The following is a 61,820-nucleotide window of genomic DNA, read 5'->3' as shown; positions in this document are numbered from 1 at the left end:
GGTGGGGGGGGAGGAGGTTGGTTTGGGGGGGAGGGGTAGTTGAGGGGTCGGGGGAGAGGTTGGTTTGGGGGGAGTGCTTGGGGGGGGGGGGTGTCAGGTGGGGGGAGGGGTAGTTGGGGGGTGTCAGATGGGGGGAGGATGTTGGTGTGGGGGGGAGGGGTAGTTGGGGGGTCAGGTGGGGGGGGGGAGGTTGGTTTGGGGGGGGGTAGTTGAGGGGTTGGGGGGGTTGGTTTGGGGGGGGGAGTAGTTGGGGGTCAGGTGGGGGGGGAGGTTGGTTGGGGGGGGGGGTGTCAGGTGGGGGGGAGGTAGTTGAGGGGGAGGAGTTGGGGGTCAGGTGGGGGGGGAGGTTGGTTTGGGGGGGTCAGGTGGGGGGGAGGTAGTTGAGGGGGAGGTTGGTTTAGGGGGGGGGAGTAGTGGGGGGGTCAGGTGGGGGGGGGAGGTAGATGAGGAGGGGGAGGAGGAGTTGGGGGTCAGGTGGGGGGAGGTTGGTTTGGGCGGGTCGGGGGGGGAAGGAGTAGTTGGGGGGGGTCAGGTGGGGAGAGAGGTAGTCGAGGGGGGAGGTTGGTTTGGGGGGGGGGGTCAGGTGGGGGGGGAGGTTGGTTTGGGGGGGGTCAGGTGGGGGGGAGTAGTTGGGGATCAGGTGGGGGGGATCAGGTGGGGGGGGGGGAGGTAGTTGAGGGGGAGGAGTAGTTGGGGGTCAGGTGGGGGGGAGGTTGGTTTGGGGGGGGGGGGATCAGGTGGGGGGGGGGAATAGTTGGGGGGGTCAGGTGGGGGGGAGGTAGATGAGTGGGGAGGAGGAGATGGGGGTCAGGAGGGGGGAGGAGTAGTAGTTAGGGGGGGTCAGGTGGGGGGAGAGGTAGTTGAGGGGGGAGGTTGGTTTGGGGGGGGGGGTCAGGTGGGGGGGGAATAGTTGGGGGATCAGGTGGGGGGGGAGGTAGATGAGTGGGGAGGAGGAGATGGGGGTCAGGAGGGGGGAGGAGTAGTAGTTAGGGGGGGGTCAGGTGGGGGGGTTAGTTTGGGGGAGGTAGTTGGGGGTTAGGTGGGGGGAGGAGTAGTTACGGGGGTCAGGTGGGGAGGAGATGGGTTGGGGGGGAGGTCAGTGGGGGGGGGGGGTTGGGGGTCAGGTTGGTTGGGGGGGCGGGTAGATGAGGGGGAGGAGTTGGGGGTTTGCCATGTCAGTGTGACGTCAAAGGTTACCCGGGCGGAGCTGAGGTCGGCCATGACCTCCACGAAGGCCGCCGTCTCCTCGGCCTGTCGCTGCTTCTGCAGGGCGATCTTCTCGCTGAATTTCCGCGGAGCGGAGGAGCCCGGAGCCGCCATCTTCCCTCCTTCCGCCAGACCAGGCCGGCCCCGCCCAATACCGCCCGCACCACGCCTTCTAGCCCGCCCCTTCTCCCGGTCAGCACCAGTTCCCTCTTACTCCGCCCCCCTGAAACCACGCCTCTAGGACCTTCCCGCTCGCTTCCTTTCAGATCTTTATTGAGACCACACCCCCTCCCCTCCCCTTCTCGTTCCGGGAACACGCCTCGAATCGTTAGGGAGGGGAGGAGCTACCGCCTTCCCAAACTTTACCCGCCCCTTTTCCTGTGGCCCCGCCCGGAGCCAGAACCGGATGTAGGAAAGGAGAGCGCACCCTGCTAAGCCTCCCCTCCGCACACAACACCCGGCCTTATGGTTCCGGGCAATCCTTTCCTTGCGCGCCTTTAAAGTTCTTCCCCCACCCAACCTGTTTCTTAAAGGGAACCTGTCAGGAGAGAAGCATGGAAGCTGCCGTGGCTCACAGTAGTGAATGCCCTGTGCCTGGCTGTCATGCTCATCCTCTGGCATCGATAACTCGAGACTTTGCCCAGAAAGAAACCCAGGAGAGATGGGGGAGGAGTTGTGGGAAGAGCGATGATGGTGGCGGGCCCTTTGGGGGCCCCTGGGCCCAGGATGGGGTAATAACAAAAAGTCCCCCAACCCCCCCCTCCAGGTAAATGTCAGCTTCCATCGGCGGCATCTCACACAGGCATTTTATTACTTTAAAGCGGAACTCCGGGCGGGTTATTCGATATTGTGGGCGGAGCTCTGTTATAATGTTGTCATGCCCCCCCTCTTCCCCCCCCCGGAATATTCTGTCCCCTCCCCCACAGAATTCTGAGGTCATCGCCATCCTTCATCACTGTCCTGCGATCTGATTGGACGATTTTTCCAGCATGAAGATGAAGACGTTTCTCATTGCCATCCTTCTGTTCTCCATCCTCTGCAAAGACATCACCGCCCAGCCCATGGGGGCCCCGAGACCCGCAGCGGCCCCAAGATCTGCATGGGCCCCAGTGGCCGCAAGAGCTGCAGGTAGGCTCCTCCCCAACCTCCCCTTCCCAGCCAATCAGATCTCATCACTGCGGGATTCCGGTGTATATCAAGGGGGTTCTCTGGTTGGATAGAGCGTTGGGGGAGAGCCGGTGATGGAGGAAGTCACATGATCCCAGGCCATCGGACCAATCGTACGCACAGAACAAAAGGGCGGGAATGCCGGTGACACCATTGACCTAATAGGGCCACATGGCTTTATTTGGTTGATGACATCAGCCAGTGTCCCCGCCCCATTATTACTTGTGGCTGTAGGGCGGGGAGTTCCCTGATTGGCCCAACGGCTTGCGATCACGTGGCAGCCTCCGGTGGGTTCGGCCTGAACCCCCGCTTATCACTAGTGCAGGTCTTTTTTTTTTTTTTGCTGTCCAGTTGGAGAGATTTTCCATCACTTCCTGTCCCAGAGACACAACAGAAGTGTGCGATATTATTTCTTCCCCTTTTAATTGTCACCAAAACAGGAAGATTTCCACTCACTTCCTGTCCTAGAGACTTAACAGGAAGTGAGAGGAAATATCTTCTCACTTCTTAGACAGTTGTCACTGGGATAGATGTCCTCATTGGAGTGGGTTCACTTCCTGTCCCAGGGACACAACAAGAAGTGAGCGAAAATATTTCTTCCATTCTTGGACAGTTGTCACCAGAGAAGGGGTCCATATTGTGAAGATTTCCCATCACTTCCTGTCCCAGGGACACAACAGGAAGTGAGCGAAAATATTTCTTCCATTCTTGGACAGTTGTCACCAGAGAAGGGGTCCATAATGTGGAGATTTCCCATCACTTCCTGTCCCAGGGTCACAACAGGAAGTGAGAAGGAATATCCCCCTCCCTTTTGGACAGTTGTCACCAGAACAGGGGTCCCTGTTAGAAGATTTCTTATCACTTCCTGTCTAAGAAACACAACAGGAAGTGAGAGGAAATATCTTCTCCCTTCTTAGACAGTTGTCACTGGGATAGGTGTCCCCATTGGAGTGGTTTCACTTCCTGTCCCAGGGACACAACAGGAAATTAGCAAAAATATTTCTTCCATTCTTAAACAGTTGTCGCCACAGAAGGGGTCCATATTGTGAAGATTTCCCATCACATCCTGTCCCAGGGTTACAGCAGGAAGGGAGAAGGAATATCCCCAACCCCTTTTGGACAGTTGTCACCAGAGTAGGGGGCCCTGTTAGAAGATTTCTTATCACTTCCTGTCTAAGAAACATAACAGGAAGTGAGAGGAAATATCTTCTCCCTTCTTAAACAGTTGTCACAGGGATAGGTGTCCCCATTCTTATGGTTTCACTTCCTGTCCCAGGGACACAACAGAAAGTGAGCGAAAATATTTCTTCCATTCTTGGACAGTTGTCACCAGAGAAGGGGTCCATATTGGGGAGATTTCCAGAGGTTTGCGGTTAGAGGTTGTTCAGGGTGGGTTCAGTCAGGTAAAAGCCCGGTTGGGTTCTGGGTGATCTTGGAGGGGAGGGGTGATCGGCTCAGGGTGGGGGAATGGGCATTCTTACCCAATATGGCCGCACACGGTGCCATGTTGTTGTAGCCCTTCAAGTCGGCCATATTGTGGTAGACGCACGAGGTTGTTCAGGGTGGGTTCAGTCACGTAAAATCCCGGTGGTGGGTTCTGGGTGATCTTGGAGGGGTGATCGGTTCAGGGTGGGGGGATGGGCAGTCTCACCCAATATGGCCGCACACGACGCCATGTTGTTGTAGCCATTCAAGTCGGCCATATTGTGGTAGACGCACGAGGTTGCGGTTAGAGGTTGTTCAGGGTGGGTTCAGTCAGGTAAAAGCCCGGTGGTGGGTTCTGGGTGATCTTGGAGGGGAGGGGTGATCGGCTCAGGGTGGGGGGATGGGCATTCTTACCCAATATGGCCGCACATGGTGCCATGTTGTTGTAGCCCTTCAAGTCGGCCATATTGTGGTAGACGCACGAGGTTGTTCAGGGTGGGTTCAGTCAGGTAAAAGCCCGGTGGTGGGTTCTGGGTGATCTTGGAGGGGAGGGTTGATCGGTTCAGGGTGGGGGGATGGGCGGTCTCACCCAATATGGCCGCACACGACGCCATGTTGTTGTAGCCATTCAAGTCGGCCATATTGTGGTAGACGCACGAGGTTGCGGTTAGAGGTTGTTCAGGGTGGGTTCAGTCAGGTAAAAGCCCGGTGGTGGGTTCTGGGTGATCTTGGACGGGAGGGGTGATCGGCTCAGGGTGGGGGGATGGGCATTCTTACCCAATATGGCCGCACACGGTGCCATGTTGTTGTAGCCCTTCAAGTCGGCCATATTGTGGTAGACGCACGAGGTTGTTCAGGGTGGGTTCAGTCAGGTAAAAGCCCGGTGGTGGGTTCTGGGTGATCTTGGAGGGGAGGGTTGATCGGTTCAGGGTGGGGGGATGGGCGGTCTCACCCAATATGGCCGCACACGACGCCATGTTGTTGTAGCCATTCAAGTTGGCCATATTGTGGTAGACGCACGAGGTTGCGGTTAGAGGTTGTTCAGGGTGCGTTCAGTCAGGTAAAAGCCCGGTGGTGGGTTCTGGGTGATCTTGGAGGGGTGATCGGTTCAGGGTGGGGGGATGGGCGGTTGATCTGGGGTCACCTGTATCGGTAATACAATGTGTCACCGGTGCGCCTCCAACCTTTTACCTGCAGCTCCGGCACCCACCTGCGGCCTGCGCCCCATGATGGACAACCCCTTCAGCGCGGCCGGCTCCCGCATCGTCGGCGGCCATGACGCTTTGCCCGGATCTTGGCCTTGGCTGGTGAGCTTACAACAACCCCTGGACTACGAAGGACAAGATTTCGGCCACACGTGCGGCGGCTTCCTCGTCAACCAATGGTGGGTCCTGACCGCCGCCCACTGCTTCAAAGGAGTCGGCAGGTGAGCGAATATTTCTCTTTTTTTTTTTGAGGAAAGATACAATGTGACCCTTCAGATGCGATTGTTAATCCCCGCCTCCCGGCATCTCCCCAGCGACTACCTCCAATGGCGGCTGGTGCTGGGGGCCCGCCAACTCTCCGACCTAGGACCGGAAACCGAGGTCAGACGGATCGCCAGGAAGATCGAACACAAAGGATACAACCCGCAGACCGAACAAAACGACATCGCCCTCCTGCTCCTGGACCGCGCCGTCAAGCACAGCGACTACATTCAGCCGGCCTGCCTCCCCCGCAGAGACACCATCACCGAACATCTGACCGAATGTTACATCGCCGGATGGGGCGCCACCAGCGAGGATTGTAAGTGTGACATCACACGGTACAATCTCATTGTACAATCTGGGTTCACGTTGCATAGAGATCGTACAATCAGGTTGGAACGTGTGGAGGCGGCTTCATTGATTGAGGTTTGTGGTTGAAGATCTGAGATAACGACCAATCAGTGGCTTGGCATTTTCTTCCTCGCAGCGGGCGTTCCGGTGGACATCCTCCAGGAGGCTCAGGTGCACCTCATTGACGTGAAGAAGTGCAACAGTAGCAGCTGGTACAACGGCGCTGTCGGGAAGTACAATCTGTGTGCCGGATACGAGAGAGGAGGGATCGATAGCTGCCAGGTATGGGGCGTCATCGTTATTTTCTGATCAAGGAATCGGACACGCCCACATTTTAGCCACGCCTAGAGAGCTATAGCTGAAAGGGTTGTAAGTATTTAGCCACGCCCTAGAAGAACCACACATTCACTTTTTAGCCACGCCTACAGTGCTTTACCTGAAAGGGTTGTAAGTATTTAGCCACGCCCTAGAAGAACCACACATTCACTTTTTAGCCACGCCTACAGTGCTTTACCTGAAAGGGTTGTAAGTATTTAGCCACGCCCTAGAAGAACCACACATTCACTTTTTAGCCACGCCTACAGAGCCATACCAGAAAGGGTTGTAAGTATTTAGCCACGCCCTAGAAGAACCACACATTCACTTTTTAGCCACGCCTACAGTGCTTTACCTGAAAGGGTTGTAAGTATTTAGCCACGCCCTAGAAGAACCACACATTCACTTTTTAGCCACGCCTACAGAGCCATACCAGAAAGGGTTGTAAGTATTTAGCCACGCCCTAGAAGAACCACACGTTTACTTTTTAGCCACGCCTACAGAGATATACCAGAAAGGGTTGCAAGTATTTAGCCACACCCTAGAAGAACCACACGTTCACTTTTTAGCCACGCCTACAGTGCTTTACCTGAAAGAATTGTAAGTATTTAGCCACGCCCTAGAAGAAGCACACATTCACTTTTTAGCCACGCCTACAGAGATATACCAGAAAGGGTTGCAAGTATTTAGCCACACCCTAGAAGAACCACACATTCACTTTTTAGCCACGCCTACAGAGCTATAGCTGAAAGGGTTGTAAGTATTTAGCCACGCCCCCAAAGAACCACGCATTCACTTTTTAGCCACGCCTACAGAGCTATACCAGAAAGGGTGTAAGTATTTATCCACGCCCTAGAAGAACCACACATTCACTTTTTAGCCACGCCTACAGAGCTATACCAGAAAGGGTTGTCAGTATTTAGCCACACCCTAGAAGAACCACACATTCACTTTTTAGCCACGCCTAAAGAGATATACCAGAAAGGGTTGTCAGTATTTAGCCACGCCCTAGAAGAACCACACGTTCACTTTTTAGCCACGCCTACAGAGCTATACCAGAAAGGGTTGTAAGTATTTAGCCACACCCTAGAAGAACCACACATTCACTTTTTAGCCACGCCTACAGAGCTATACCAGAAAGGGTGTAAGTATTTAGCCACGCCCTAGAAGAACCACACATTCACTTTTTAGCCACGCCTACAGAGCTATACCAGAAAGGGTTGTAAGTATTTAGCCACACCCTAGAAGAACCACACATTCACTTTTTAGCCACGCCTACAGAGCTATACCAGAAAGGGTGTAAGTATTTAGCCACGCCCCAGAAAAAGCACACAACCACAATGCTATAGCTAAAAGGTCCTTCAGTAATTGGCCACAACCCAGAAGAACCGTACACACATTTTTGGCCACACCTACAGTTATTTAAATGAAAGATCTGGTTTTACTGGGCCACAGAAGAACCTCACATGAACATTTTCGACACACCTATAAGACCACACACCAACATTTAGACCACACCCACAAGGTTTTAACTGAAAGGTCAGTCAGTATTTAGCCACACCCCAGAAGAACTAAAAACCTGCACTATAACTAGACCCACAAGGTTTTAGCTAAAAGGTCATTCTGTCTCTAGCCACACCCCAGAAGGACCACACACCAACCGTTAGACCACACCCAGAAGGTTTTAACTGAAAGGTCAATCGGTATTTGGCCACACCCCAGAAGAACCAGACACCTTCCTTTTGGTCACAGCTGTGGTACTTTAGCTGGAGATCTTTAAGTAATTAGCCACTCCCCAGAAGAACCGAACCACTCAGTTTGGCCACACCCAGGGGCGGACTGACAACTCATGGGGCCCCCGGGCAATAGGGGATCATGGGGCCCCTGTGTCCTTGCCCAAACTCAAAAAAGCCTATGAAAAAGGTACCAGGGGCATCTGACGGGGCCCCCTACTGACCCGAGTTTCTAAATGGCCAGTCCGCCCCTGGCCACACCTACAGCTCTGTAGCTGAAAAGTCCATCCGTATTTAGCCACGCCCCAGAAGGACCACACACCCACCGTTTTCTAGGTCGTATGTCAGTTGCAGACCCCCCCCCCCCCCCCCCCTCAGTTTTACCAAATTAATCTCTTTTTCTGGTTGCTTTTAGGGTGACAGCGGCGGACCCCTTATGTGTCGGAGACCCCAAACAAAGACCTTCTCCGTTGTGGGAATCACAAGCTGGGGATACGGCTGTGCTCAGGCGCGGAGCCCCGGGATCTACAGCTCAGTGCAGTTCTTCCTGGACTGGATTGTTACAACCATAGGAGGGTAGTCCTGGTGACACCGAAGATTGGAGGTTCCGGAACCCTCACAGGGTCCAACCGACATCCTCATCCCCAATAAAACTGTACATACGTGTGTTAAGCCACGCCTCCCCGCGGTCAGTTTTATTCTCTCGTATTTTTTATGTGATTTTTAATATTTTATTATAGACCTTCAAATATCATATGTTAGTGTTTCCAGGATCCCCGCCCACATGATCCCCGCCCACCTCGCCCACATGATCCCCGCCCACATGATCCCCGCCCACATGATCCTCGCCCACATGATCCCCGCCCACATGATCCCCACCCACATGATCCCAACACTCTTCCTCCATTTGTTTCCTTCAAGATGAGATCAGTAGATTGGTTCAAGCCCAAATCCCAACTTTTCCCTGCAGTACCTCTTCCCAGCCACAAGATGCCCTCAGTCCTCAACATGGAAAACTGGGAACATGAGTGAGTCATGGGCCCGCCCCCTGAGTGGGTGTCAGCAGACCACCCAGCAATGTAAAGGGGTCCAGAACAATGACACCCTGACACTTGGGGACCCCAGAACAATGACACCCTGACACTTGGGGGTCCTTGAACAATGGCACTCTGACACTTGGGGGTCCAAGAACAATGACACTCTGACACTTGGGGTCCAGAACAATAACACCCTGGCACTTGGGGGTCCAGATCAATGACACCCTGACACTTGGGGGTCCCAGAACAATGACACACTGACACTTGGGGGTCCAGATCATTGACACCCTGACACTTGAGGTTCCAGAACAATGACACCCTGACACTTGGGGACCCAGAACAATGACACCCTGACACTTGGGGACCCCAGAACAATGACACCCTGACACTTGGGGCTCCCAGAAGAATGACACCCTGACACTTGGGGGTCACAGAACAATGACACCCTGACACTTGGGGGTCACAGATCAATGACACCCTGACACTTGGGGACCCCAGACCAATGACACCCTGACACTTGGGGGTCCCAGAAGAATGACACCCTGACACTTGGGGGTCACAGAACAATGACACCCTGAACTTGGGGACCCCAGAACAATGACACCCTTACACTTGGGGTCCAGAATAATGATACCCTTACACTTGGGGGTCCCAGAACAATGACACCCTGACACTTGGGGTCCAGAATAATGATACCCTGACACTTGAGGGTCCCAGAACAATGACACCCTGACACCTGGGGGTCCCAGAACAATGACACCCTGACGCTTGGGAGTCCCAGAACAATGACACCCTGACACTTGGGGATCCCGGAACAATGACACCCTGACACTTGGGGGGTCCAGAACAATGACACCCTGACACTTGAGGGTCCAGAACAATGACACCCTGACACTTGGGTCCCAGAACAATGACACCCTAACACTTGGGGGACCAGAACAATGACACCCTGACACTTGGGGATCCAGAACAATGACACCCTGACACTTAGGGATCCAGAAACAATGACACCCTGACACTTGGGGATCCAGAACAATGACACCCTGACACTTAGGGATCCAGAACAATGACACCCTGACACTTGGGGGTCCCAGAACAATGACGCCCTGACACTTAGGGATCCAGAACAATGACACCCTGACACTTGGGGATCCAGAACAATGACACCCTGACACTTGGGGGTCCCAGAACAATGACACCCTGACACTTGGGACCCCAGAACAATGACACCCTGACACTTGGGGACCCCAGAACAATGACACCCTGACACTTGGGGATCCAGAACAATGACACCCTGACACTTGGGGGTCCCAGAGTAAAATCTGCACCTTTATTTTCTGTGTTCTCTGGAAGTGTTACAATGACCTCTGTATTTCCTTTGCTCCTCTTCTCCATCTAGTGGCCATAATGTAGTATTTCCCTCCCATATAAAAGCCTTCGTTCAGCAGGGAATATAATGTGCAGAACATTTGTTTTTCCCCAATTCACGAAGAACGAACACAGAGGAAGATTTGCTGGAGGAATAGTCGTGATGTCCTTAATGTTCGGGGCGAGCGCACAAACGGTGAGGGCATCCAGCTGGGGGTCCGCCCGCCGCACCCCACAATGCACTGCGCTCTGACAGTGTATTGTGATTGGCCAAGGCAATGCACCTGACCTCTGGGGGCCCAGAACAATGACACCCTGACACTTGGGGGCCCACAACAATGACACCCTGACACTTGGGGGCCCAGAACAATGACACCCTGACACTTGAGGGGTCCAGAACAATGACACCCTGACACTTGAGGGTCCCAGAACAATGACACCCTGACACTTGGGGGTCCACAACAATGACACCCTGACACTTGGGGGGTCCAGAACAATGACACCCTGACACTTGGGGGACCAGAACAATGACACCCTGACACTTGGGGACCCCAGAACAATGACACCCTGACACTTTGGGTCCCAGAACAATGACACCCTGACACTTGGGGGTCCCAGAACAATGACACCCTGACACTTTGGGTCCCAGAACAATGACACCCTGACACTTGGGGGACCAGAACAATGACACCCTGACACTTGGGGGGGTCCAGAACAATGACACCCTGACACTTGGGGGGGTCCAGAACAATGACACCCTGACACTTGGGGGGTCCAGAACAATGACACCCTGACATTTGGGGACCCCAGAACAATGACACCCTGACACTTGGGGGGTCCAGAACAATGACACCCTGACACTTGGGGGTCCAGAAAAATGACACCCTGACACTTGGGGGTCTCAGAACAATGACACCCTGAGACTTATGGTCCAGAACAATGACACCCTGACACTTGGGGGGTCCAGAACAATGACACCCTGACACTTGGGGGGTCCAGAACAATGACACCCTGACACTTGGGGGGTCCAGAACAATGACACCCTGACACTTGAGGGTCCCAGAACAATGACATCCTGACACTTGGGGGGTCCAGAACAATGACACCCTAACACTTGGGGGTCCCAGAACAATGATACCCTGACACTTGAGGGTCCCAGAACAATGACACCCTGACACTTGAGGGTCCCAGAACAATGACCCCCTGACACTTGGGGATCCCAGAACAATGACACCCTGACACTTGGGGGTCCCAGAACAATGACACCTTGACACTTGGGGGTCCAGAACAATGACACCCTGACGCTTGGGGGTCCCAGAACAATGACACCCGGACACTTGGGGTCCCAGAACAATGACACCCTGACACTTGGGGGTCCCAGAACAATGACACCCTGACACTTGGGGCTTCCAGAACAATGATACCCTGACACTTGGGGGCCCCAGAACAATGACACCCTGACACTTGGGGGCCCCAGAACAATGACACCCTGACACTTGAGGGTCCAGAACAATGACACCCTGACACTTGGGGGTCCAGAACAATGACACCCTGACACTTGGGGGTCCAGAACAATGACACCCTGACACTTGGGGGTTCAGAACAATGACACCCTGACACTTGGGGACCCCAGAACAATGACACCCTGACACTTGGGGGTCCCAGAACAATGACACCCTGACACTTGGGGTCCAGAACAATGACACCCTGACACTTGGGGGTCCCAGAACAATGACACCCTGACACTTGGGGGTCCCAGAACAATGGCACCCTGACACTTGGGGGTCCAGAACAATGACATCCTGACACTTGGGGGTCCCAGAACAATGGCACCCTGACACTTGGGGGTCCCAGAACAATGACATCCTGACACTTGGGGGTCCAGAACAATGACACCCTGACACTTGGGGGTCCCAGAACAATGGCACCCTGACACTTGAGGGTCCCAGAACAATGACATCCTGACACTTGGGGGTCCAGAACAATGACACTTGGGGGTCCCAGAACAATGACACCCTGACACTTGGGGGTCCAGAACAATGACACCCTGACACTTGGGGGTCCTAGAACAATGACACCCTGACACTTGGGGACTCCAGAACAATGACACCCTGACACTTGGGGGTCCCAGAACAATGACACCCTGAAACTTGGGAGTCCCAGAACAATGACACCCTGACACTTGGGGGACCAGAACAATGACACCATGATACTTGGTGGTCCCAGAACAATGACACCCTGAAACTTGGTGGTCCCAGAACAATGACACCCTGAAACTTGGGGGTCACAGAACAATGACACCCTGACACTTGGGGACCCAAGAACAATGACACCCTGACACTTGGGGGGGTCCAGAACAATGACACCCTGACACTTGGGGGGTCCAGAACAATGACACCCTGACATTTGGGGACCCCAGAACAACGACACACTGACACTTGGGGGGTCCAGAACAATGACACCCTGACACTTGGGGGTCCAGAACAATGACACCCTGACACTTGGGGGGTCCAGAACAATGACACCCTGACACTTGGGGGGTCCAGAACAATGACACCCTGACACTTGAGGGTCCCAGAACAATGACACCCTGACACTTGGGGGGTCCAGAACAATGACACCCTAAGACTTGGGGGTCCCAGAACAATGACACCCTGACACTTGAGGGTCCCAGAACAATGACACCCTGACACTTGGGGGTCCCAGAACAATGACACCCTGACACTTGGGGGGTCCAGAACAATGACACCCTGATACTTGGGGGGTCCAGAACAATGACACCCTGACACTTGGGGGTCCCAGAACAATGACACCTTGACACTTGGGGGTCCAGAACAATGACACCCTGACACTTGGGGGGTCCAGAACAATGACACCCTGACACTTGGGGGTCCCAGAATAATGACACCGTGACACTTGGGGGCCCCAGAACAATGACACCCTTTTTTTTTTGAAAACGTGCAAGCGCACGAAACGCGTTAGGGAGTTGCCCCACGATTCCCTCATACTCTGTGACGTCACACCGCACAGCCCCTGTGGACGGCCGGCGGCCATTGCCTTCTTTTGATGATTCCCGGTATTCCCCATACACAGCTGCTTACTATATCATGTGAGTAGCATATCTATTGTTTTGTTCTCTTACTCTTGTGGCTAATAAAAGTACTACACTATTGGATCCTCTTGTTGCTCTGGCTCGTTTTTTGCGATCCCCCCCCCCCCCCCACCTTTTTCAAGGCTTGTTTGGGGACCATCTGGTGGCCACACTGGGAACGATTAATCTCCCCCTGCTGGTGAGACGAGTGTACACCCCCTGACATCTGGAGATCCTGCGGTTAGGATATTCTGCCCAGCGGACGCTAGCCTGATGACCCCCCCGATGACCCCCCCAGTGATCCCCCCCGATGACCCCCCCAGTGACCCCCCCCGATGACCCCCCCAGTGACCCCCCCGATGACCCCCCCAGTGATCCCCCCTGATGACCCCCCCCAGTGACCCCCCCAGTGACCCCCCCCGATGACCCCCCCAGTGATCCCCCCGATGACCCCCCCAGTGACCCCCCCAGTGACCCCCCCCGATGACCCCCCCAGTGACCCCCCCCCGATGACCCCCCCAGTGACCCCCCCAGTGACCCCCCCCCGATGACCCCCCCAGTGACCCCCCCCGATGACTCCCCCAGTGATCCCCCTGATGACCCCCCCCAGTGACCCCCCCCGATGACCCCCCCAGTGATCCCCCCCCGATGACCCCCCCAGTGATCCCCCCGATGACCCCCCCAGTGACCCCCCCCCGATGACCCCCCCAGTGATCCCCCCGATGACCCCCCCCGATGACCCCCCCAGTGATCCCCCCCGATGACCCCCCCAGTGATCCCCCCCGATGACCCCCCCCCGATGACCCCCCCAGTGACCCCCCCCGATGACCCCCCCAGTGATCCAGCTTTAGTAGACGGGTGACCAGGAGTTGGTGAAACACTCATATGCACATTTCTATTGCCCTTTCTGGTTGCTGCAATCTGCACTCATTCCGGTGGCAGGAATATGGTCACGGAAGTCACCGGTTTGTTCAGCACTTCATTGTGATATTGTGCGCCACCAGAACACTCTCATTGGACACATTTATGTCATTGTAATTTATGAACATTGTGATTGGCCGTCACTCAGCAGCGGTCGCCGTATCACTCTTCTTATCATGTATTATGTTCTACATGTATGATTGAGTTCCAACAGCGCTGCGTGTTCTGTTCATATTTACTATTAGAGGCTTTTGGTGTTTGCCTTTCATGCATGTCGCTTTCTGTATTTTGTCCAGCGCTCGTTTCATTTCTGTCTTGAATGACACCCTGACACTTGGGGGGCCAGAACAATGACACCCCGACACTTGGGGGGCCAGAACAATGACACCCCGACACTTGGGGGTCCAGAACAATGACACCCTGACACTTGGGGGTCCCAGAACAATGACACCCTGATACTTGGGGGTCCCAGAACAATGACACCCTGGCACTTGGGGGTCCAAAATAATGACACCCTGACACTTGGGGGTCCACAACAATGACACCCTGACACTTGGGGGTCCACAACAATGACACCCTGACACTTGGGGGTCCACAACAATGACACCCTGACACTTGGGGGGCCAGAACAATGACACCCCGACACTTGGGGGGCCAGAACAATGACACCCTGACACTTGGTGATCCCAGAACAATGACACCTTGATACTTGGGAGTCCCAGAACAATGACACCCTGAGACTTGTGGTCCAGAACAATGACACCCTGACACTTGGGGGTCCAGAACAATGACACCCTGACACTTGGGGGTCCCAGAACAATGGCACCCTGACACTTGGGGTCCAGAACAATGACATCCTGACACTTGGGGGTCCCAGAACAATGACATCCTGACACTTGGGGGTCCCAGAACAATGACATCCTGACACTTGGGGGTCCCAGAACAATGACACCCTGACACTTGGGGGTCCCAGAACAATGACATGCTGACACTTTGGGGTCCAGAACAATGACACCCTGACACTTGGGGGTCCCAGAACAATGACACCCTGACACTTGGGGGTCCCAGAACAATGACACCTTGATACTTGGGGGTCCCAGAACAATGACACCCTGAGACTTGTGGTCCAGAACAATGACACCCTGACACTTGGGGGTCCAGAACAATGACACCCTGACACTTGGGGGTCCCAGAACAATGGCACCCTGACACTTGGGGTCCAGAACAATGACATCCTGACACTTGGGGGTCCCAGAACAATGACATCCTGACACTTGGGGGTCCCAGAACAATGACATCCTGACACTTGGGGGTCCCAGAACAATGACACCCTGACACTTGGGGGTCCCAGAACAATGACATCCTGACACTTTGGGGTCCAGAACAATGACACCCTGACACTTGGGGGTCCCAGAACAATGACACCCTGACACTTGGGGGTCCCAGAACAATGACATCCTGACACTTGGGGGTCCCAGAACAATGACACCCTGACACTTGGGGGTCCCAGAACAATGACATCCTGACACTTTGGGGTCCAGAACAATGACACCCTGACACTTGGGGGTCCCAGAACAATGACACCCTGACACTTGGGGGTCCCAGAACAATGACACCCTGACACTTGGGGACTCCAGAACAATGACACCCGGACACTTGGGGGGGTCCAGAACAATGACACCCTGACACCTGGGGGTCCAGAACAATGACACCCTGACACTTGGGGGTCCCAGAACAATGACACCCTGACACTTGTGGTCCAGAACAATGACACCCTGACACTTGGGGGTCCCAGAAAAATGACACCCTGACACTTGGGGGGTCCAGAACAATGACACCCTGACACTTGAGGGTCCTAGAACAATGACACCCCGACACTTGGGGGGTCCAGAACAATGACACCCTGACACTTGGGGGGTCCAGAACAATGACACCCTGACACTTGGGGGGTCCAGAACAATGACACCCTGACACTTGAGGGTCCCAGAACAATGACACCCTGACACTTGAGGGTCCTAGAACAATGACACCCTGACACTTGAGGGTCCAGAACAATGACACCCTGACACTTGGGGGTCCCAGAATAATGACACCCTGACAGTTGAGGGGTCCAGAACAATGACACCCTGACACTTGGGGGTCCCAGAACAATGACACCCTGACACTTGGGGACTCCAGAACAATGACACCCGGACACTTGGGGGGGTCCAGAACAATGACACCCTGACACTTGAGGGTCCCAGAACAATGACACCCTGACACTTGAGGGTCCTAGAACAATGACACCCTGACACTTGAGGGTCCAGAACAATGACACCCTGACACTTGGGGGTCCCAGAATAATGACACCCTGACACTTGGGGGTCTAGAACAATGACACCCTGACAGTTGGGGGTCCCAGAACAATGACACCCTGACACTTGGGGACCCCTGAACAATGACACCCTGACACTTGGGGACCCCAGAACAATGACACCCTTACACTTGGGGGTCCCAGAACAATGACACCCTGACACTTGGGGGTCCCAGAACAATGACACCCTGACACTAAAGCGATTTATAGTTTGTATTCCCCTTGGTGGTCAGAGATGTGTAGAGATCAAAGCTGCCATGAAGGGGTTAAGCTGCACCCAACGGAAGGTTCCAGAGTTCCTCAAACTACAGGCAATTCGATCCGTAATATCGGCAGCAGATCCCCATATGACGTCGGTGGAATTTTAACGTCATGAAGTTACCGGGAGATTAAAATGAAGGTTTAGGATTTCAGAAGCTGAGAGTCGGTTGTTTTCTATCCCCCCCCCCCCCCCGATCCCGCCCCCTGGAAATGTATATTATCATCTGACTATTGAACTTTCCCTCAATGGCCGGGGACGTCTTCCTGACATTTCCCAAAGTTCACTCCCTGTAATCCCATAATTACTCCTGAAAAGGTGAGAAGGGGCCCCGCCGACTCCAACCTCACAGATCCGCAGGCTGCTAGACCTACGGAACGGTTGTACAATCAGATTGTATGAGATATGGTCTCCTTCATGGCCCGGCTGAAAGAAGACAAAAGTCCAACCAAAAAGGAAAAAAGTTATAATATTACATCCACAAATGATCCAGAAAAAGGTAAAAAACCCAAAAAAGCATATCCCCCCCCCTTATGTATTATACATGGAGATCATATCCCCCCTTATGTATTATACATGGAGATCATATCCCCCCCTTATGTATTATACATGGAGATCATATCCCCCCTTATGTATTATACATGGAGATCATACCCCCCCTTATGTATTATACATGGAGATCATATCCCCCCTTATGTATTATACATGGAGATCATACCCCCCCTTATGTATTATACATGGAGATCATATCCCCCCTTATGTATTATACATGGAGATCATACCCCCCCCTTATGTATTATACATGGAGATCATATCCCCCCTTATGTATTATACATGGTGATCATATCCCCCCTTATGTATTATACATGGAGATCATATCCCCCCTTATGTATTATACATGGAGATCATATCCCCCCCTTATGTATTATACATGGAGATCATATCCCCCCTTATGTATTATACATGGTGATCATATCCCCCCTTATGTATTATACATGGAGATCATATCCCCCCTTATGTATTATACATGGAGATAATATCCCCCCTTATGTATTATACATGGAGATCATATCCCCCCCTTATGTATTATACATGGAGATCATATCCCCCCTTATGTATTATACATGGAGATCATATCCCCCCTTATGTATTATACATGGAGATCATATCCCCCCTTATGTATTATACATGGAGATCATATCCCCCTTATGTATTATACATGGTGATCATATCCCCCCCTTATGTATTATACATGGAGATCATATCCCCCCTTATGTATTATACATGGTGATCATATCCCCCTTATGTATAATACATGGAGATCATATCCCCCTTATGTATTATACATGGAGATCATATCCCCCCTTATGTATTATACATGGAGATCATATCCCCCTTATGTATTATACATGGTGATCATATCCCCCTTATGTATTATACATGGAGATCATATCCCCCTTATGTATTATACATGGAGATCATATCCCCCCCTTATGTATTATACATGGAGATCATATCCCCCCTTATGTATTATACATGGAGATCATATCCCCCCCTTATGTATTATACATGGAGATCATATCCCCCTTATGTATTCTACATGGAGATCATATCCCCCTTATGTATTATACATGGAGATCATATCCCCCCTTATGTATTATACACGGAGATCATATCCCCCTTATGTACTATACATGGAGATCATATCCCCCCCTTATGTATTATACATGGAGATCATATCCCCCCTTATGTATTATACATGGAGATCATATCCCCCCCTTATGTATTATACATGGAGATCATATCCCCCCTTATGTATTATACATGGAGATCATATCCCCCCTTATGTATTCTACATGGAGATCATATCCCCCTTATGTATTATACATGGAGATCATATCCCCCCTTATGTATTATACATGGAGATCATATCCCCCCCTTATGTATTATACATGGAGATCATATCCCCCCTTATGTATTATACATGGAGATCATATCCCCCCTTATGTATTCTACATGGAGATCATATCCCCCTTATGTATTATACATGGAGATCATATCCCCCCTTATGTATTATACATGGAGATCATATCCCCCTTATGTATTATACATGGAGATCATATCCCCCCCTTATGTATTATACATGGAGATCATATCCCCCTTATGTACTATACATGGAGATCATATCCCCCCTTATGTATTATACATGGAGATCATATCCCCCCTTATGTATTATACACGGAGATCATATCCCCCCCTTATGTATTCTACACGGAGATCATATCCCCCCCTTATGTATTATACATGGAGATCATATCCCCCTTATGTATTCTACATGGAGATCATATCCCCCCTTATGTATTATACATGGAGATCATATCCCCCCCTTATGTATTATACACGGATATCATATCCCCCCTTATGTATTATACATGGAGATCATATCCCCCCTTATGTATTATACATGGAGATCATATCCCCCCTTATGTATTATACATGGAGATCATATCCCCCACCTTATGTATTATACATGGAGATCATATCCCCCTTATGTATTATACATGGAGATCATATCCCCCTTATGTATTATACATGGAGATCATATCCCCCTCTTATGTATTACACATGGAGATCATATCCCCCTTATGTATTATACATGGAGATCATATCCCCCCTTATGTATTATACATGGAAATCATATCCCCCCTTATGTATTATACATGGAGATCATATCTCCCCCTTATGTATTATACATGGAGATCATATCCCCCCTTATGTATTATACATGGAGATCATATCCCCCCTTATGTATTCTACATGGAGATCATATCCCCCTTATGTATTCTACATGGAGATCATATCCCCCTTATGTATTATACATGGAGATCATATCCCCCCTTATGTATTATACATGGAGATCATATCCCCCCCTTATGTATTATACATGGAAATCATATCCCCCCTTATGTATTATACATGGAGATCATATCCCCCCCTTATGTATTATACATGGAGATCATATCCCCCTTATGTATTATACATGGAGATCATATCCCCCCTTATGTATTATACATGGAGATCATATCCCCCCCTTATGTATTATACATGGAGATCATATCCCCCTTATGTATTATACATGGAGATCATATCCCCCCTTATGTATTATACATGGAGATCATATCCCCCCTTATGTATTATACATGGAGATCATATCCCCCCCCTTATGTATTATACATGGAGATCATATCCCCCCCCTTATGTATTATACATGGATATCATATCCCCCTTATGTATTATACATGGTGATCATATCCCCCCTTATGTATTATACATGGAGATCATATCCCCCTTATGTATTATACATGGAGATCATATCCCCCTTATGTATTATACATGGAGATCATATCCCCCCTTATGTATTATACATGGAGATCATATCCCCCCCTTATGTATTATTCATGGAGATCATATCCCCCCCCCCTTATGTATTATACATGGAGATCATATCCCCCTTATGTATTATACATGGAGATCATATCCCCCCCTTATGTATTATACATGGAGATCATATCCCCCTTATGTATTATACATGGAGATCATATCCCCCCCTTATGTATTATACATGGAGATCATATCCCCCCTTATGTATTATACATGGTGATCATATCCCCCCCTTATGTATTATACATGGAGATCATATCCCCCTTATGTATTCTACATGGAGATCATATCCCCCTTATGTATTATACATGGTGATCATATCCCCCCCTTATGTATTATACATGGAGATCATATCCCCCCCTTATGTATTCTACATGGAGATCATATCCCCCTTATGTATTATACACGGAGATCATATCCCCCCCTTATGTATTCTACATGGAGATCATATCCCCCTTATGTATTATACATGGAGATCATATCCCCCCCTTATGTATTATACATGGAGATCATACCCCCCTTATGTATTATACATGGTGATCATATCCCCCCTTATGTATTATACATGGAAATCATATCCCCCCTTATGTATTATACATGGAGATCATATCCCCCCTTATGTATTATACATGGAGATCATATCCCCCTTATGTATTATACATGGAGATCATATCCCCCCTTATGTATTATACATGGAGATCATATCCCCCTTATGTATTATACATGGAGATCATATCCCCCCTTATGTATTATACATGGAGATCATATCCCCCCCCTTATGTATTATACATGGAGATCATATCCCCCTTATGTATTATACATGGTGATCATATCCCCCTTTATGTATTATACATGGAGATCATATCCCCCTTATGTATTATACATGGAGATCATATCCCCCCTTATGTATTATACATGGAGATCATATCCCCCCTTATGTATTATACATGGAGATCATATCCCCCCCTTATGTATTATTCATGGAGATCATATCCCCCCCCTTATGTATTATACATGGAGATCATATCCCCCCCTTTTGTATTATACATGGAGATCGTATCCCCCTTATGTATTATACATGGTGATCATATCCCCCCTTATGTATTATACATGGAGATCATATCCCCCCTTATGTATTATACATGGAGATCATATCCCCCCTTATGTATTATACATGGAGATCATATCCCCCCTTATGTATTATACATGGAGATCATATCCCCCCTTATGTATTATACATGTAGATCATATCCCCCCCTTATGTATTATACATGGAGATCATATCCCCCTTATGTATTATACATGGAGATCATATCCCCCCTTATGTATTATACATGTAGATCATATCCCCCCCTTATGTATTATACATGGAGATCATATCCCCCTTATGTATTATACATGGAGATCATATCCCCCCTTATGTATTATACATGGAGATCATATCCCCCTTATGTATTATACATGGAGATCATATCCACCCCTTATGTATTATACATGGAGATCATATCCCCCCTTATGTATTATACATGGAGATCATATCCCCCCTTATGTATTATACATGGTGATCATATCCCCCCCTTATGTATTATACATGGTGATCATACCCCCCCCTTATATATTATACATGGAGATCATATCCCCCCCTTATGTATTATACATGGTGATCATATCCCCCCTTATGTATTATACATGGAGTTCATATCCCCCTTATGTATTATACATGGAGATCATATCCCCCCTTATGTATTATACATGGAGATCATATCCCCCTTATGTATTATACATGGAGATCATACCCCCCTTATGTATTATACATGGAGATCATATCCCCCTTATGTATTATACATGGTGATCATACCCCCCCTTATGTATTATACATGGAGATCATATCCCCCCTTATGAATTATACATGGAGATCATATCCCCCCTTATGTATTATACATGGTGATCATACCCCCCCTTATGTATTATACATGGAGATCATATCCCCCCCTTATGTATTATACATGGAGATCATATCCCCCCTTATGTATTATACATGGAGATCATATCCCCCCTTATGTATTATACATGGAGATCATATCCCCCTTTATGTATTATACATGGAGATCATATCCCCCCTTATGTATTATACATGGAGATCATATCCCCCCTTATGTATTATACATGGTGATCATATCCCCCCCTTATGTATTATACATGGAGATCATACCCCCCCCCTTATGTATTATACATGGTGATCATATCCCCCCTTATGTATTATACATGGAGTTCATATCCCCCTTATGTTTTATACATGGTGATCATATCCCCCCCTTATGTATTATACATGGAGATCATACCCCCCCTTATGTATTATACATGGTGATCATATCCCCCCTTATGTATTATACATGGAGATCATATCCCCCCTTATGTATTATACATGAGGATCATATCCCCCCCTTATGTATTATACATGGAGATCATATCCCCCTTATGTACTATACATGGAGATCATATCCCCCCTTATGTATTATACATGGAGATCATATCCCCCCTTATGTATTATACACGGAGATCATATCCCCCCCTTATGTATTCTACACGGAGATCATATCCCCCCCTTATGTATTATACATGGAGATCATATCCCCCTTATGTATTCTACATGGAGATCATATCCCCCCTTATGTATTATACATGGAGATCATATCCCCCCCTTATGTATTATACACGGATATCATATCCCCCCTTATGTATTATACATGGAGATCATATCCCCCCTTATGTATTATACATGGAGATCATATCCCCCCTTATGTATTATACATGGAGATCATATCCCCCACCTTATGTATTATACATGGAGATCATATCCCCCTTATGTATTATACATGGAGATCATATCCCCCTTATGTATTATACATGGAGATCATATCCCCCTCTTATGTATTACACATGGAGATCATATCCCCCTTATGTATTATACATGGAGATCATATCCCCCCTTATGTATTATACATGGAAATCATATCCCCCCTTATGTATTATACATGGAGATCATATCTCCCCCTTATGTATTATACATGGAGATCATATCCCCCCTTATGTATTATACATGGAGATCATATCCCCCCTTATGTATTCTACATGGAGATCATATCCCCCTTATGTATTCTACATGGAGATCATATCCCCCTTATGTATTATACATGGAGATCATATCCCCCCTTATGTATTATACATGGAGATCATATCCCACACTTATGTATTATACATGGAAATCATATCCCCCTTTATGTATTATACATGGAGATCATATCCCCCCTTATGTATTATACATGGAGATCATATCCCCCCTTATGTATTATACATGGAGATCATATCCCCCTTATGTATTATACATGGAGATCATATCCCCCCTTATGTATTATACATGGAGATCATATCCCCCCTTATGTATTATACATGGAGATCATATCCCCCCCCTTATGTATTATACATGGAGATCATATCCCCCCCCTTATGTATTATACATGGATATCATATCCCCCTTATGTATTATACATGGTGATCATATCCCCCCTTATGTATTATACATGGAGATCATATCCCCCTTATGTATTATACATGGAGATCATATCCCCCTTATGTATTATACATGGAGATCATATCCCCCCTTATGTATTATACATGGAGATCATATCCCCCCCTTATGTATTATTCATGGAGATCATATCCCCCCCCCTTATGTATTATACATGGAGATCATATCCCCCTTATGTATTATACATGGAGATCATATCCCCCCCTTATGTATTATACATGGAGATCATATCCCCCTTATGTATTATACATGGAGATCATATCCCCCCCTTATGTATTATACATGGAGATCATATCCCCCCTTATGTATTATACATGGTGATCATATCCCCACCTTATGTATTATACATGGAGATCATATCCCCCTTATGTATTCTACATGGAGATCATATCCCCCTTATGTATTATACATGGTGATCATATCCCCCCCTTATGTATTATACATGGAGATCATATCCCCCCCTTATGTATTCTACATGGAGATCATATCCCCCTTATGTATTATACACGGAGATCATATCCCCCCCTTATGTATTCTACATGGAGATCATATCCCCCTTATGTATTATACATGGAGATCATATCCCCCCCTTATGTATTATACATGGAGATCATACCCCCCTTATGTATTATACATGGTGATCATATCCCCCCTTATGTATTATACATGGAAATCATATCCCCCCTTATGTATTATACATGGAGATCATATCCCCCCTTATGTATTATACATGGAGATCATATCCCCCTTATGTATTATACATGGAGATCATATCCCCCCTTATGTATTATACATGGAGATCATATCCCCCTTATGTATTATACATGGAGATCATATCCCCCCTTATGTATTATACATGGAGATCATATCCCCCCCCTTATGTATTATACATGGAGATCATATCCCCCTTATGTATTATACATGGTGATCATATCCCCCTTTATGTATTATACATGGAGATCATATCCCCCTTATGTATTATACATGGAGATCATATCCCCCCTTATGTATTATACATGGAGATCATATCCCCCCTTATGTATTATACATGGAGATCATATCCCCCCCTTATGTATTATTCATGGAGATCATATCCCCCCCCTTATGTATTATACATGGAGATCATATCCCCCCCTTTTGTATTATACATGGAGATCGTATCCCCCTTATGTATTATACATGGTGATCATATCCCCCCCTTATGTATTATACATGGAGATCATATCCCCCCTTATGTATTATACATGGAGATCATATCCCCCCTTATGTATTATACATGGAGATCATATCCCCCCTTATGTATTATACATGTAGATCATATCCCCCCCTTATGTATTATACATGGAGATCATATCCCCCTTATGTATTATACATGGAGATCATATCCCCCCTTATGTATTATACATGTAGATCATATCCCCCCCTTATGTATTATACATGGAGATCATATCCCCCTTATGTATTATACATGGAGATCATATCCCCCCTTATGTATTATACATGGAGATCATATCCCCCTTATGTATTATACATGGAGATCATATCCACCCCTTATGTATTATACATGGAGATCATATCCCCCCTTATGTATTATACATGGAGATCATATCCCCCCTTATGTATTATACATGGTGATCATATCCCCCCCTTATGTATTATACATGGTGATCATACCCCCCCCTTATATATTATACATGGAGATCATATCCCCCCCTTATGTATTATACATGGTGATCATATCCCCCCTTATGTATTATACATGGAGTTCATATCCCCCTTATGTATTATACATGGAGATCATATCCCCCCTTATGTATTATACATGGAGATCATATCCCCCTTATGTATTATACATGGAGATCATATCCCCCCTTATGTATTATACATGGTGATCATACCCCCCCTTATGTATTATACATGGAGATCATATCCCCCCTTATGTATTATACATGGAGATCATATCCCCCCTTATGTATTATACATGGTGATCATACCCCCCCTTATGTATTATACATGGAGATCATATCCCCCCTTATGTATTATACATGGAGATCATATCCCCCCTTATGTATATACATGGAGATCATATCCCCCCTTATGTATAATACATGGAGATCATATCCCCCTTTATGTATTATACATGGAGATCATATCCCCCCTTATGTATTATACATGGAGATCATATCCCCCCTTATGTATTATACATGGTGATCATATCCCCCCCTTATGTATTATACATGGAGATCATACCCCCCCCCCTTATGTATTATACATGGTGATCATATCCCCCCTTATGTATTATACATGGAGTTCATATCCCCCTTATGTTTTATACATGGTGATCATATCCCCCCCTTATGTATTATACATGGAGATCATACCCCCCCTTATGTATTATACATGGTGATCATATCCCCCCTTATGTATTATACATGGAGATCATATCCCCCCTTATGTATTATACATGGAGATCATATCCCCCCCTTATGTATTATACATGGAGATCATATCCCCCCTCATGTATTATACATGGTGATCATATCCCCCCCTTATGTATTATACATGGAGATTCATATCCCCCTTATGTATTATACATGGTGATCATATCCCCCCTTATGTATTATACATGGTGATCATATCCCCCCCTTATGTATTATACATGGAGATCATATCCCCCCTTATGTATTATACATGGAGATCATATCCCCCTTATGTATTATACATGGAGATCATACCCCCCCCTTATGTATTATACATGGAGAACATATCCCCCTTATGTATTATACATGGAGATCATATCCCCCCCTTATGTATTATACATGGAGATCATATCCCCCCTTATGTATTATACATGGTGATCATATCCCCCCCTTATGTATTATACATGGAGATCATATCCCCCCCTTATGTATTATACATGGAGATCATATCCCCCCTTATGTATTATACATGGAGATCACATCCCCCTTATGTATTATACATGGAGATCATATCCCCCCCTTATGTATTATACGTGGAGATCATATCCCCCCTTATGTATTATACATGGAGATCATATCCCCCCCTTATGTATTATACATGGAGATCATATCCCCCCTTATGTATTATACATGGTGATCATATCCCCCCTTATGTATTATACATGGTGATCATATCCCCCCTTATGTATTATACATGGAGATCATATCCCCCCTTATGTATTATACATGGTGATCATATCCCCCCCTTATGTATTATACATGGAGATCATATCCCCCCTTATGTATTATACATGGAGATCATATCCCCCCTTATGTATTCTACATGGAGATCATATCCCCCTTATGTATTATACATGGAGATCATATCCCCCCTTATGTACTATACATGGAGATCATATCCCCCCTTATGTATTATACATGGAGATCATATCCCCCCTTATGTATTATACACGGAGATCATATCCCCCCCTTATGTATTATACATGGAGATCATATCCCCCTTATGTATTCTACATGGAGATCATATCCCCCCTTATGTATTATACATGGAGATCATATCCCCCCTTATGTATTATACATGGAGATCATATCCCCCCTTATGTATTATACATGGAGATCATATCCCCCTTATGTATTATACATGGAGATCATATCCCCCCCTTATGTATTATACATGGAAATCATATCCCCCCTTATGTATTATACATGGAGATCATATCCCCCCTTATGTATTATACATGGAGATCATATCCCCCCTTATGTATTATACATGGAGATCATATCCCCCCCTTATGTATTATACATGGAGATCATATCCCCCCTTATGTATTATACATGGTGATCATATCCCCCCTTATGTATTATACATGGAGATCATATCCCCCTTATGTATTCTACATGGAGATCATATCCCCCTTATGTATTCTACATGGAGATCATATCCCCCCTTATATATTATACATGGAGATCATATCCCCCCTTATGTATTATACATGGAGATCATATCCCCCCCTTATGTATTATACATGGAAATCATATCCCCCCTTATGTATTATACATGGAGATCATATCCCCCCTTATGTATTATACATGGAGATCATATCCCCCCTTATGTATTATACATGGAGATCATATCCCCCTTATGTATTATACATGGAGATCATATCCCCCCTTATGTATTATACATGGAGATCATATCCCCCCTTATGTATTATACATGGAGATCATATCCCCCCCTTATGTATTATACATGGAGATCATATCCCCCTTATGTATTATACATGGAGATCATATCCCCCCTTATGTATTATACATGGAGATCATATCCCCCCCTTATGTATTATTCATGGAGATCATATCCCCCCCCCCCCTTATGTATTATACATGGAGATCATATCCCCCTTATGTATTATACATGGAGATCATATCCCCCCTTATGTATTATACATGGAGATCATATCCCCCTTATGTATTCTACATGGAGATCATATCCCCCTTATGTATTATACACGGAGATCATATCCCCCCCTTATGTATTCTACATGGAGATCATATCCCCCTTATGTATTATACATGGAGATCATATCCCCCCTTATGTATTATACATGGAGATCATACCCCCCTTATGTATTATACATGGTGATCATATCCCCCCTTATGTATTATACATGGAAATCATATCCCCCCTTATGTATTATACATGGAGATCATATCCCCCCTTATGTATTATACATGGAGATCATATCCCCCTTATGTATTATACATGGAGATCATATCCCCCCTTATGTATTATACATGGAGATCATATCCCCCTTATGTATTATACATGGTGATCATATCCCCCTTTATGTATTATACATGGAGATCATATCCCCCTTATGTATTATACATGGAGATCATATCCCCCCTTATGTATTATACATGGAGATCATATCCCCCCTTATGTATTATACATGGAGATCATATCCCCCCCTTATGTATTATTCATGGAGATCATATCCCCCCCCTTATGTATTATACATGGAGATCATATCCCCCTTATGTATTATACATGGTGATCATATCCCCCCCTTATGTATTATACATGGAGATCATATCCCCCCCTTATGTATTATACATGGAGATCATATCCCCCCTTATGTATTATACATGGAGATCATATCCCCCTTATGTATTATACATGTAGATCATATCCCCCCTTATGTATTATACATGGAGATCATATCCCCCTTATGTATTATACATGGAGATCATATCCCCCCTTATGTATTATACATGGAGATCATATCCACCCCTTATGTATTATACATGGAGATCATATCCCCCCTTATGTATTATACATGGAGATCATATCCCCCCTTATGTATTATACATGGTGATCATATCCCCCCCTTATGTATTATACATGGTGATCATACCCCCCCCTTATGTATTATACATGGTGATCATATCCCCCCTTATGTATTATACATGGAGTTCATATCCCCCTTATGTATTATACATGGAGATCATATCCCCCTTATGTATTATACATGGAGATCATATCCCCCTTATGTATTATACATGGAGATCATATCCCCCCTTATGTATTATACATGGTGATCATACCCCCCCTTATGTATTATACATGGAGATCATATCCCCCCTTATGTATTATACATGGAGATCATATCCCCCCTTATGTATTATACATGGTGATCATACCCCCCCTTATGTATTATACATGGAGATCATATCCCCCCCTTATGTATTATACATGGAGATCATATCCCCCCTTATGTATTATACATGGTGATCATATCCCCCCCTTATGTATTATACATGGAGATCATACCCCCCCTTATGTATTATACATGGTGATCATATCCCCCCTTATGTATTATACATGGAGTTCATATCCCCCTTATGTATTATACATGGAGATCAAATCCCCCCTTATGTATTATACATGGAGATCATACCCCCCCTTATGTATTATACATGGTGATCATATCCCCCTTATGTATTATACATGGAGATCATATCCCCCCCTTATGTATTATACATGGAGATCATACCCCCCCTTATGTATTATACATGGTGATCATATCCCCCCTTATGTATTATACATGGAGATCATATCCCCCCTTATGTATTATACATGGAGATCATATCCCCCCCCTTATGTATTATACATGGTGATCATATCCCCCCTTATGTATTATACATGGAGTTCATATCCCCCTTATGTATTATACATGGTGATCATATCCCCCCCTTATGTATTATACATGGAGATCATACCCCCCCTTATGTATTATACATGGTGATCATATCCCCCCTTATGTATTATACATGGAGATCATATCCCCCCTTATGTATTATACATGGAGATCATATCCCCCCTTATGTATTATACATGGAGATCATATCCCCCTCTTATGTATTATACATGGAGATCATATCCCCCCTTATGTATTATACATGGAGATCATATCCCCCCCTTATGTATTATACATGGAGATCATATTTCCCCTTATGTATTATACATGGAGATCATATCCCCCCTTATGTATTATACATGGAGATCATACCCCCCCTTATGTATTATACATGGTGATCATATCCCCCCCTTATGTATTATACATGGAGATCATATCCCCCCTTATGTATTATACATGGAGATCATATCCCCCTTATGTATTATACATGGAGATCATACCCCCCCTTATGTATTATACATGGAGATCATATCCCCCCTTATGTATTATACATGGAGATCATATCCCCCCCTTATGTATTATACATGGAGATCATATCCCCCCTCATGTATTATACATGGTGATCATATCCCCCCCTTATGTATTATACATGGAGATCATATCCCCCCTTATGTATTATACATGGTGATCATATCCCCCCCTTATGTATTATACATGGTGATCATATCCCCCCCTTATGTATTATACATGGAGATCATATCCCCCTTATGTATTATACATGGAGATCATATCCCCCTTATGTATTATACATGGAGATCATATCCCCCCCTTATGTATTATACATGGAGATCATATCCCCCCTTATGTATTATACATGGAGATCATATCCCCCTTATGTATTATACATGGAGATCATATCCCCCCTTATGTATTATACATGGAGATCATATCCCCCTTATGTATTATACATGGAGATCATATCCCCCCTTATGTATTATACATGGAGATCATATCCCCCCTTATGTATTATACATGGTGATCATACCCCCCCTTATGTATTATACATGGAGATCATATCCCCCCTTATGTATTATACATGGAGATCATATCCCCCCTTATGTATTATACATGTAGATCATATCCCCCCCTTATGTATTATACATGGAGATCATATCCCCCCTTATGTATTATACATGGAGATCATATCCCCCCTTATGTATTATACATGGAGATCATATCCCCCCTTATGTATTATACATGTAGATCATATCCCCCCCTTATGTATTATACATGGAGATCATATCCCCCTTATGTATTATACATGGAGATCATATCCCCCCTTATGTATTATACATGGAGATCATATCCACCCCTTATGTATTATACATGGAGATCATATCCCCCCCTTATGTATTATACATGGAGATCATATCCCCCCTTATGTATTATACATGGTGATCATATCCCCCCCTTATGTATTATACATGGAGATCATACCCCCCCTTATGTATTATACATGGTGATCATATCCCCCCTTATGTATTATACATGGAGATCATATCCCCCCTTATGTATTATACATGGTGATCATATCCCCCCCTTATGTATTATACATGGTGATCATACCCCCCCCTTATGTATTATACATGGAGATCATATCCCCCCTTATGTATTATACATGGAGATCATATCCCCCTTATGTATTATACATGGAGATCATATCCCCCCTTATGTATTATACATGGTGATCATACCCCCCCTTATGTATTATACATGGAGATCATATCCCCCCCTTATGTATTATACATGGAGATCATATCCCCCCTTATGTATTATACATGGTGATCATATCCCCCCCTTATGTATTATACATGGAGATCATACCCCCCCCCCCTTATGTATTATACATGGTGATCATATCCCCCCTTATGTATTATACATGGAGTTCATATCCCCCTTATGTATTATACATGGTGATCATATCCCCCCCCTTATGTATTATACATGGAGATCATACCCCCCCTTATGTATTATACATGGTGATCATATCCCCCCTTATGTATTATACATGGAGATCATATCCCCCCTTATGTATTATACATGGAGATCATATCCCCCCCCTTATGTATTATACATGGTGATCATATCCCCCCTTATGTATTATACATGGTGATCATATCCCCCCTTATGTATTATACATGGAGATCATATCCCCCCCTTATGTATTATACATGGAGATCATACCCCCCCTTATGTATTATACATGGTGATCATATCCCCCCCTTATGTATTATACATGGTGATCATATCCCCCCCTTATGTATTATACATGGAGATCATATCCCCCCTTATGTATTATACATGGAGATCATATCCCCCTTATGTATTATACATGGAGATCATACCCCCCCTTATGTATTATACATGGAGATCATATCCCCCCTTATGTATTATACATGGAGATCATATCCCCCCCTTATGTATTATACATGGAGATCATATCCCCCCTCATGTATTATACATGGTGATCATATCCCCCCCTTATGTATTATACATGGTGATCATATCCCCCCTTATGTATTATACATGGAGATCATATCCCCCCTTATGTATTATACATGGAGATCATATCCCCCCTTATGTATTATACATGGAGATCATATCCCCCTCTTATGTATTATACATGGAGATCATATCCCCCCTTATGTATTATACATGGAGATCATATCCCCCCCTTATGTATTATACATGGAGATCATATTTCCCCTTATGTATTATACATGGAGATCATATCCCCCCTTATGTATTATACATGGAGATCATACCCCCCCTTATGTATTATACATGGTGATCATATCCCCCCCTTATGTATTATACATGGAGATCATATCCCCCCTTATGTATTATACATGGAGATCATATCCCCCTTATGTATTATACATGGAGATCATACCCCCCCTTATGTATTATACATGGAGATCATATCCCCCCTTATGTATTATACATGGAGATCATATCCCCCCCTTATGTATTATACATGGAGATCATATCCCCCCTCATGTATTATACATGGTGATCATATCCCCCCCTTATGTATTATACATGGAGATCATATCCCCCCTTATGTATTATACATGGTGATCATATCCCCCCCTTATGTATTATACATGGTGATCATATCCCCCCCTTATGTATTATACATGGAGATCATATCCCCCTTATGTATTATACATGGAGATCATATCCCCCTTATGTATTATACATGGAGATCATATCCCCCCCTTATGTATTATACATGGAGATCATATCCCCCCTTATGTATTATACATGGAGATCATATCCCCCTTATGTATTATACATGGAGATCATATCCCCCCTTATGTATTATACATGGAGATCATATCCCCCTTATGTATTATACATGGAGATCATATCCCCCCTTATGTATTATACATGGAGATCATATCCCCCCTTATGTATTATACATGGTGATCATACCCCCCCTTATGTATTATACATGGAGATCATATCCCCCCTTATGTATTATACATGGAGATCATATCCCCCCTTATGTATTATACATGTAGATCATATCCCCCCCTTATGTATTATACATGGAGATCATATCCCCCCTTATGTATTATACATGGAGATCATATCCCCCCTTATGTATTATACATGGAGATCATATCCCCCCTTATGTATTATACATGTAGATCATATCCCCCCCTTATGTATTATACATGGAGATCATATCCCCCTTATGTATTATACATGGAGATCATATCCCCCCTTATGTATTATACATGGAGATCATATCCACCCCTTATGTATTATACATGGAGATCATATCCCCCCCTTATGTATTATACATGGAGATCATATCCCCCCTTATGTATTATACATGGTGATCATATCCCCCCCTTATGTATTATACATGGAGATCATACCCCCCCTTATGTATTATACATGGTGATCATATCCCCCCTTATGTATTATACATGGAGATCATATCCCCCCTTATGTATTATACATGGTGATCATATCCCCCCCTTATGTATTATACATGGTGATCATACCCCCCCCTTATGTATTATACATGGAGATCATATCCCCCCTTATGTATTATACATGGAGATCATATCCCCCTTATGTATTATACATGGAGATCATATCCCCCCTTATGTATTATACATGGTGATCATACCCCCCCTTATGTATTATACATGGAGATCATATCCCCCCCTTATGTATTATACATGGAGATCATATCCCCCCTTATGTATTATACATGGTGATCATATCCCCCCCTTATGTATTATACATGGAGATCATACCCCCCCCCCCTTATGTATTATACATGGTGATCATATCCCCCCTTATGTATTATACATGGAGTTCATATCCCCCTTATGTATTATACATGGTGATCATATCCCCCCCCTTATGTATTATACATGGAGATCATACCCCCCCTTATGTATTATACATGGTGATCATATCCCCCCTTATGTATTATACATGGAGATCATATCCCCCCTTATGTATTATACATGGAGATCATATCCCCCCCCTTATGTATTATACATGGTGATCATATCCCCCCTTATGTATTATACATGGTGATCATATCCCCCCTTATGTATTATACATGGAGATCATATCCCCCCCTTATGTATTATACATGGAGATCATACCCCCCCTTATGTATTATACATGGTGATCATATCCCCCCCTTATGTATTATACATGGTGATCATATCCCCCCCTTATGTATTATACATGGAGATCATATCCCCCCTTATGTATTATACATGGAGATCATATCCCCCTTATGTATTATACATGGAGATCATACCCCCCCTTATGTATTATACATGGAGATCATATCCCCCCTTATGTATTATACATGGAGATCATATCCCCCCCTTATGTATTATACATGGAGATCATATCCCCCCTCATGTATTATACATGGTGATCATATCCCCCCCTTATGTATTATACATGGTGATCATATCCCCCCCTTATGTATTATACATGGAGATCATATCCCCCCTTATGTATTATACATGGAGATCATATCCCCCCCTTATGTATTATACATGGTGATCATATCCCCCCTTATGTATTATACATGGAGATCATATCCCCCCCTTATGTATTATACATGGAGATCATATCCCCCCTTATGTATTATACATGGAGATCATATCCCCCCCTTATGTATTATACATGGAGATCATATCCCCCTTATGTATTATACATGGAGATCATATCCCCCCCTTATGTATTATACATGGAGATCATATCCCCCCTTATGTATTATACATGGAGATCATATCCCCCCCTTATGTATTATACATGGAGATCACATCCCCCTTATGTATTATACATGGAGATCATATCCCCCCCTTATGTATTATACATGGTGATCATATCCCCCTTATGTATTATACATGGAGATCATATCCCCCCCTTATGTATTATACATGGAGATCATATCCCCCCCTTATGTATTATACATGGAGATCATATCCCCCTTATGTATTATACATGGAGATCATATCCCCCCCTTATGTATTATACATGGAGATCATATCCCCCCCTTATGTATTATACATGGAGATCATATCCCCCCTTATGTATTATACATGGAGATCATATCCCCCCCTGTATCTATTATGTAGATTTGTAGGTTGTCACCAGAACAGGAAGAGAGGGGAAATCTTGCAACGGGGGACACTAGGGGTTTCCTCTCACATTCTGCTTTGGTTGTGGGACAGGAAGTGAAGTGAAATCCCGCCCTCCCCCGACAGGTTGCAGCCCTCCCTTACTTGATGAAAAAAATTCAAAAAATAAAAGTTTTAGTGAATTTTCTGCTTTATTGAATTTTGTCATTTCATTCATTTCTATTTCTACGTCGGACTCAGCGGTTGCCCGGAGAGGCGGTGGCGTCACTTTTGGGAGCCGTACTTCTTGTTGTACTGCGAGATGATGTATTGCATCTGAAGTTTCACAAATTCGTTGTATTCTAGTTCTCCGTCTCGGTCTTCATCCAGAGATGCCAAAGTCCTGGGAAGGAAATCTGGACCCTGACCCTGAGAGGACAGAGAAAGTGAGAGAATCACACAACCAGTGACACCGAGAGTGCCCATCCTCCACTATACCGAACCAGTGACACCAAGAGTGCCCATCCTCCACTATACCGAACCAGTGACACCAAGAGTGCCCATCCTCCGCTATACCGAACCAGTGACACCGAGAGTGCCCATCCTCCGCTATACCGAACCAGTGACACCGAGAATGCCCATCCTCCAATATACACAACCAGTGACACCGAGAGTGCCCATCCTCCACTATACACAACCAGTGACACCGAGAGTGCCCATCCTCCAATATACCGAACCAGTGACACCGAGAGTGCCCATCCTCCAATATACACAACCAGTGACACCGAGAGTGCCCATCCTCCAATATACACAACCAGTGACACCGAGAGTGCCCATCCTCCACTATACACAACCAGTGACACCGAGAGTGCCCATCCTCCAATATACCGAACCAGTGACACCAAGAGTGCCCATCCTCCACTATACCGAACCAGTGACACCGAGAGTGCCCATCCTCCGCTATACCGAACCAGTGACACCGAGAGTGCCCATCCTCCAATATACACAACCAGTGACACCGAGAGTGCCCATCCTCCACTATACACAACCAGTGACACCGAGAGTGCCCATCCTCCAATATACCGAACCAGTGACACCAAGAGTGCCCATCCTCCACTATACCGAACCAGTGACACCAAGAGTGCCCATCCTCCACTATACCGAACCAGTGACACCGAGAATGCCCATCCTCCGCTATACCGAACCAGTGACACCGAGAGTGCCCATCCTCCACTATACCGAACCAGTGACACCGAGAGTGCCCATCCTCTACTATACCGAACCAGTGACACCGAGAGTGCCCATCCTCCACTATACACAACCAGTGACACCGAGAGTGCCCATCCTCCACTATACCGAACCAGTGACACCGAGAGTGCCCATCCTCCACTATACCGAACCAGTGACACCGAGAGTGCCCATCCTCCACTATACCGAACCAGTGACACCGAGAGTGCCCATCCTCTACTATACCGAACCAGTGACACCGAGAGTGCCCATCTTCTACTATACCGAACCAGTGACACCGAGAGTGCCCATCCTCCACTATACCGAACCAGTGACACCGAGAGTGCCCATCCTCTACTATACCGAACCAGTGACACCGAGAGTGCCCATCCTCCACTATACCGAACCAGTGACACCGAGAGTGCCCATCCTCTACTATACCGAACCAGTGACACCGAGAGTGCCCATCCTCCAATATACCGAACCAGTGACACCAAGAGTGCCCATCCTCCACTATACCGAACCAGTGACACCGAGAGTGCCCATCCTCCAATATACCGAACCAGTGACACCGAGAGTGCCCATCCTCCGCTATACCGAACCAGTGACACCGAGAGTGCCCATCCTCCACTATGCCAAATACACAACCTCACATCGATCTTCTTCAGTCACTGAGCCTGGAGAACCACACATGGAAAAAGGGACTTCTCTGCTGAAGAGTTCACCTTAGGGCCCGAACAATGACACCCTGACACCTGAGGGCCCGAAAAATGACACCCTGACACCTGAGGGCCCGAACAATGACACCCTGACACTTGGGAGGCCCAGAACAATGACACCCTGACACTTGGGGGTCCCAGAACAATGACACCCTGACACCTGAGGGCCCGAAAAATGACACCCTGACACCTGAGGGCCCGAACAATGACACCCTTACACTTGGGGGTCCCAGAACAATGACACCCTGACACTTGGGGACCCCAGAACAATGACACCCTGACACTTGGGGACCCCAGAACAATGACACCCTGACACTTGGGGGCCCAGAACAATGACACCCTGACACTTGGGGGTCCAGAACAATGACACCCTGACACTTGGGGGTCCAGAACAATGACACCCTGACACTTGGGGGTCCAGAACAATGACACCCTGACACTTGGGGGTCCAGAACAATGACACCCTGACACTTGGGGGTCCAGAACAATGACACCCTGACACTTGGGGGTCCCAGAACAATGACATCCTGACACTTGGGGACCCCAGAACAATGACACCCTGACACTTGGGGGTCCCAGAACAATGACACTCTGACACTTGGGGGCCCAGAACAATGACACCTTGACACTTGGGGGTCCAGAACAATGACACCCTGACACTTGGGGGTCCCAGAACAATGACACTCTGACACTTGGGGGCCCAGAACAATGACACCCTGACACTTGGGGACCCCAGAACAATGACACCCTGACACTTGGGGACCCCAGAACAATGACACCCTGACACTTGGGGTCCGTAATATTATGTAAATGATGGTCCTACCTCGAGGGTCTCCGGCATGTTCAGCTTTATATATTCTTCCAGCTCATTGAGGTTCATTGTCTCCGGATTTCCTTCTTTCTTTGCGATGTCTTTAAATCCGTCCAGCAAACTGTGTAATATCCTCTCCAGCCAGGGGGTCCGATTGTTCTGCACAAATATATCCGAACCAATTATCACCGACCCCCAATATCACCAACATACATGTATATGTACCGGAGGAGCTGACACTCTAATGCCCCCTCCCCCACAGTCACATCAGTCTGTACCAGAGGAGCTTACACTCTAATGTCCCCTCCCCCACAGTCACATCAGTCTGTACAGAGGAGCTTACACTCTAATGTCCCCTCCCCCACAGTCCCATCAGTCTCTGTACCAGAGGAGCTGACACTCTAATGTCCCCTCCCCCACAGTCCCATCAGTCTCTGTACCAGAGGAGCTTACACTCTAATGTCCCCTCCCCCCGCAGTCCCATCAGTCTCTGTACCAGAGGAGCTTACGCTCTAATGTCCCCTCCCCCACAGTCACATCAGTCTCTGTACCAGAGGAGCTTACGCTCTAATGTCCCCTCCCCCACAGTCACATCAGTCTCTGTACCAGAGGAGCTTACGCTCTAATGTCCCCTCCCCCACAGTCCCATCAGTCTCTGTACCAGAGGAGCTTACGCTCTAATGTCCCCTCCCCCACAGTCACATCAGTCTCTGTACCAGAGGAGCTTACGCTCTAATTCCCCCTCCCCCACAGTCACATCAGTCTCTGCACCAGAGGAGCTTACGCTCTAATGTCCCCTCCCCCACAGTCACATCAGTCTCTGTACCAGAGGAGCTTACACTCTAATGTCCCCTCCCCCACAGTCCCATCAGTCTCTGTACCAGAGGAGCTTACACTCTAATGTCCCCTCCCCCACAGTCACATCAGTCTCTGTACAGAGGAGCTTACGCTCTAATGTCCCCTCCCCCACAGTCACATCAGTCTCTGCACCAGAGGAGCTTACGCTCTAATGTCCCCTCCCCCACAGTCACATCAGTCTCTGTACCAGAGGAGCTGACACTCTAATGTCCCCTCCCCCACAGTCACATCAGTCTCTGTACAGAGGAGCTTACGCTCTAATGTCCCCTCCCCCACAGTCACATTAGTCTCTGTACAGAGGAGCTTACGCTCTAATGTCCCCTCCCCCACAGTCACATCAGTCTCTGTACCAGAGGAGCTGACACTCTAATGTCCCCTCCCCCACAGTCCCATCAGTCTCTGTACAGAGGAGCTTACACTCTAATGTCCCCTCCCCCCCGCAGTCACATCAGTCTCTGTACCAGAGGAGCTTACACTCTAATGTCCCCTCCCCCACAGTCCCATCAGTCTCTGTACAGAGGAGCTTACGCTCCAATGTCCCCTCCCCCACAGTCCCATCAGTCTCTGTACAGAGGAGCTTACACTCCAATGTCCCCTCCCCCGCAGTCCCATTAGTCTCTGCACCAGAGGAGCTTACGCTCTAATGTCCCCTCCCCCACAGTCCCATCAGTCTCTGTACCAGAGGAGCTTACACTCTAATGTCCCCTCCCCCACAGTCCCATCAGTCTCTGTACAGAGGAGCTTACACTCTAATGTCCCCTCCCCCGCAGTCCCATCACTCTCTGTACCAGAGGAGCTTACACTCTAATGTCCCCTCCCCCACAGTCACATCAGTCTCTGTACAGAGGAGCTTACACTCTAATGTCCCCTCCCCCACAGTCACATACGTCTCTGTACAGAGGAGCTTACACTCTAATGTCCCCTCCCCCCACAGTCACATCAGTCTCTGTACAGAGGAGCTTACACTCTAATGTCCCCTCCCCCACAGTCCCATCGGTCTCTGTACCAGAAGAGCTTACGCTCTAATGTCCCCTCCCCCACAGTCACATCAGTCTCTGTACAGAGGAGCTTACACTCTAATGTCCCCTCCCCCACAGTCACATCAGTCTCTGTACCAGAGGAGCTTACGCTCTAATGTCCCCTCCCCCGCAGTCCCATCAGTCTCTGTACCAGAGGAGCTTACGCTCTAATGTCCCCTCCCCCACAGTCACACAATGGATTCTATCCCTCCTATTAATAAAATATTAATACAATAATATTATAGTCCTTGGTAATGAGGGGAGGTAGGTACTCACCCTGATAATGAGGGGAGGTAGATACTCAGCCTGGTAATGAGGGGAGGTAGGTACTAACCCTGGTAATGAAGGGAGGTAGGTACTCAGCCTGGTAATGAAGGGAGGTAGATACTCAGCCTGGTAATGAGGGGAGGTAGGTACTCAGCCTGGTAATGAAGGGAGGTAGGTACTCAGCCTGGTAATGAGGGGAGGTAGGTACTCAGCCTGGTAATGAGGGGAGGTAGGTACTCACCCTGGTGCTGTAGGCAGAGAACAGACTCAGGAAGATAAGAAGGACGCACAGCTTGCTGGTGGGAGTCTGAGGATGGGGAGAAGAGGACACAATGAGGAGGATGATGTCGGGTGAGGACGGGTCATATACAATCTCTGTAGATGTCACTTACCATGGTGGGGGGGACACGGGTATCACTTATAATGGTGGAGGGGACACGGGTATCACTTACCATGGTGGAGGGGACACGGGTATCACTTACCATGGTGGAGGGGACACGGGTATCACTTACCATGGTTGAGGGGACACGGGTATCACTTACCATGGTGGAGGGGACACGGGTATCACTTACCATGGTGGGGGGGACACGGGTATCACTTACCATGGTGGGGGGGACACGGGTATCACTTACCATGGTGGGGGGGACACGGGTATCACTTACCATGGTGGGGGGGACACGGGTATCACTTACCATGGTGGAGGGGACACGGGTGCCTCACAATGCTGGATCCAGGGGTGAGGAGACCTTTATAAGGACTGAGATCTGGTCAGACCCTCCTCTCCCCACCCCCTCTCCAGGTTATGTATATTATATTCATTGTGTGGACACGCCCACCTCTGTACTGATACCTCTCTACAGGTGACCTCCTCCATACAGGTGACCTCCTCCGTACAGGTGACCTCTTCCCTACAGGTGACCTCTTCCGTACAGGTGACCTCCTCCGTACAGGTGACCTCTTCCCTACAGGTGACCTCCTCCGTACAGGTGACCTCCTCCGTACAAGTGACCTCCTCCGTACAGGTGACCTCCTCCGTACAGGTGACCTCTTCCGTACAGGTGACCTCCTCCGTACAGGTGACCTCTTCCGTACAGGTGACCTCCTCCGTACAAGTGACCTCCTCCGTACAGGTGACCTCTTCCGTACAGGTGACCTCCTCCGTACAGGTGACCTCCTCCGTACAGGTGACCTCTTCCGTACAGGTGATCTGTTCCCTACAGGTGACCTCTTCCATACAGGTGACCTCTTCCGTACAGGTGATCTGTTCCCTACAGGTGACCTCTTCCGTACAGGTGACCTCTTCCGTACAGGTGACCTCCTCCGTACAGGTGACCTCTTCCATACAGGTGACCTCTTCCGTACAGGTGACCTCTTCCGTACAGGTGATCTGTTCCCTACAGGTGACCTCTTCCGTACAGGTGATCTGTTCCCTACAGGTGACCTCCTCCGTACAGGTGACCTCTTCCGTACAGGTGATCTGTTCCCTACAGGTGACCTCTTCCCAACAGGTGATCTGATCCTTACAGGTGACCTCTTCCGTACAGGTGACCTCCTCCGTACAGGTGACCTCCTCCGTACAGGTGACCTCTTCCCTACAGGTGACCTCTTCCCTACAGGTGACCTCTTCCCTACAGGTGACCTCCTCCCTACAGGTGACCTCCTCCCTACAGGTGACCTCCTCCGTACAGGTGACCTCCTCCGTACAGGTGACCTCCTCCGTACAGGTGACCTCTTCCATACAGGTGACCTCCTCCGTACAGGTGACCTCCTCCGTACAGGTGATCTGTTCCCTACTGGTGACCTCTTCCATACAGGTGACCTCTTCCCAACAGGTGATCTGATCCCTACTGGTGACCTCCTCCCTACAGGTGACCTCCTCCCTACAGGTGATCTGATCCCTACAGGTGATCTGATCCCTACAGGTGACCTCTTCTGTACAGTTGACTTTTTCCCTACAGGCGATCTTTTCCCTACAGGTGACCTCTTCTACACAGGTGACCTCTTCCATACAGGTGATCTGTTCCCTACATGCAATCTGATCCCTACAGGTGATCTCTTCCATACATGTGATCTGTTCCCTACATGCGATCTGATCCCTACAGGTGATCTCTTCTGTACAGTTGACCTGTTCCCTGCAGGTGATCTGATCCCTACAGGTGATCTCTTCTGTGGACAGTTGTGAATGTGTAGGCCGTGTGACATTAGTGGCGGAAGGGATTCCAAGCTTGATGCCTCCATGTTTATTCTATGTAGGGGAGAGCAGCGACTGGATGTTCATTGGTCCCCATCCTCTCTACCTGGTGGCACTCGCCATGGGGGGGGGGGGTCCTGGGGCAACAGGTGGGGGAACATGATAGGAGAAGGGGCTGGCAATCAGGCTGCTGTGTATGTGTGCGCGCATGTTAAACCCAACATGACAGCCCTTGGTGGCAGTGAAGGGGTTAATATATTCTGCGCCCCCCCGTGGGGGGGGGGGGGGGGAGTTCATGTAGCACCCCACCTTCCTAGGTGTGGTCAAAGACTAGCTGTGAGGTCAGAGGGGGGGGGGGGTCACCCTACCTCCCTCACTGCTGTCCGACAACGCAGTCAGCAAGGAGACGGCTGGTTCCGTAGACGCCTCCCCTCTCCAGGTTCTCACTTGGAGGCATCCAACTGGTGGCCCTCCACCTGTTGTGGAACTACAAGTCCCATGAGGCATTGCAAGATTGACAGTAACAAGCATGACACCCACCGGCAGAGGCATGATGGGACTTGTAGTTCAACAGCTGGAGGGCCACCAGTTGGACACCCTCTAAGCAGCAGTCTCCTTGCTAGCGGTGTTGTCGTACGGCCATGCAGGGAGGAGGGGAGCCCCCCCCAACCCCACAGCTAGACGTAGTACAGGTGAAGACGGGACAAAAGGACGACATGTTCCCCCCACCACCACCGGGGAACAGGACACATTACATCGGAGAGACGTCAACCCAACCAGTGTTCCATGGACGGTGACCATGTAGGAGGTGCGTCCCGGAAACGTTGACATTGTTTGAGGATTCATCTCCCCCTCCCCCCGCTATTCCCGGCAATCACTGCCTGCCAAACCCCAGTGACCCCTCTGTGACATGACACCCGCAGATCATCTACAGGTGTCACCGAGTCAATGTAACCATGTATGTATCTCCATTTACCAGTTTGTGGTTTTTATCTCGCTCATCTGTAGGGGGGGGGGGGGGCTGTGCTCCCTTCCCCCCCAGTCTCAGAGTACATCCACTCTGATGGGGGCCAATTGATGTAAAGGGGCACTCTGATGGGGGCAGCCTAAAGCGATACGAAGTACATTTAAATGTCCCCATCAGGTTCCCCCTTACATCAAGTGCCCTCTTGCATCAATTGGCCCCATCAGAGGGCCCCACTCTGGATGAAGGAGCACAGGAGGCACCTTTGGACAGCAGCATTGTCAGCCTGGTGGGGGGAGTTCAGCCTAAAGCTATACGAAGTCTCTTGGTGACCAAACCTGCCCGCAGTGGGTATGAAATACCCGTTCTGGTCCATAGGGGGAGCTCTAGTGGTGAAGGCTGTGGATAGGTCAGGGTACAGCCCTGTAGTGGGGCATTCTTGCCTTGCTGGAGACACTAGGAGACTTCGAAGGCCAGAAAATGCCTCAGCCAACCAGACTCCACCCACCACGCAAATAACCACTCACGGGCAGACTGGCGCTTTAAATTCGGTCACCAAAGGCCCCCCCGTGTATTCAGACAACCAGACCGATATCGCATCTTCTCGGGTCACCAGAACAAGAATTTTTTTTATCAATTAAACTTTTATTAGAAGAAAATACAAGTAAATCATCGACAGTAGAACGTGGAATGGTTGGAATACGTGGCCCTCGCCTCCGGCGTCCTCAGACCCTCTTTAGGTGGCTCACAAACGCAGAGTGACAGGCGACCAGTATCCCACCGATCAGGTTCATGAACTCCTGGAAATTCAATTGTTTGTCCTGTTTCCCATCCGTGCTGCCGTCCACCGACTCCATCAACCGACGCACGATGTTCGGGTCCTTCTGACTCTACAGGAGGCAACAGAAAACATGAATGGAGACGTGATTTGCGCTCTTTATGCTCCACCCCCCTCTGTGGAGATTTGATTCCCAGGAGATCTATAGTCTATCTGCTTGAGGGACTGAAGGATCAATACTTTGTTCTGCCACTAGATGTCCTCAGTCTCACAGCCAGGATCAGTGAACCCATATCATCCCGGACGAGCCCCCAACCTGTGACTGGACAGTGAAATGAGAAGCAGCACAGGGATGAGCTCTCCTCTGTCACTCTGCTCTCTCCTATCGGCATGCTTCTTGTGAGAACTTGAACTAAATGGCTCCTTGTACTGCTTCTCCCTCCCTCAGTCTAAGCTCTGCTGTAGAGGGACTGCAAGAGGATGATACCAGGTCACATTCAAGTACTTACACTTCTGGCATCTCCCCTTTTCTGGTTCCACCCCCTCATCAACATGCTAATGAGATTCTTAAATAAGGCATGTAATGGCAACTGGAAAATGTATTTAGGTACCAGTGATTTTATCATGCAATGGGGGCAGATCATGGCTGGTGGGAGGGGCCATGTGGGTCAGCCCTGATGCAAGCAGTGGGAGGAGTTATGCAAAATGTCAAAGTCCCTTGGGGGAGTAGGGGTCAGTATGGAGGAGTGGGTAGGGTTCCTTTAAAAGATACCTTGGCAAATGTCTCCATCTACTGCTGGGGTGGTGCATTACACCCATCAGATTGTCAGATTTCCTTTTCTCAGAGTCGACCCAAAGCAAGAAAAATCATGGAGCAAACCAAGGAGCCTATCCAGAAGATACTACAGTAGGAGGTACATACGTCAGTGAAAGACTTGAGTTCCGTCTTCATAAATCCCTCGAACTCGGAGTAATCCATCTGGTCGCTCGCGCCTTTCTTGCCGGCATAGTGTTGGAAGACCAGAATGATGCTTTCCATGGCAGTTTCAATGTCTGTTGGTTTGGTGGCGGTGACAGGGTTCTGGGGAAAGATACGGCAGATGTGCAGTCAAATGTTGGATTTCGATGCTCTGAGCCTCCACTGAAGGCCATAAAAAAGGCAGATATGGAGTCTATATACACTATATAGTCAAAAAGTATGTGACCCCCCCCCCCCTTCCAAATGAGTTAAGGTGTTCCCCGTGAAGGGTACTGAATACTACAGCATAGAAAGATATTGTAGTCCAGCCGTTCTCAACCAGGGTTCCTCTAGAGGTTTCTACGGGTTCCTCAAGCTGTGGCTGATTGACCTCCCATGTGGTGGTGCCTACATAGTTCCAGGAACAAACTTAGAGACAACTTCATGACCCCAATTATCTTTTTTTAAGCTGCCTTTTAGGGTTGCATTCTTACTACGAACAACCAGCAAAAGACAGTTTCGTAACGGACCTCCATTAAATTGGTTTTAGTAAGGGTACCCCAAGACCTGAAAATGCTAGGGGGTCCTCTGGAGCGGTGGTTGATCTATTTGACGGTACCGACATATTTCCAAGCCCAACACCACCTGGCTAAGCCAGCATAATGGCACCAAGTTTTTTTTAGCAGTCTGTAAGGGTTGCATTCTTCCTACTGACCACCAATATAAAAGGCAATTTTGCCATTGACCTCCAATAAGTTGGTTTTGGTAAGAGTTCCCCAACACCTGAAAATTTTAGGGGTTCCCCCTGGAGGAAAAAAAAAAAAAAAAAAAAAAAAAAAAAAAAAAAGGGTTGAGAAAAGCTGTTCTATACGTTTATAAAATCTTTTCTGTTCCAGCATGACTGGTGTCCAAAGCCAACTCCATAAAGACATGGATGACCAGTCTGGTGAGGAGGAACCCGAGTGTCCGGCACGGAGCCCCGACCTACTGAACACCCGACATGCCGATTGGAAGCCAGTTTGGTGGCAATGCTGGGACAAGGTCAACCATGCCCAGGGCAAAGATGGGAAACCGCGCCCTCCGTTGTGTAGATGCATAGCTCCCACCTTCTCCCAACCCCCAGTACACAAAGCCCCCCCCCCTCCGAAAGAACAGAAGTCCCCCCTCCCCAGTACAGAGCTCCCCCACCCGGTAGCACCCCTAATACACAGAGCTTCCCCCTCCTCCTGCACTCATCCAGTGCACAGAGCTCCCACCACCTCCTAGCCACCAAGTACACAGAGCACCCCCCCCCCACAAACACACACACACCTCCTAGCCCCCCAATAAAGAGAGCTCTACCCCACCTCCTAGCCCCAAAATACGGTGCCCCCACCTCCCAGCCCCCCCCCCCCAATACACAGCACTCCCCACCATTATTCAGAGCTCCCCCACCTCCTAACCCCCCCAATACACAGTTCCCCCACCACTTAGCTACTCCAATACACAGAGTTCCCCCCTCCTCCCCACAGCCACCCAGTGCTTAGAGCTTCCCCCCAGCCCCCCCCCCCTCAATACACAGAGCTCCCCCACCAACACACACACCTCTTAGACCTCCCAATACACAGCTGTTCCCCACCTCAGTCCCCCCCCCCTTACACAGACCTCCAATTTCCTATCCCCAATACACAGAGCTGCCCCCCCCCCCCCCCCAATTCACAGAGCTCCCCTACCTCCTAGCCCTCCCCAATACACAGAGCTATTCCCACCAATACACAGAGCTCCCCCACTCTTAGCCCCCCCAATACACAGCTATTCCCCACCTCCTAGTCCGCCCCACATACAGAGCTCCCATCTCCCCCATCAATTCACAGAACTCCCCTACCTCCTAGCCCCCTGTAAATACACCGAGCTCCCTCCCACCTCCTAGCACCCCCCCTTCCCACAATTCACAGCTCTGCCCACCTCCTAGCCCCCCCAATACACATAGCTCCCCCACCCTCTTAACCCCCCCAAAATACATAGCCCCCCCACCTCTATACTGAAGAGTCCGCGTCACGTGAACAGAACTGGCACAGGAAGCTGCTTCTGCGTTTACAAATGACAGCGGCCAGTGGGGGGGGCAGAGGGTTGGTGACTGAGGTGGCCACTGAGCTCTGGATGGGGGAAAAACAAAACAAACAAAACAAACTCTGCTGCCAGGAGTGACACTGCAATCACTCCCGTCAGCAAGAGGCAAGCTCCTGAGACCTCCAAATACACACCCAGCCAGCACCTGGACACCCCCCCCCCCCCCCTTTCATCCTGGCCCTGTGTGGAGGAACTGGAGTTCTTATCTTCAGCCCAAACACCTTTGGGTGGACCTGCATGCCCCCTTTTTTTGGCTAGGAAGGCCCTCTTTCCTTGCATATTCTACATGGATATCTCCAGAAGAGAAGCTGGTAAGTATCTCCCAATAAATGGTTAAACTGCAAGGAGAAGATCCTCTTAAACCTATTTCTGCCTTAAAATTGCCTTCTGCTTTCATTTTTCATTCCAGGTGCGGTCTGTCCCTTTAAAATCCTCCCCGCCGTACACTCTGGCTGTTGACTTTTGCAGCGTCTCTCATCACACATCCGGCATGATCTGCCAAATCTACAAACCAACCAGGATGATTCATCTCATCAACACACAAATGCTGCTAAGCAACAAGTTTGCCCGTCGGGGAGGCAGAGGCGGGAAAGCTCAGATAGGTTTGGAGGGATAGGCGAGGAAGATACCTTTTGCTTTGGTGGGCACTTCATCAAGGCTTCATGGCAGGCCACCATCATCCCACCGATGAGGTTGAGAAACTCTTGAAAGTCAATCTCTCCGTCCTTCTTCCCATCGACCCCACCGTCTACAGACTTCATTATCTTCTGTAGGATCTGCGGGTCCTTCTGGTTCTTGGGGAGAAAAAACAAAAAAAACGTCAATTATGAACTCTTATCGGCAAGGTAGACTTGTTCTAGGTGAGGATCCCAAGATCCTTGTAGACCTTTATTAAATATGGTGCAAGCCACATTGGCAAGAAAGACGCATGGTGCCGAATATTTTTATGAACCAGCACCACTTGTTAGTGGCTTCCCGGACTTCTGACCATATATTATATTCTTTTACTAGAAGAACCCCCAAGGACTTTACGTGTTCTCCGAAAGCCAACCTTTTTTTTTTTTTTTTTTTTCCTAAAACAATTGTCGGTTTAAACCGGCTTAGACACCAAACCAAGAAAAAACTCCTTTCACTAAAAATGCCTTCAAACCAGTTAAACTGCCCCTCCCCTTCCTCCAGACTTGTTACAGTCATCCTACCGCTTAAGCCATTGTTCTACCACCATCAATGAGATCTTTCTTCTGGAAAAATCCATCCACCCAACCCATTCATTGAAGTACCCCTCAGTCCTACAGTCTGAAGAAAGAGGTGCTCTTCCTGACAACTGGAACATCCCCAGAATTCAATTTTAGCAGTTGCCCAGACTGACACCTTCTGGTGGAGGACAGAAGAAGTGACAATGCTACATACAAGTCCTTTTCAAGGGACCTTTACAAGTGCACAGTCTGCTTATGAAGACCCTCTTCTTCCAAGCCAAAGTTTGAATGACTTCTATTCCAACTACACTAGTTTTTACAAAGAGGAGGAGTCTTTGGTGGTGTGGTCACATTGTCCATACTTATTCAGCATGGTGAAACCCAAGACCACCCTTACCAGGCGTGTGGTTTTTTTTTGGGTGACTTGGTGGTCATACGTTCTTGTTTTAGCTTTGACCTTCTGATCCACCAGTGGTTGATTTTGGCTTCCTTAAGGCAAGGAGCCAAATGGTATGGACTGGATACTCCTAAGCAGTGCCGGGACATGTTCATCCAGGGCAAAGAGGCCAAAATGTCCCCCATAGAGGATCCCATGCCCAGCTGTCACTTGTCAAAATCACTGCGCAGCTCCTGATCGGTCAGTCAGGTTTTGCATTGACCTGGTTTTAGTAGTCCCACCACAAGAGGCAGGAAGGAGGAGAGAGAACAGTCTACACCTCCTCCTGGCTCTCTCCTCGCCACTCCCAGGAGTAGTGATGCCACCGTCACCACTCTTGTAACTGATGGAATTCCCCCCCCCCCCCCCTCCCATCTCTACAGTAGACCATCATGCCCATGCAAGATACCCCTTCCACCCACCCCTTGTCCCAGCCCTGCTCCCAAGTAGCTACTCTCATGTGACCAACTGGCTACAACGGATTAAAGCCAAGCTTCCAGTATGCCGTGGGCAGGCAGGTTACCCTTAGGCAAACAGGAGACACATTGAAGCAGTGAGAAGTTATGGATTCTAGTAGTAGATCCAGGAGACCAAAACCGGGACCTCTTAGTAGGTATGGGCCCAGCGCATGTAGAGAACTTACAATTATCTTTGGTGACACCACCTACACGCACCGGGTTCTTGTGCTTCACAACCAACACGTATCTCTAGACAATAGGAGCCAAAGCTGAAGGAACAAATGATCCACCACCTGTAGGAACAGAGGATCACCTGCTTCCTCGGGAAGGTGGTTACCAACAGATGGAAGCTGCACATTTTGGAGGTCGTCATTCTGCCCCACTGTAGAACTCTTCCAGTCATCAGACGAGGCACCGGACACACTGGCAGACAAGGTAATAGACCGAAAAAAAAGACTCAACACATTGACCGCTCACCTTGGTGAAGGAGCCCAGCTCTGTGGTCATGAACTGCTCAAACTCCTTGAAGTTCATGGAGGTGGCATTGCCTTCCTTGCCGGCGTACCTCTGGAAGATCGTAATGATCTTCTCCATGGATCGCTCGATTTCTGTGGGAGTACTCTGCTTCATCTGAGCCTGGAAGAAAAAAAATAAAGAAATTTTGAGATGCATCAGCATGAACAAGGGGAACATGTACATACATCATCCCTGCACCCATTACGCAAGGTTCCTACCATCCCTACGCCAAGTAACCAGGTCTGTACACCCGCTGTGCCCATTATGGGAGATTCCCACCATACCTGTGCCGAGTTCCCACCATCCCTGGGCTGAGTTCCCGGGTCTGTACATCCGCTGTACCCATTATGAGGTGTTCCCACCATCCCTGTGTTGCATTCCACCGCTCTGTACACTCGCTGTGCCCAGTATGAGAGGTTCCTACCATCCCTGTACTGAGATCCCGGGTCTGTACACCCACTGTGCCCATTATGAGGGGTTCCCACCATCCCTGTGCCGAGTTCCCCGGGTCTGTACGCCCGCTGTGCCCATTATGAGGGGTTCCTACCATCCCTGTGCTGAGTTCCTGGGTCTGTACACCCACTGTGCCCATTATGAGTGGTTCCCGCCATCCCTGGGCTGAGTTCCTGGGTCTGTACACCCACTGTGCCCATTATGAGTGGTTCCCGCCATCCCTGGGCTGAGTTCCCAGGTCTGTACCCCCGCTGTGCCCATTATGAGGGGTTCCCACCATCCCTGGGCTGAGATCCCGGGTCTGTACACCCACTGTGCCCATTATGAGGGGTTCCCACCATACCTGTGCTGAGTTCTGGGTCCGTATGTCCACTGTGCCCATTATGAGGGGTTCCCGCCATCCCTGTGCCGAGTTCCTGGGTCTGTACGCCCACTGTGCCAATGAGGGGTTCCCACCATCCCTGTGCTGAGTTCCCAGGTCTGTACACCCACTGTGCCCATTATGAGGGGTTCCCCGTGGGGGCCCCCCATAGAAATCCCATCAAGACACACCCCCCCCCAGTAAAGATGCAGAACAGTTCTGTTCCTCAAGCCATCATACAATATATCCGTTCATCTCACCCAAGACATATTTGCCGATCGCCGTTACTGCCGGCATAAATGACTATGTAGCCAGGTAGCTTAGGACCCCGCTTGTGCTACTGGGCTCCATACCGGTCACATGGTACGTTGTGGTCGGGTTACAGCTTTGTTTACAGGTTGACAAAATAGAACAGATTTTTTTTCTATTGGCAAACCGCATAATGGAGAAATGATGTATTCCACGGCAACGGGTCCAATATTTATATCATTTGCAGACGAGTATCTCGGGGGTTTTAGCTTTTTTTTTTTTTGCAGGACAAGGATTGATGAATTATGGAAGGGATTGGACTGGACGGGAGGGTGGATTGATGGTAATTAATGATGAAATGGATTTATTGATGATGGGGTGATGGAGTGGAATGATAAATATGGTGGACTGATGGATGGAATGGAATCATGAGGATGATGATGGGTTGGGTGGGATTGGATGGGATGGAATGATGATGGGTTGGATGGGATTGGACTGGATGGGATGGAATGATGGGTTGGATGGGATTGGACTGATGATGGGTTGGAATGGAACTGCATGGGATGGAATGATGGGTTGGATGGGATGGAACGATGGGTTGGATGGGATTGCGCTGGATGGGATGGAATGATGATGGGATTGCACTGGATGGGATGGAATGATGATGGGTTGGATGGGATTGGACTGGTTGGGATGGAATGATGATGGGTTGGATGGGATGGAATGATGGGTTGGATGGGATTGGACTGGATTGGATGGAATGATGGTTGGGTGGGATGGGACGGAATGATGGGTTGGATGGGATTGAATGATGAAAGGATGGACTGGATAACTGTAATTGATGGGATGGGATCAGGGCTGGACTGACAACTCATGGGGCCCCAGGGTAATAGGGGGATCATGGGGCCCCATGTCCTCTCCCACACTCAAAAAAGCCTATGAAAAAGAAAAAAAAAAAAAAAAAAAAAAAAAAAAAAAAAGTGTACCAGGGGCATCTCATGGGGCCCCCTACTGACCCTGGGCCCTCGGGTAGTGTCCGAGTGCTCGAATGGTCAGTCCACCCCTGGATGGGATGATGAATGGAATGATTAACATGGTGGACTGATGGATAGGATTGAATGGAATTGATGATGGGATGGAATAATGATGGGTTGGGTGAGGATGATGGGTTGGATGGGATTGAATAATGAAAGGATGGAATGGATAACTAATCGATGATGGGATGGGTAGGGTGGATGGGACGGAAGTTTGGATGACTGAATGGAATGGGTTGGAAAGAAGGATGTAGGATGATGACAGTTTGGTGTTCTTGTGACTTTATACATGATGTATGTATGTATGTATGTATGTATGTATGATGAGAATTGATGGGATGGATGAGATTGAATGATGAAAAGGAAGGAACGATGGATGATGGGATAGGATGATGGATGGAATGGAATAATGGATAATGGTAATTAATGATGGGATTGGAATGGACAAGATGATGGCTGGGATGGGATATGGTCATTGCTGGTGGGATAGAATGGATGAAAGGATGCAATAATGGATCATGGTAATTGATGGATGGAATGATCAATATGATGGAATGAATGTGGTCTCAGGCGACGGGATGGGATGTGGTCTCAGGCGACGGGATGGGATGTGGTCTCAGGCGACGGGATGGGATGTGGTCTCAGGCGACGGGATGGGATGTGGTCTCAGGCGACGGGATGGGATGTGGTCTCAGGCGACGGGATGGGATGTGGTCTCAGGCGACGGGATGGGATGTGGTCTCAGGCGACGGGATGGGATGTGGTCTCAGGCGACGGGATGGGATGTGGTCTCAGGCGACGGGATGGGATGTGGTCTCAGGCGACGGGATGGGATGTGGTCTCAGGCGACGGGATGGGATGTGGTCTCAGGCGACGGGATGGGATGTGGTCTCAGGCGACGGGATGGGATGTGGTCTCAGGCGACGGGATGGGATGTGGTCTCAGGCGACGGGATGGGATGTGGTCTCAGGCGACGGGATGGGATGTGGTCTCAGGCGACGGGATGGGATGTGGTCTCAGGCGACGGGATGGGATGTGGTCTCAGGCGACGGGATGGGATGTGGTCTCAGGCGACGGGATGGGATGTGGTCTCAGGCGACGGGATGGGATGTGGTCTCAGGCGACGGGATGGGATGTGGTCTCAGGCGACGGGATGGGATGTGGTCTCAGGCGACGGGATGGGATGTGGTCTCAGGCGACGGGATGGGATGTGGTCTCAGGCGACGGGATGGGATGTGGTCTCAGGCGACGGGATGGGATGTGGTCTCAGGCGACGGGATGGGATATGGTCTCAGGCGACGGGATGGGATATGGTCTCAGGCGACGGGATGGGATATGGTCTCAGGCGACGGGATGGGATATGGTCTCAGGCGACGGGATGGGATATGGTCTCAGGCGACGGGATGGGATATGGTCTCAGGCGACGGGATGGGATATGGTCTCAGGCGACGGGATGGGATATGGTCTCAGGCGACGGGATGGGATATGGTCTCAGGCGACGGGATGGGATATGGTCTCAGGCGACGGGATGGGATATGGTCTCAGGCGACGGGATGGGATATGGTCTCAGGCGACGGGATGGGATATGGTCTCAGGCGACGGGATGGGATATGGTCTCAGGCGACGGGATGGGATATGGTCTCAGGCGACGGGATGGGATATGGTCTCAGGCGACGGGATGGGATATGGTCTCAGGCGACGGGATGGGATATGGTCTCAGGCGACGGGATGGGATATGGTCTCAGGCGACGGGATGGGATATGGTCAGGCGATGGGATGGGATATGGTCATAGGCGATGGGATGGGATGGATGATGAATAGAATTTTGGATAGAATTGAAGGACGAAAGGATGGAATAATGGATCATGGTCATTGATAATGGGTGGAATTGAATGGGTAGGATGAATGGGATGAAATGGAATTATGGATGATGGGTCAGACCGGTTGGGGAAGGAGGATGGATGACCATTGATGACAGTTGGCGTTACCAATTGTGCCTTTGCACGTAGAACATTGATGCGCCATCGACGAGAGGACATGTGTGGTTACAATAACAAGGTCTTCCCCAAAATTTAGGGTGGCTAAACGCTCCCCCTTATCCCAAGGTCTCGAAGTCTGGAGTGGGGAGACAGATGTGGAAGGCAGCGAAGGGAAAGTTCTGGTTTTACGGCACGGCTGCCTTCATACCTCTGCATGCTCTCTGGATTCCAGAATGTCAGGTTCTATGTACACGTGAAGACGTGCCCAAGGTGCTAACAGACAGACTCGTCCCTGCAGATGTTTGGGGTGGGCGTTGGCCGGAAGTGGGAAAGCCATGACCGCCGTGTTAGAAAACACACAAAAGCAATAAATGGAATTTCAGCACAGGGAGAGTCTTCAGCCCAGTCCATACACTATACTCTACCTGCACCCAGTTCTACAAACCCACGGGGCCTCAGACTGTTCTAGGGCTTTCCAAACCTGGCCACCAAAGGCCCCTCACAGGACCTCCAGGAGTGAAGGAGTTGGCTTCATACATGAGAGAATCTGTCACCCGTGCCGCAAGGTTGAGCTTCGCCCTGGAAGCAGCACCATTTCTGGAAGCCCCAGGCTTGTAGCCCACTTCAACATCTGGGATATTATTGGCTCATCAATAAAATGCCCTTCATTTGGCAGTTGACCTTCTACTGGGCACTGCGTTACAAATAAAGGGTCATGCACCCCTTCAGGAATGTTAGGGTGTTCCGAGCCCATGCAATTAGGTCAATGGACCCTAAAGGGTTACAAAAGGAAGAAAAACTAAAATATTCAACAGCAACGTCTCCTGATCTCTACACACCAAAGGGGCCCGGCAGACATGTTTTTCCTTCTGTGGAACGTAGAGGTCTCCTGGTGGCCTGTAAGGTCTCAGTCCTCTCACGGTCCTCCATGCTGCATGGTCCTCTATCGATGGGCCACCAAACTTCGGCCCTGAGACTGGATGTAGGCCCTTTGCTTGCCTTCATTCAGCCCTTGGGGCACGGTTCCTCTCACTGATACCAGGACTTTAGTCCTCCCACTGACACCAATGGTGGGGTGTTAGCCCCCTTCCTCTGATGACAACGATGGGGCGCTAGTCTCCCCCCCCCACTGACACCAACCACGGGGCGCTAGTCTCCCCCCCCCACTGACACCAACCACGGGGCGCTAGTCTCCCCCCCCCACTGACACCAACCACGGGGCAGCGTCCCTCCCCCCACTGACACCAACCACGGGGCAGCGTCCCTCCCCCCACTGACACCAACCACGGGGCAGCGTCCCTCCCCCCACTGACACCAACCACGGGGCAGCGTCCCTCCCCCCACTGACACCAACCACGGGGCAGCGTCCCTCCCCCCACTGACACCAACCACGGGGCAGCGTCCCTCCCCCCACTGACACCAACCACGGGGCAGCGTCCCTCCCCCCACTGACACCAACCACGGGGCAGCGTCCCTCCCCCCACTGACACCAACCACGGGGCAGCGTCCCTCCCCCCACTGACACCAACCACGGGGCAGCGTCCCTCCCCCCACTGACACCAACCACGGGGCAGCGTCCCTCCCCCCACTGACACCAACCACGGGGCAGCGTCCCTCCCCCCACTGACACCAACCACGGGGCAGCGTCCCTCCCCCCACTGACACCAACCACGGGGCAGCGTCCCTCCCCCCACTGACACCAACCACGGGGCAGCGTCCCTCCCCCCACTGACACCAACCACGGGGCAGCGTCCCTCCCCCCACTGACACCAACCACGGGGCAGCGTCCCTCCCCCCACTGACACCAACCACGGGGCAGCGTCCCTCCCCCCACTGACACCAACCACGGGGCAGCGTCCCTCCCACTGACACCAACCACGGGGCAGCGTCCCTCCCACTGACACCAACCACGGGGCAGCGTCCCTCCCACTGACACCAACCACGGGGCAGCGTCCCTCCCACTGACACCAACCACGGGGCAGCGTCCCTCCCACTGACACCAACCACGGGGCACTATATGTACAACAGAGGAGCCCGCCATCCCCCGTCTGTGCGTCACCCAAACAGAGCCCCCAGAGTTTATGCAGTTTGGGTTGGAGGGTCCGCACAGCCACGCCCAGTGCTTACAGAGATCAGGGTCGGGGGGTCCGCACAGCCACTCCCAGTGCTCACAGAGATCAGGAAGAGGTCAGCGAGTCAGGCTGAGGGGGTGACAACCGCAGGCCCGGAACCTTCTGCCGCTCTCCCGTTCCGTGGAGAGAATGAGTCACAGGAAGAGGCGATGACGACATCGATCAAATATTCCTCTAAAAACAAATTCCACCGAAGGTTAACCCCTGCATGTCGGCAGAGTCCCCCCCCCTCTCCTATGTATGGGGGGGGGGGGGGTTGGGGGACTGTGGGGATCTGATGCACGCAGGGGGGGGGGGGGGTACAGTCAAGAACTAGTGTTTTGGGGGTACAGTGGGGATATGGGGGGGTACAGTGGGGATCTGGTGGGGTGTTTAAATTTAATTTTTTTAATTGTAATTGGGTGGTGGGGGGGCTGTCTGGGGCGCCATGATTTCTAATTGCAGCCCTGGGTGACACCACCAAGTAGGACGTGATATCTGACCACAATGGTGTCACCCCCATCCATGACAGCACAGAGATTGGCGCAACTGCATCATTCACAGGGGCCAGTTTTTTGTTTGGGGGGGGGGGGGGTGACACTGCGTTTTACGGCACCAGGTGACACCAACCCCAGCGCTGCCACTCCATGCCGTGATTGGATCCCAGCGGGGATGTCGGTGGAAATATGGACCAGCAAGGCCTCGCAGTGTGAAGGTCTCAGTGGTTGCTTTGGAATCATTGGAATAGTTTGAGTGACACCAACAGTGATAACAGTCAGCTGCCGCCATGACAACAGACAGAACGGGTTTGGATCACATGGGGACAGACGCTGCGGTGGCCAAGCCCCGCACTGGAGGTTATCAGCTCCACCTTGATTAAACAATCTCCATCAATGGCTGCGACCGTTACAGGTCAGGCCTGTCACCATCACCGACTCCCCAGGATTGATGGTGTCACGTCTGGGATGAGTGCCCAGTGTGTGACGTCATGGCACTACAAGTTCCAGCATGCCCTGGGATGGGGTGGTCAGGGGCCATGGGGGGGGGGGGGGGGGGGTCAGGGGCAGCTTGGAGGATCAGACTCAGACCAATTATTTCACGTATACCAACTCCAACCAATTTTCAGACAGAGTAGGGGAGGGGCTCTGTGTCCCCAGTGGGCAATTTCCCCCTCACTTCCTGTCCCGGTGACCACACATGAATGCGTGACACCCTGGAGAGAAGGGGGTCAGGGAAACACAATAGGACACCCTGGACTACTGCAGAGAGGAGAACTCAGGGGGTCTGGATGGACCAACAAACCCAGCATGCCCTGGGAGCACCAGATCCTCCAATGGATGGGGGAGGGAGGCATGCTGGGAGGTGTAGTGCCATGGCAGCTAATAGAGACAACAAGATCTGCATGTAGATGGATACAATGTATACCGAGACCCAACGTACTACACAGGGGAGGGATGGATGGATGGATGGATCCCGAGACCCAACATACTACACGGGATGGATGGATGCCGAGACCCAACGTACTACACAGGGGAGGGATGGATGGATGGATGGATACCGAGACCCAACGTACTACACAGGGGAGGGATGGATGGATGGATGGATACCGAGACTCAACGTACTACACAGGGGAGGGATGGATGGATGGATACCGAGACCCAACGTACTACACAGGGGAGGGATGGATGGATGGATGGATACCGAGACCCAACGTACTACACAGGGGAGGGATGGATGGATGGATGGATACCGAGACCCAACGTACTACACAGGGGAGGGATGGATGGATGGATGGATACCGAGACCCAACGTACTACACAGGGGAGGGATGGATGGATGATACCGAGACCCAACGTACTACACGGGATGGATGGATGGATCCCGAGACCCAACGTACTACACAGGGGAGGGATGGATGGATGGATGGATACCGAGACCCAACGTACTACACAGGGGAGGGATGGATGGATGGATGGATACCGAGACCCAACGTACTACACAGGGGAGGGATGGATGGATGATACCGAGACCCAACGTACTACACGGGATGGATGGATACCGAGACCCAACGTACTACACGGGATGGATGGATACCGAGACCCAACGTACTACACGGGATGGATGGATACCGAGACCCAACGTACTACACGGGATGGATGGATACCGAGACCCAACGTACTACACGGGATGGATGGATACCGAGACCCAACGTACTACACGGGATGGATGGATACCGAGACCCAACGTACTACACGGGATGGATGGATACCGAGACCCAACGTACTACACGGGATGGATGGATACCGAGACCCAACGTACTACACGGGATGGATGGATACCGAGACCCAACGTACTACACGGGATGGATGGATACCGAGACCCAACGTACTACACGGGATGGATGGATACCGAGACCCAACGTACTACACGGGATGGATGGATACCGAGACCCAACGTACTACACGGGATGGATGGATACCGAGACCCAACGTACTACACGGGATGGATGGATACCGAGACCCAACGTACTACACGGGATGGATGGATACAATGTATAGAAGATTTAATTTCCCAACTGTATGGATCTATATGTATATATATATATCTCTCCATCCATTGTATCTGCCTGTCTATTGTCTGATCGGCACATTGTATCGATTTCTTGCACCTGTATCTATTCTCTGTATGGATTGATACAACGATCGTTCACAGACAGATATACAGACCCTCCCAGGAGTCTCACTTCCCTTCCTGCATAGAATATTCTGTGCAACAACCAAACAGAAAACTAAAATGTCCCCCCATCCTCCCATCCCCCTCCCCCCATCCTCAGTCCCCCCATCCCCCTGTGCCCCTACCCTCCAATCCCCCTGATCCTCCATCCCCAGTCCCCCCCATCCCTCTGTGCTCCCATCCTCCAATCACCCTGATCCTCCCATCCTCCAGCCTCAGTCCCCCCAGCCTCCAATCCCCCCGATCCTCCAGCCTCAGTCCCCCATCCCCCAGCCCCAGTCCCCCCGATCCTCCCATCCCCCGGCCTCAGTCCCCCCATCCCCCAGCCTCAGTCCCCCCGATCCTCCCATCCTCCAGCCTCAGTCCCCCCACCTCAATCCCCCCCATTCCCCAGCCTCAGTCCCCCCCATCCCCCAGCCTCAGTCCCCCCCATCCCCCCATCCTCCAGCCTCAGTCCCCCCATCCTCCAATCCCCCTGCCTCAGTCCCCCCATCCTCCAATCCCCCTGATCCTCCCGCCTCAGTCCCCCTGATCCTCCATCCCCCAGCCTCTGTCCCCCTGATCCTCCATCCCCCCCATCCTCCTGATCCTCCATCCTGGAATATTCCTAATCCCACATCAGTACAATGACCCCCCCCATCCAGTCTATCTATATACACACAAAGTAAGTGGAGGGCCCCGTAGGCCCCTGGCGTACGGTTTCGGGGGGCTCTTACCATGGTTCTGGGAGGAGGAGGGTGCCGCCGTGGAGGTGCGAGGAAGGATCAGAGTCGCCGTTGTCAGGAAAGGAGGAACTTTAAGAGTTGGGAGAGCCGCACCCAAGGGCCCGGGGCCAACGCCCTGCCCAATTCTACATTCTTCATGTCTGGGACAGGAACTGCTGAGCCGTGAGAGGGGGGAGAGCGCCCCCAGGTGGACTAGAGAATAATACCTGTCATAAGGTGACCCCACCATCTTTTCTACCCCCCCTGGGGACACCCCAGACTCCTATAAAGAGGACCGGTCTACGTCATACCAGCTGCTGCACACAATGCAACTCGATGTCACCATTTCCTTGCTTGCTGGGGCCACACAGGAGATCTATCGGGCGCCGTGGGAATGCGCACCAACGCATGTCACATGTGCCGCGGCAGCATTGATTGTGATTGGCCGCGACGCACATCGCACGGCAACGCACCATAGCGACACGCCAGGTTCTTGGAGCGTTCTGCTGCGTTGGGCGCACATTGACTGCGATAGGCGGCCCTCATGCCATGTACATTCGCGTGTTGATGCGCCGCACAGATGTACATGAGCCCCAGCGGGCCCCGCATTATTGTCTGTGGGGGCCCATCCCCATCTATGCGCCCCCCTGCGTCTCGGATGAAGGTGCCGCCGCTCTCCTTGCTGCATTATTGGCCCCATAGACTTCAATGGAGGCGCATGAGGGAAAAACGCAGGAAAATGCGGACGCAGAGTGTGCCTCCTGTGACGTTCCTACCGCCTACTCCGCGGCCGCTGACGGGTGATGTGCGCTGCGCTGGGTGACTCCATGCGTTGTGAGTGCGTGTCGCAGTGTGACGCACTTCATTACAGCGCATAGCCATCCAATCCCAAGGAAGGAACGGCTCCCAGCCCCCCAGGATTGGCTCCCAGCCCCCAGGAATGGCTCACAGCCCCCAGGATTGGCTCCCAGCCCCCAGGAATGGCTCCCAGCCCCCAGGATTGGCTCCAGGCCCCAGGAATGGCTCACAGCCCCCCAGGATTGGCTCCCAGCCCCCAGGAATGGCTCACAGCCCCCCAAGATTGGCTCCCAGCCCCCAGGAATGGCTCACAGCCCCCAGGATTGGCTCCCGGCCCCCCAGGAACTCGGAATGGCTCACAGCCCTCCCCAAGATTGGCTCACAACCCCCCAGTAATGACTCATAGCCCCCCAAAAATGGCTCACAGCCCCCCAGGAATGGCTCACTTCCCTCCAGTAATGGCTCCCTCCCCCCAGGAATGGCTCCCTCCCCCCCAGGAATGTCTCACAACCCCCCAGTAATGGCTCCCTCCCCCCAGGAATGGCTCACAGCCCCCCAGTAATGGCTCCCTCCCCCTCAGGAATGACTCCCTCCCCCCAGGAATGGCTCACAACCCCCCAGTAATGGCTCCCTCCCCTCAGGTAATGGCTCACAGCCCCCCAGGAATGGCTCCCTCCCGTCCGGGAATGGCACACAGCCCCCCAGGAATGGCTCACAGCCCCCCAGGAATGGCTCACAGCCCCCCAGGATTGGCTCACAGCCCCCCAGGATTGGCTCACAGCCCTCCAGTAATGGCTCACAGCCCCCCAGGAATGGCTCCCTCCCCTCCGGGAATGACTCGCAGCCCCCCAGGAATGGCTCCCTCCCCTCCGGGAATGGCTCACAGCCCCCCAGGGATGGCTCCCTCCCCTCCGGGAATGACTCACAGCCCCCCAGGAATGGCTCCCTCCCCTCCAGGAATGGCTCACAGCCCCCAGGAATGGCTCACAGCCCCCCAATAATGGCTCACAGCCCCCTAGGAATGGCTCACAGCCCGCAGTAATGTCTCACAGCCCCCCAGGATTGGCTCACAGCCCCCAGTAATGGCTCACAGCCCCCCAGGAATTGCTCACTCTCCTCCAGGAATGGCTCACAGCCCCCCAGGAATGGCTCACAGCCCCCAGTAATGGCTCACAGCCCCCAATGAATGGCTCCCTCCCCTCCGGGATTGGCTCACAGTCCCCCAGGATTGGCTCACAGTCCCCCAGGATTGGCTCACAGCCCCCCAAGAATGGCTCACAGCCCCCCAGGAATGGCTCCCTCCCCTCCGGGAATGG

At 49.5% G+C, this 61,820-nt stretch overlaps 3 protein-coding genes across 3 annotated transcripts; 1 reads left to right on the top strand and 2 right to left on the bottom strand.

Annotated features, from left to right (window-relative positions):
- Positions 1-1,201: 1,201 nt before the first annotated feature.
- On the top strand, positions 1,202-8,335 carry LOC149435140 (acrosin-like). The gene is made up of 5 exons (XM_089662986.1): positions 1,202-2,334; positions 4,996-5,224; positions 5,318-5,583; positions 5,752-5,897; positions 8,079-8,335. The coding sequence occupies exons 1-5, from the start codon at positions 2,196-2,198 to the stop codon at positions 8,241-8,243; spliced, it is 945 nt and encodes a 314-aa protein (XP_089519112.1). The 5' UTR covers positions 1,202-2,195; the 3' UTR covers positions 8,244-8,335.
- A 27,433-nt stretch (positions 8,336-35,768) lies between these two features.
- LOC149435139 (protein S100-A13-like) lies at positions 35,769-40,943 on the bottom strand. The gene is made up of 4 exons (XM_089662977.1): positions 40,929-40,943; positions 40,718-40,783; positions 38,345-38,491; positions 35,769-36,004 (listed from the first exon to the last, which is right to left on the bottom strand). The coding sequence occupies exons 1-4, from the start codon at positions 40,929-40,931 to the stop codon at positions 35,861-35,863; spliced, it is 360 nt and encodes a 119-aa protein (XP_089519103.1). The 5' UTR covers positions 40,932-40,943; the 3' UTR covers positions 35,769-35,860.
- A 3,312-nt stretch (positions 40,944-44,255) lies between these two features.
- Positions 44,256-59,870, bottom strand: LOC149435138 (uncharacterized). Its single transcript, XM_089662985.1, has 5 exons — positions 59,719-59,870; positions 50,044-50,202; positions 48,106-48,270; positions 45,332-45,490; positions 44,256-44,521 (listed from the first exon to the last, which is right to left on the bottom strand). Exons 1-5 carry the CDS (start codon positions 59,719-59,721, stop codon positions 44,357-44,359), a joined length of 651 nt encoding a protein of 216 aa, XP_089519111.1. The 5' UTR covers positions 59,722-59,870; the 3' UTR covers positions 44,256-44,356.
- Positions 59,871-61,820: the final 1,950 nt, after the last annotated feature.

Source organism: Staurois parvus, unplaced genomic scaffold (assembly GCF_062004578.1).
Source record: "Staurois parvus isolate SC_StPar_1 unplaced genomic scaffold, SC_StPar_1.0 ptg001599l, whole genome shotgun sequence".
NCBI classification, from domain to species: domain Eukaryota; kingdom Metazoa; phylum Chordata; class Amphibia; order Anura; family Ranidae; genus Staurois; species Staurois parvus.
This window is presented reverse-complemented; position numbering and strand designations above follow the sequence as displayed.

Coding starts and splice junctions, on each gene's coding strand:
- LOC149435138 (XM_089662985.1), bottom strand. Junction 48,271..50,043: donor AGCTGGGCTCCTTCACCAAG/GTGAGCGGTCAA, acceptor TTTCTCCCCAAG/AACCAGAAGGACCCGCAGAT. Junction 45,491..48,105: donor AGTGCCCACCAAAGCAAAAG/GTATCTTCCTCG, acceptor ATCTTTCCCCAG/AACCCTGTCACCGCCACCAA.
- LOC149435140 (XM_089662986.1), top strand. CDS start 2,196: ATGAAGATGAAGACGTTTCTCATTGCCATCCTTCTGTTCTCCATCCTC. Junction 2,335..4,995: donor AGTGGCCGCAAGAGCTGCAG/GTAGGCTCCTCC, acceptor TTTTACCTGCAG/CTCCGGCACCCACCTGCGGC. Junction 5,225..5,317: donor TGCTTCAAAGGAGTCGGCAG/GTGAGCGAATAT, acceptor GCATCTCCCCAG/CGACTACCTCCAATGGCGGC.
- LOC149435139 (XM_089662977.1), bottom strand. Junction 38,492..40,717: donor TCTCTGCCTACAGCACCAGG/GTGAGTACCTAC, acceptor ATATTTGTGCAG/AACAATCGGACCCCCTGGCT. Junction 36,005..38,344: donor ACATGCCGGAGACCCTCGAG/GTAGGACCATCA, acceptor CTGTCCTCTCAG/GGTCAGGGTCCAGATTTCCT.